At 33.4% G+C, this 72,089-nt stretch overlaps 4 protein-coding genes across 4 annotated transcripts; 2 read left to right on the top strand and 2 right to left on the bottom strand.

Annotated features, from left to right (window-relative positions):
- Nucleotides 1-8,672: 8,672 nt before the first annotated feature.
- LOC117915278 (ankyrin repeat-containing protein ITN1-like) lies at nt 8,673-10,886 on the bottom strand. The gene is made up of 3 exons (XM_034830832.1): nt 10,175-10,886; nt 9,528-10,069; nt 8,673-9,392 (listed from the first exon to the last, which is right to left on the bottom strand). Exons 1-3 carry the CDS (start codon nt 10,884-10,886, stop codon nt 8,673-8,675), a joined length of 1,974 nt encoding a protein of 657 aa, XP_034686723.1.
- A 24,567-nt stretch (nt 10,887-35,453) lies between these two features.
- On the top strand, nt 35,454-37,927 carry LOC117915280 (ankyrin repeat-containing protein At5g02620-like). The gene is made up of 4 exons (XM_034830833.1): nt 35,454-36,244; nt 36,368-36,427; nt 36,538-36,881; nt 37,229-37,927. The coding sequence occupies exons 1-4, from the start codon at nt 35,548-35,550 to the stop codon at nt 37,925-37,927; spliced, it is 1,800 nt and encodes a 599-aa protein (XP_034686724.1). The 5' UTR covers nt 35,454-35,547.
- A 2,000-nt stretch (nt 37,928-39,927) lies between these two features.
- On the top strand, nt 39,928-42,288 carry LOC117915281 (ankyrin repeat-containing protein At5g02620-like). The gene is made up of 4 exons (XM_034830834.1): nt 39,928-40,239; nt 40,367-40,544; nt 40,661-41,094; nt 41,962-42,288. Exons 1-4 carry the CDS (start codon nt 39,928-39,930, stop codon nt 42,286-42,288), a joined length of 1,251 nt encoding a protein of 416 aa, XP_034686725.1.
- A 1,357-nt stretch (nt 42,289-43,645) lies between these two features.
- LOC117915282 lies at nt 43,646-44,532 on the bottom strand. The gene is made up of 2 exons (XM_034830835.1): nt 44,406-44,532; nt 43,646-44,106 (listed from the first exon to the last, which is right to left on the bottom strand). The coding sequence occupies exons 1-2, from the start codon at nt 44,530-44,532 to the stop codon at nt 43,646-43,648; spliced, it is 588 nt and encodes a 195-aa protein (XP_034686726.1).
- Nucleotides 44,533-72,089: the final 27,557 nt, after the last annotated feature.

Genomic DNA, 72,089 nt, shown 5'->3' on the forward strand with positions numbered 1-72,089 from the left:
ATAATTTATATAAATTAAATTTAAAATAAAAAGTCATACTCACAAGTAAACGTAAAAAATTGAAAAATTATCCAAAAAAAAATTGTTTTTTCTTTTTGTCATACTATCAAATATTTTTCTTCTTATTTTTATAAATAAAAAATAAACCCAGGATTAGAAAATTTTTTTTTTCTAAAAATTTTAGAAAATATGGGCATGTTTGGTTAGTTGTTTCAAAAAAAGTTTTCTGTTTTTGAGAACAAAACATGTTTGATAAGAGAGTAGTTTTTGTTCCCATGTGTTATCTGTGTTTTCTAAAGCCTGGTTTTCAGAGAACAAAAAAAATGGTGTTTTTCATCACTGTTCTAAGAAGAAAAAAAATAAAATTTTCTTCATATTTTCAATCACTATTCTTGGGTGTTCTCATCTCTTCACTATGAAGGAAAATTCTTTACACTATGAGAAAAAAAAAATCAGAAAATGGGGAAAATAAAAAAATCGGTCTAACAAAAATTCAAACAAAAACTTAACATTATCGGCAATTTTTTTTATTTTTTGGTCATTTCCATTTCAATATTTTTCGGATATTTCAGGATTTATCCCCATATGATTTTTCGATGCATTTCAAAGCCAAAACCTCCATAAATTCTAGGATTTCCCTGAAACAAAACAAAACATAAACAATAACACAAAAAACCAAGAATGCAAAAAATAAAAAAGAATAGAAAAATTAAAACAAAAATTGAAACCCTAACCAAGAATCTTTACAACAACCACAATATGGATTTTGATCTCAGTGAGTAATGTTTTGATCTTAAAAGAGATAAATAAACCGACGTGAATAAAAATTTGGATATTGGAAGAGAAAGGGAGATAAGAGGGAAAGAGAAACAGAGAATAGGAGGGGAAGAGAAATAGAGGAAAACAGAAGAATGAGAGAAATAAGAACATGGTTTCAGTCCCAATAAATATAAATATATATATTTAGTAAAATAAGTAAAATAGTGAAAATTAATAAATGTTTATAAATAAATTAGTTTGATTTCCTTTTAATTTTTTTTATCTTTTATATAATTATTAAATATAAAATAAAATTTAATTTTAAATAAAATTATAAATATTTTTAAACAAAAATTATCATAAATATATCATTATTAATTAATTTTTTATATTATTAATTACATTTAAAATAGAAAAAATACATCATCTATTTCTAAGTATAATGCATTACTATTTGATATCATACATTTTATCTTCATAAAATCCAATAATTGATATTTACCAATTTATGACATTTTGATCATATAATTTATCAATTATTGAAATCAAACACATTTAAAAATATTTATAAAGTAATCATTTGTTTGAAAAAATTACAAATGATGCATAAAATTTTCAAAATGAAACATTTTTATTTTTTATAAAGTGTGAAAGTAAAAATTATTTATATATTTATAATATCAATTAGTTAAAGAAAATACTCAACTTTAAAAAACAAAACCAATTATTATTATCTATTGTTGAAATTTTTTTTATTTGTATCCTTTTTTCATTAATGGAGAGGAGTTATGAAAAAAATTCAATTAAAAAAAAATCAACTTTTAAACGTGTTTTTTATTTTATTTATTCTAAAACATTTTTTTTTCTTAACTTAACCAAATATATTTTTTAGGTTTTTAAGAATAAAACTGTTTTTTAAAATTCAGTTTTCAAATATAATTTTACTTTTTAAAATATAAAAAATTATTCTTAAAAACTATTTTCCTCCACAAGTTTTAAAAACACCAACCAGGCCTATATTTTCTAAATGTTTTCATTAAGAATCTTTACCTGTAGTTATTTTTAATAAATTTTAGTATATTTGAAAAGAAACTAAAGAATCCAATTCAACTTGATTCAATTTTGGCTAGTTGTGGACCCCGCATTTCGGCTCATGCGTTTCCCACTCGATGGCGAGCTCGATTTTTGTTTTCGAAAAATTATGATTTTTATCGATTAAGAAAATGACTTGAAGTCGTCACTTATTTTTGTTTTATTATTTAAAGGGTAAACAAAATAAGAAAGAAAAACCCTAAGTGTGACTCCTTATTTGGAAAAGGTGGTTTATGAAAAACCGGATCGAGTTCGGGGGTCAGGTTATTTATCGGGAAGGTACGGTAAAAACCGTAGCACCCCTCTAAGCCCTTAAAGTCGGGTCTCTACTAACAAAATGAAGCTGACGTGACAATTGACGAGTAAATCAATGAATATCCTGAATGATCATGCACACATAAAAATCGAGACATGCATAGACAACGATTAGAGGAAAATGGATACATACCTGGACAACGAGCCACCATGCGCTATCAATAGAGGGGGTTAGTGCAAAATTAAAGAATAATTTCAAGCATGTCATAGGGCAGAATAGAAACAATCATGCATGACAACTAAATCAATCAATCAATTAATTATAAAATCATATATGTCGGGCTCCCACCAAGACCCATTTATTTTGCATGAATTAATATCACAGATTCCATTATTCTGGAATTATGAAGAAAAGATTCATGCTTGTTAAAATCAAGAGGAGCAGAAGATTATTTGAAACCCGAATGAAATTAAAACAGTTGGAGAGAAAACAAGATTTTCTTGAAATTTATTTGAAAATTGGAGTCTTGGGAATTGAATTTAAGAATTGGAATTTTGGAAATTAAATTTGAAAGAAATTGAAAATCTTAAAATTATTTGAGAAGTAAAAATTGTGAAAGTTAAATTTAAGAATTTAAGTTTTAGAAATTAAATTTAAAAGAAATTTGAATTTTGGAAATTATGAGAATTTGAATTTTGAAAATTAAATTTAAGAATTGGAGTTTTAAAAATTAATTTTTGAAAGAAATTGGAGTCTTGGAAATTGAATTTAAGAATGAGAATTTTGGAAGTTATTTAAATGTTGAATTTTTAAAAATAAACAAATAAATAGGTAAGTAAAATGATAATGATTAAATAAATTGATATGAAAATTGAAATTTTGGAAATTGGAATTTAGATTTAAAAAATGGAAATTTATACTATTATTTGAAGATAAAAGTTTTGGGAATCAAAATTTTGGAAAATTAAAATAAATAAATAAAGATAGAGAATTAAAATGGAATGTTGGTGCACACGCGTGAAAGGAAAAAAACAAAGGCAATTTAAGTGGAGGAAAACAGTGAAAAAAAAATTAAATTGCGTTAGGTGGCTGCATAAGAGAATGGGAAGAATGGAAATGAGTTGACCAAGTTGGGGCCCCCATTCCAAGCTTCACTTCTCCACGTGTTCAACTTCCTCTTGTTCTCCTCCCTTCCTCTCAACTACCACAAAAACGAAGTGGCCTTCCCCTTAGCTTCTTCTTTCCCCTCAAAACTGCTCATCCATGGACATAACCCACACGAACCAGCAATAATAATAAGGGAATTCATAGCTCATTTTTGGTAAAGGCCACTCAGCATTTTCCATTCCTAGCCTCACAACCCAACAATGAACTCACCAATTTAAAATAACATGTATGGCAGAAAAAAAAAAATGCAGGGTAACATGAAGCATATGAACCCATATATGTTAGAGCCTCAAGTGAAATCACAGAAAATGAGAAAATGGCATAGCAATCACATTCAAATGGTGAATGAAAGCTAAAACAAGAAGGCGAATGCATGAATGTGAAAATATAATGAAAAACATGAACAGAAGAAGAAAGAAAAAAAACCACAAAGCACGCACCTAGAAAGCTCTTCTCCAGCAAAAATCCGTGAGAAAACCCCTGAGTTCTTCCCTTCTCCCCCTTCTCCTTTTCTCTCCCCCTCCTTTTTTGTTTTTCCTATCTTCCCCCGCAAGCCATCAGCTACTCCACTATTCACCGCTCAGCAACCTCAGAAGCTCCAACCACCACCATGGCGAGGGTCACCTGCCTCGTCACGTGCTCCATGCGGCTGCTCCTCCAAGAAGCCCGGTCCCCCCCTTCAAATGTCATCCTCCAGGCGCTTCTAGTATAGACTTCTAAATTATTTTTATAAATTTTTAGACTTGTCATTGAGTAAACATGGATAGTTCAATAATTTCTGGAACTTGGATTATTTGGCAAAAAATTGGGAAAATAATTGTGTTTTAAAATGTGCTATTTTACACAAATTTGGAACTAATAGAGGTTGAAACTAAGTTGATGCTCTTTTAGTCACCAGTTGACTTAGTTATCAATTTTCTAAGTATATATATAGTTGAAAGACTCATTGGTTCAAGTTTTACAAAAGTTGGACTCCATTTTCCTAAATTCTTATTTTCAAGTTCATCAATTTCAGTCTAAGGTGGTGTTTAGGTGAAAGAAGACTATTAGGTGTTGTTCTTGTGAAAGAAGACAATTAGGGCCATAGGATCTTAGCCATCTTTTATGAAATTTCCAAATCTAAAAGTTAATTTAAATATTCATTTGTTTTCATTTTGATTACAAGGATTTTTGTGAGTAGTTAAAATATAAATGGTTTTAGTAAATTTTCCTAAAATAAATATCTCTTGTATGCATTATATGTGAAATTTCTATTTGGTCGAAATACTTATGATTAATATTAAGTTTGCAAAACTAAATACTACTTCTTCTTCAAGTAATTATTTAATACCTTGCATATGTGTACAATAATGTAATTACATTGTTAAATTTTAAATTAATTGTTAAAGTTTTAGAGATTTATATATAATAGGAATCATACATAACACATATATCAATGAGGTGTTTCATTTTGTTTTGATCTAAAACTTTACACCATCTTCAGCTGCAGCCTGGTTGGTGATCTGGATTTCCCTAGCATCTTCAGCTCCAACCTGATTGGACTCTCTACTCAAGTTAAGGCTGGAAGTAGTGGAATCGGCCATTGTTGTTTGATGAGCAGTCTCCTTTCTATATTTTGCGCCAAGGATGGGAAACAAGTTGACCAATTGTTTAATGGAATGGGTGGCTCTTAATTCAACCTTGGGAGAAGTTGAGACTTCTAGCCTGCAGGCCAAAACGTTGGGCTGATGACAATTTCCCATCTCATTGGATGGATCCATATGCATAAACAGTACAACGAAATATTTGGTCACATATTCAATTCTTAACAATCCCTTGTATGATCAAAGTGAAGAGAATTTAAATTGCATAGGATCACATGTTAACATTTAAGCATGCATTTAATAGCAAAAATTCATCCGGTTACCTTGGTTCATGCCATCAGAAGTCATTTCTTCCCCCTCTGATATCCAATAAGCTGCTTTCCGGGTGCGTGATGGTCCGAGAATGAGGGATCAATGAGCTCTTCCTTGCCTCCCAAAATTCAGTCCAAAGTGAAGTGTGTGTGTGTTTTCCGGGAGTGCTCTCCAAAGAGAAGAAAAGATGATAGCTCCCCCAATGCACACACATCTATATATATATATATATATATATATATATATATATATATATATATATTACACATTACACACTTTATTTAGACGACTTGACTTAATGGGTCAATCAAGTGAATTAGGGTGAGCCCATAAAAATTAAGCAACAATATGTGTCCAGTCCCATTGTGGACCACAACGCAAAAAATAAATTAACACCGATTTATGATATTATCAAATTGATTATGTAAGTCCACACATAAAAATTCCAACACAAAGAAGTTCATTGAATTTTACCCAAAAAAATATAAGCATTATTCTAGTTATGTCTTTTATTTTCATAAATATTAAATATATTTGGTAGCGTCATTGTTCTTAAAAATTATAAATAGAAAATTATTTTTGCTAATTGTGTTAAAAATAATAAATACAATATTAAGTTTTATAATTATTATATGTTATATTTTTTGTGATTTCTTCAATAAATTTCAATGACTTTTAATGTCGACAAGCAAGACATACATGCTGTTGGTTTGATTGTAGAAAAACAAGATGTGGTGAGTTTCGCGTGTTAATTTTGTAAATTGAAATGTGGAAACAGTTGGTTTCTTTCCATTTATGTTTTAATTTTTCTTCATTCATGTTTATGTTCTTATCCTTTCTTTTTTTTTTTTTTTTTCAATTTTTAATTTAAATATAGGTATGGAACCATAATTGTCCATCTCTTAAAAGTAATCTACATTAAAATGTACATCAAATAAATTTAAGTGATGATTAAGAATAAGGGCACGAAACTTAGGAAAGGGCTAAAATAAAAGTTGTAATTGTTTTTAAAAATAATTTTAAAAAATAACTTTTTAAAACAGTTTTTGAAAATTGTTATCCGATGTCTTATAGAATAAAAATTTGTTTGAAAACTTGAAATATTTTTAATCTATTTTTAATGTTTTTAAATATATTTTAAAAATAATTTTTTATAGTTAATCATTTTATTTATTTATATAATTATTTTTTAAAATATTCATAAAAAAATAAGTGAAAACAATTAAAATATGTTATTTAAAAACACCATATTTTTTGTTTTTAAAAACATAAAACATAGAACAATTTTCTAGTAGTCAAATATATTTTCCTTTTTTTTGTTTTTTTTTTTTAAAAAACCTATTCTCGAAAACAATTATCAAATAAGACCACATATTTTTTTACTTTCATTATCTAATAACATTGCAATTATTTTATAAATTATGTTGAAAACAATTAGCCGTAAGGCATAGTAAAATTAAGTTAGAAAAATTAGTATATATCAGCTACGAGAAAAATGAGTTACACAAAGAACAAAGCAGAGTGTAAGCTTTCTAGTAGCGTGCATCATGAGATTTCAGGCCCAGCAAACTTAACCGCAGAGGCAGAGTGCAAGCTTTCTGGTAGCGTTCATCAAGAGATTGCAGGTCTAGCAAACTTAACCTTGCTTGATCTGTCTTTATCATGAGATTGCAGGTCTAGCAGGGCCTGTACCGAAGTTCTTTGACCGGTCCAACCGCCGACCTTTGACTGGTCCGGTTTGGTCCTCTCCTTCTGGGTGGTTGAACTGACCACAAACAGGGTGAACCGACTGAATCGGGTGGTTCTTCATGAACCGCACGGCTCAATTCCAGTCCAGCCTTCCCCTATTTCCTTTCATCCAAATAGTCCAACGACTCCAACCTTCTCCTCCTTTCTTTCATAGGGGCCCAAGTAAAAGCTCAATAAGCCTGGACAGGTTCTCAATTCCAGCCCAGCCTTTCCCCTATTTTCTTTGTAGGATCCACCGCAAGCATTTGAACCCTAAACCTCAACTGCGCAGGCATCACAGAGCACCACTTGGCCATAGGCTCATAGCACATTATTTTACACTAAGTTTAGCAAATAAAAAAATCTATATGTGTTTCTAAAATAATTTATAATATTAAATAAAAATAATAAAATATTTTTTGAAATTATAAAATTAGTTAAAATTTTCTTTCATTTTTAATATATTTTTAATAAAATTATAAATTAGATAATTTATAAATGATGATGAGAATGAAATCAAAAGTGATTTCAATGAAAATGAGATCTCACTTATAAACGAGATTTCCATTCATTCAAACTAATAGGTATTTTGACTCTTTAGTGCAAGTTCTTTTTAAAAATATTTTTCAAAAATTAAAAAACTAAGACTTTTTTAGATAAGTTATTTTAAAAATAATTTTTATTTTAATTTTGTAAAAAACACAAATTATAAATTTAATTTATATTATGCAAATTAAATTTTCATATTTTATTAAAAATAAAAACAAGTTTTGTTAGAAGCATTCGTCTACACCTCAAAAGGAAGCTTCAGGTGCAGGAGTCTCAACACTGGACCCATTGTAATCGTGTTTTTCAAGCGTTGGACAGCTTTCTTGCAATCCGACTCCCAATCCCACCTTGTCTCCTTCTTTAGCAAATTGGTCAAAAGAATGATCATCTCATAATAGCCTTTTATTAAACGCCGTTAGTAATTAGGTAAACCAAGGAAGGAATATGGATATTGAGATCTTATAAAAGCAAAATTAATTTATTTTGTTAAAATGAAGAAAAATTATTCAAAATTAATCATTTCTAATAATATTCTATTTTGAATAAATATAAAAACAAATAAAATTTAATTTTTTAAGGTATAAATGAGCCAAAATTTTCATTATATGTGTATATTTATTAATCAATTACAAAGATAACATTCTAAATTATTTTATTTAATCTATAATTAATTAATCAGTTTTTTTGAATTTCAAATTATTATTAAAAATTACAAGATTTGTTAAAGAATCTAAAACATTAATTATGTCACTATATATATCAAGTTTTAAAATCATTAAACTTATTAATAAATTAATACAAAGTCTCACTTCATTTGAAATTCATTTTTTCTAATAAAAAAATTGGGAAGAACATTTCTCTATTTTACTTTAAAAATAAAGAATAACAACTAAATAGTAGTATAAATCTTGAAAAACAATTTTGTTTTTAAATCACATGCCTAAATAGGTTTTTATTATTTAGCAAACAAAATCTCAAGGATTTTCTTCTAAATGAAAATAAAAAATTATTTCAAACTATGTTGAATGTGAGAATTTTTTAAAATAAATATAAAAATAAAAAATTATTTTAAACCATGAGAAAGAATATTTTTGAAAATTTTGTTTATTTTTTCGTTTGTATTCCCATTTTTACTCAGAATTAAAATGGAAATAAATTATAATTTTTATCTTAAATAAAAGAATTAAAATTATCAAATTTATTTCTATTGAAGAGAAAATAAGAATTTATTCACACATTTTTGGCTTCCACAGCCCAAGACGCATGCTCTCAAGTCCAACATATGCAGCATAGAGATAGAAGAGGGTGCTGAAGATGCAATGAAAAGTGAGAATTGGGAATCCAAAGGAATGTGGCAGCACAGCATACAGCCCCGTCGTGAATGCTACCACCATTGCTCCCATCCCAAACAGGGTGAGATAAGAGGCATAAAAAAACAAGCGTAGCCACGTCCTCATATTGAGGTCATAAAACAGTGCATGTTGCGCTGCCATACTAAAAAATATGAATACGGCACTTACCGAGAACGTCAGGGCTATGGTATCCGACACAACAAATGCTTTGAAAGATGCTTTCTTTGTTAAGATTGCCATCCCATCTGTGTCGCTGTAACCACCAGGCAAGGTGAAGCCTGCCGCAAAGGTTACTGTTGCCGTAAGTGTTGCCACTATCAAATGGGTTTCACTTGCCTTTTTCACGGAAGAGATGATTTTGTCCTCCTCCTCCTTATCATCGTCATCTATTTTGCCACCATATTTGCTGTCATCCTTTCTGACGACGTGCTGCAAACTGGAAGGTCTAAAAGGCAGTCTTAAATATTTCTTAAATCCTTCAAATCGGTCATCTACTTGTGCCTGCTGCGAACTGGAAGATCTAAAAGGCCGTCTAAGATATTCCTTACTTCTCTCATGTAGGTGATACAACTGCGGAGATTCTAACGCAGAGATCTGAAATTTGATCAGAGTAAAATTCCTATTAGAGAAAAACAGAAAATTATATATATATAATGCATGAGAAGATCAAATAAATGGATGATTGACAAATAGGATAAAGTACTAGAAAATTTAGTTAAAAAACCTTACCGTGCCACATGAAAATTTATTCCGGGAAGAAAAAAAGTTGTCAGAAAAGTTTAACTTTTCTTTATTCCGTTCCATCTTATCCACCGTTTTGTCCAATATGAAATCTACATCATTAACTCCGAAAGAAGCAAGCAGGTGGAGGGGTGTGTCTCCTTGAGCATCTTTCTCATTTACAAGTCCTCTCACTCTTAATCCATCCTTTATTAATAGCTCACTACCAAAATGAGAAGGGTGCTTCTTCATCATGGCAAAGTGAAAAACATTATTGCCATTCTCATCAACCTGCTCACAACAATCTGGAGCGTGTGACAGCAGCAACTTTACTATGTCCATACAGCCATTGTAACTTGCAATGTGAAGGGCTGTTCTGTTGCTGTTTTTTATTCCAAGGTAGATTACAGACTTGTCTGGTGATCTGTCCAGTAATTGCTTGGTAATTGCAGCGTCACGCATGTATGCAGCACAATGAAGCGGAGACCAGCCATTTTCATCCACTTCGTTGATTAGCATTGGCTTCCATCCTAGTATCTTCTTTGTCATTGCTGATCAAATAAATAAATGAAGAAAGAGAGGTCAAGGAATATTAAAGAAAATTAATTATAAAATGAATAACCCAATGCATTACTATAGGCCCTTATATGCACTACCTTGGTGACGGCAGAGTACAGCAGCATGCAAAGCTGTTCTACCCTCGATGCCTTTGTGATCTGATGAAGGGCTGGTGTCTATGATTATTTCCACCAAGTCCCCATATTCTCTCTCGGCAGCCATGTAAAGAGGAGTGTAGCCTGTACTGTTAGCACCATAGATGAACTGGGGGTCTGCCTCAATCAATAACTTCACCATTTTTGAGTGATGATACCGCACTGCCTCATGCAAGGCTGTGTCTTTCGCCTTATTTTCCATCCTCATCATGGCCTGATCTGCTCCAACCTCACTTTCCATCTCTTGAAGTTCTTTTGCAGCATCAATTAGAGCTTTCACGACCCCCCAATGCCCTTCCTTGGCTGAAAGGTGAAGTGGTGAGTCAAGCTTCAGATTGGGATGCCGCAGGAGAGATGAACATGAATGAAAGTGAAGGATCCAGTTCACGCATTCCAACTGACCGAACTGAGCTGCAATATGGAGGACAGTGTTCTGTTTTGGGGTTCGTTGGAGTTGAAGATGAGCTTCTGAGTACTTTCCCTGGAGGATACTGATATCACCTTCATACAAAGCCTTGTACAAGGCAGCATCCATGTGGGTGATATCAGTTTGGCCATCAGCTGCAATCTGTTTCGACATCTCAGTTTGGCTTGAAAATGTTTCCAAGTTAAGGTTCTGCGATTCTGTAATTTGGTGGGAGCTGGACAGATCCATTATTGGTGTTGGAGGAACAAAGTAATAATCAACTCTTTACATTCTATCTATCCATTTATCTATATATATTTGTATTTTGTGAACAATTCCTTTCAAGCTTTTATCCATGATTGAAAGATATTTTATGTAAGAGCATATGAATGAAAGATATTTTATTTAGAGCATATGTGGAAGGAAAAGTTGTTTGCACATACATATTTTTCTCTTTCTATCTTTTCTGACAGTTCCCGTTTTTAATCAATTACTTGATCAGATTTTTATGATGGGATTGTGAAGTCACTACAAAATGGATAGACAACTTTGGGCAACACCAATAGGAGATGCTTGTGGAAAATGATGAAGAAAAGCGCTTTGAAAAATGGTTTTCTTACCCTGTTATACATTGTACAGCGTTTTCAACCTATTCTCTAATTTTCAATTATTCAAGCATTCTACAAAAAAGAACACAGAATATATATATATATATATATATATATATATCTTAAATTCTTCTTAAAATTGATATTATATTCAAAATAAATTTTTAAAAAAGAAATTTATTTTCGGTCCAAAACCTATTAAAGGTGTTTTGGAAATTGAAAAATGTTTTTCTTCTTAAGAATAAAATATTGTTCTTAAACAAATCACTTAGACATGTCTTGAAAATAATTCTCAAAAAATAGTCTTTCAAAATAATTTTAAAAAAATTATCAATTGAAAAAAAGTTTTCTTAATTCATTCTCATGTAATGCAATAATTTCTAAAGTATTCTTGATAATTTTAATTATTTGTTATAATACTTAACAATTTTTTAAAAAAAAAATATTGAAAAGACTAAATTCATTTTGAAAAATAGCTTATCTTATGACAAATTTTTTAAAAATCATTTTCTATATTTTCCTTTTTATTGTTGTATAATCATCAATATACTTGTTCTATTTTTAGAAACAAAAATAAAACTAGGATTAGGGAAGATAATAAATATTTTTTCAAGTTAAAAAATGTAATTAAAAATTTATTTATACCATCTACTTTTAAAAATAGTACAAATAGATGTATAAATACATATTTCTTCTCCTTTCTCTTTTTTGGTATTTTCTTTCTCTTTTTTATTTGATTGTTCTATTCAATGGATTTCACTAATTATTAATTATTTATTTGTTAAGTAGTAATTGGTCCACTTTTCTCTCATATTTGGATTAACTAATTAATTTGATTTCCATTGTAAGGGGACCCAACTAGTGGCATTTCAAACATGAATCAATGTCAAATAGTAATGTTGATAAAGACCAAGTATCTACCATATCAAAGTGGTAGAAGAATCACAAGGCCCTATTACCTTTGTCAAGATATATGTGTTGGCCCTACCATATTTCCATATTTGTTAAGACATATGTGTTAATATCCTTGAAGCTTTATCATACAAATTAAAACAGTAAGTGGAAATATATCATAACACGACAATTGTTTCTCTATCAACTATTGTTGTTTTGGAGATGAGTAGTCCCTTTCAACTTAGATTCACAATCATAGATATTTTGTATAGCTTATGTTTATATTTGAAAATATTTTATTAAGATATATATATATATATATATATATATATATATATATATATATATATATTTAATGATTAAACAAAAGTAAAGGTATCAATTTGTTTTTCATTCCTAATTTATTCAATGTTATTTTAAAACTCGAAATTCACTCATATCTTTTTTTTTTTTATTAAATCAAAATCATCAATATCTCTAGCGTAACCATTGGAAAAATCATGGAAACCTATTGATGAAAAATCATTAAAAAAAATCTACTAATTGTGATAAAGACCGGGTATCCACTATATCAAAGTGATAGAAGTATCTTAAGGCCTTATCACCTTTGTCAAGACATATGTGATGGCCCTAAGGTGTGTTGGCCCTACAACTTTTGTCAAGATGTATGTGTTAATATTCTCAAAACTTTATCATACAAATTAAACAATAAGTGGAAATATATCATAACATAACAATTGTTTTTTTGACAACAATTGTTTTCTTTTTTAGACGAGTAGTCCATTTCAACATAGGTTCACAATCATAGATATTTTTGTATAACTTATTTCTATATTCAAAGATATTTTTGTCCAATATTGGTTGTAACTTTTTGGTAATGTATAATATAAATCAATATCAAATATTAATGTATGAAGACTGAGTATCTACCATGTCAAAGGTGGAATAAGTATCTTAAGGCCCTATCACTTTTGTCAAGATGTATGTATTGGCCCTACCGCATTTGTGAAGATGTATGTATTAATATCCACGAAGCTTTATCATATAAAATAAAACAACAAGTGGGGAAATATATCATAACATAATAATTGTTTTTTTAACAACAATTGTTTTTTTGGAGATAAGTAGTCCTTTTCAACTTAGGTTCACAATCATAGATATTTTTTATAGCTTATGTCTATATTCAATAATATTTTATGCACAACATTGGTTGTAATTCAATGTACTTTTCAACTTGATTTCCATCCATTCCTTAGTGAAGAAATATTCTTTGAATATGTCCTCCTCCAAGGATTTCACCAAAAAATGCTCTGAATTAGTCCATTTTTCTTCCTCTTTTCTATTTGATTGGCCTATTTGGTGGACATTACTAATTCTTATTTATTTTTGAAGTGTTAATTGATTCATTTTTCTCTCATATTCAGACTAGCTAATTAACTTTATTTCCATCCATTCCTTAGTGAAGAAAAATGTTTTGAATATGGCTTCCTCCAAGGATATCACCAAAAATATCTTTGCTAAAGATCACTTGAGTAAAAAAAAAAAAAAATGAATACATATTTCTTCATTTTTCTTTTTTATTTATCTCTCCCTTTTGGTAAAGATCATGAAATCTCGTTACTAAAGCAAGATCTGACATCATTTTAAGCTATGGATTTTACCCAAAAACTTAAGCTTATATTGCAATGGGGTGACAATACATATCAAGTCATGAACTTGGCATACACACACATAAATGCAAAGTGATCATTATCTATATATATATATATATATATATATATATATATATATATATATATATATATATATATAATATATTACATAACAAGTAAATTAACCACATAGGAATCTTGGTTCAAGGAATCATCACACTATCTTTGTTATTTCGAATAACAACAACATGGAAAGTCGTTCTACTCATGATGCCAATGTGAGTTGGTAAAGTGTGAGACTCATCTATGATCTTTTCCACCAAGTCACCTTGTTGGATATGCAGAATCGTTAACACCAATTTGGTTGGAGTAATGGGGTTGATAGAAAGAAACACACACGATTACTGTTACAGAATCATAATCTACCTTATTTATGTAGTTGACTTACCTTAGTTATGTATTGATTATAGGCTTGATTATAGGATGTAAATATAGGAGACTTACCTTAGATACACTAGCATAGCATGTATAAATAGAGATGTTTCTGTTATGAATAAACATACAGCTTACATATTCTCTGCAGTTTACATGGTATCAGAGCCGATCCCCAACCCCGGTGTGGGGGTGTGTTTGGCTCCGTAAGGGGTGTTTGTCTGTTTGGCCCCGCAATCCCATGGGACACAACGAGGACGTTGTGTCTGCATGGGGGGGTGTTTGTGATGTCCCACATCGGATAGGGGAGAATGTTCCTGGCGCTATATATGTAGAGGCTCCTCTTAACCAAGTAGACGCGTTTTAAAGCCGTGAGGGCCCCATTGGGCCCAAAGCGGACAATATCTACATGGTTGGGTGCGGGTTGTTACAAATGGTTACATGGTTACACGTTTGGCTCAAGGGAATTTTCTGGGTTTTGGGTTTTGTTCCTAACAATCTGGAACAGTAACCTGTTATGTTTTTTTGAGTCTGGATTGCGTCACCACCGACCCAAGGAGGAGCGCATTCTTGTTTCCGGAGCGTGGGAGTGCGTGAGGCCGCCGTTTCTTCACCGATTTGACTTTCCGACGTTTCCCATCTCTCGATCTGATTTTCCGACGTTTCTCATCTCTTTCCGACCATTCTCAGGTGGCACTCCGGTGTTCGATCAACTGTTGAGAGGAACATCTCCTTGGCAGGTTCTGTCCCCTTTGATTTGTTCTCTGATTCCTTGTGGAAATTCATTTTGGGTATCAGTTGTTTTTTGGTTTGCTGCTGGAATTATATTTATTGTGGCAATTGAATATCAGTTAAAATGACTGACAACAAAGCTTCTATAACCGAAATAGTTCCAGCACTGTCCAAAATAACTGATCATAAATTAAACGACACTAATTATCTGGAATGGAGCAAGACGATTAGAGTTTATTTGCGTAGTGTTGAAAAAGATGACCACCTGACCATGGAAACCCCTGATAATGAAACTAGAAAGACTTGGATAAGGGATGATGCATGTTTATTCCTACAAATAAGGAATTCTATTGATAGTGAAATTGTTGGACTACTTAATCATTGTGAGTTTGTTAAAGAATTAATGGACTATCTGGAGTTCTTATATTCTGGCAAAGGGAATCTGTCCCGAATGTATGATGTGTGCAAAGCCTTCTATCGTGCTGTAAAGGAGGCCAAATCTCTCACAACTTATTTTATGGATTTTAAGAGGACTTATGAGGAGTTAAATGTACTTTTACCTTTCAGTACTGATATTAAGGTGCAACAAACTCAGAGAGAAAAAATGGCAGTAATGAGTTTTTTAGCTGGTCTTCCATCTGAATTTGAAACTGCTAAATCTCAAATTCTTTCCAGTTCTGAGATTGGTTCACTTCAAGAAGTGTTCAGTAGAATTTTGCGTACTGAAGGTACCTCATCTATCCAGCAGACTAATAATGTTCTTGTTGCCAAAGGAGGAAACAATGATACTGGGAGAAAATCAAACAACAGGGGAGGAAGCAAGACTTCTAATAGCTATAACAATGATTCAAGCAACATTGTTTGCTACTACTGTCATGAGCCGGGCCATACCAAGAAATATTGCAGGAAATTACAAAACCGTAATCAAAGAAATCAGATTGCTAATGTTGCCACCGCCTCTAGTACTTCTTCAAGTTCTTCTGATAAGACGGTCATGGTCTCAGCCGATGAGTTTGCAAAATTCTCTCAGTATCAAGAATCATTGAAGATTTCTACTCCGGTTACTGCTCTTGCTGAGACAGGTAAAACATGTCTTATCTCCTCCTCAAACAAATGGGTAATTGATTCGGGTGCCACTAATCACATGACAGGTAATCCTAAGACATTCTCTAGTTTTCGATCACATTTAGCCCCTTCTCCTGTTACCATTGCTGATGGGTCAACCTCTAATGTTGTGGGTTCTGGGACTGTCAAACCAACATCCTCTATCACTTTGTCATCTGTTCTAAGTTTACCTAAGCTTGCCTTTAACTTGATATCTGTCAGTAAACTTACCAAAGATCTGAACTGTTGTATCTCATTCTTTCCTGACCATTGCCTTTTTCAGGATCTTATGACGAAGCAGATTATTGGTAAAGAACATGTATCTGATGGTCTTTACATTCTTGATGCGTGGGTACCTCGGTCGGTTGCTTGTTCTAGCATCGCTTCTTCAATTAAAGCTCATTGTCGTTTGGGACATCCCTCTTTACCAGTGTTAAAGAAGTTATGTCCTCAGTTTCATAGTCTACCTTCGTTTAATTGTGAATCATGTCATTTTGCAAAGCATCATTGTAGTTCGTTAAGCCCAAGAGTTAATAAGAGGGCTGAATCTATTTTTGAGTTAGTACACTCTGATGTTTGGGGACCTTGTCCTGTTACTTCTAAAACTGGATTTCGATATTTTGTTACATTTGTGGATGATTTTTCTCGAACGACTTGGATTTATTTTATGAAGAATCGGTCTGAAGTTTTCTCTCATTTTTGCACATTTTGTGCTGAGATTAAAACACAGTTTAATATCTTTGTACGAACATTGAGAAGTGATAATGGTAAAGAATATATGTCTAACTCATTTCAGAGTTACATGACTCAACACGGGATTCTTCATCAGTCCTTTTGTGTGGATACTCCTTCTCAAAATGGAGTTGCTGAGAGAAAGAACAGACATTTACTAGAAACAGCCCGGGCACTCTTGTTCCAGGTGAAGGTTCCTAAACAGTTTTGGGCTGATGCGATTTCTACCGCTTGCTTTTTGATTAATCGCATGCCCTCTACAGTACTCAATGATCAAATCCCATACAGTATATTGTTTCCAAAGAAGTCTCTATTTCCAGTTGAACCACGAATTTTTGGAAGCACTTGCTATGTTCAAGATGTAAGGCCATCTGTGACTAAACTAGATCCCAAAGCCCTGAAGTGCGTGTTCTTAGGGTATTCTCGCCTTCAGAAAGGTTATCGATGCTTTTCTCCTGATCTCAACAAGTATGTGGTATCGACTAATGTGGTATTTTCAGAAGATACACCTTTTTATTCTTCACCCCCAAATTCAGAAAGTGAGGGGGAGGGTGAAAATTGGCTCATATATCAAGAAACCATCCCAAGTACTCCCACTGATTCTTCTGAGCAACCACACGTTATTGTTGACTTACTGCCTGCTCCAGCTAAGCCACCAATTGTTCAAGAATACTCTAGGCATCAAGAGACAAAAGATACATGTCCTGCACCAACTTCTTCGTTATCTGATCCTCCCAGTGACCTTGACCTCCCCATTGGTCTTCGTAAAGGTAAACGTCAATGCAAATCAGTTTATTCCATTGCTAATTTCGTTTCTTATGATCACTTGTCTCCTTCCTCGAGCGTTTTTGTTGCCTCTTTAGATTCTGTCTCTATTCCCAAAACTGTCAAGGAAGCCTTGAATCACCCTGGATGGTATAATGCAATGCTTGAGGAAATACAAGCTCTAGAAGTCAATCACACATGGAATCTAGTTGATTTACCAATAGGAAAGAACGTTGTGGGATGTAAGTGGGTCTTTGCAATAAAAGTTAATCCTGATGGCTCAGTGGCACGACTGAAAGCCAGACTTGTAGCTAAAGGCTATGCTCAGACTTATGGGGTGGACTATTCTGATACTTTCTCTCCAGTAGCCAGACTTGCTTCAGTCCGCCTGATTATATCAATTGCTGCTTCTCAGCATTGGCCCCTGCACCAGCTGGATATCAAAAATGCATTCCTTCACGGAGATCTCCAGGAAGAAGTATATATGGAGCAACCACCTGGGTTTGTTGCTCAGGGGGAGTATGGGAAAGTGTGTCATCTCAGAAAATCTCTCTATGGATTGAAGCAGAGTCCTCGAGCTTGGTTTGGCAAGTTTAGTGAGGTGATTCAAGAGTTTGGGATGAACAAAAGCAAAGTTGATCATTCAGTCTTCTATAAACAGTCAGCAAATGGTATTATTCTTCTCGTTGTTTATGTTGATGACATTGTCATTACAGGAAGTGATTGTGCAGGAATTTCTTCTCTCAAATTTTTTATGCATTCCAAGTTTCACACAAAGGACTTGGGCGAGCTAAAATATTTCTTGGGAGTAGAAGTATCAAGAAGCAAAAGAGGAATCTTCTTGTCACAGAGGAAATATGTTCTTGACTTACTTGCAGAAACTGGAAAGATGGAAGCCAAGCCATGTAGCACACCGATGATCCCTAATGTACATTTGACGAAAGATGATGGTGATCCATTTGATAATCCAGAAAGATACAAAAGATTGGTTGGGAAATTGAATTACCTTACAGTGACTCGCCCAGACATTGCTTATGCGGTTAGTATTGTCAGTCAGTTTATGTCTGCACCTACAGTGAAGCATTGGGCAGCCTTGGAGCAGATTTTGTGTTATTTGAAAAGAGCTCCTGGTCTGGGCATATTGTACAACAATCATGGACATGCTCAAATTGAGTGTTTTACATATGCTGACTGGGCTGGATCCAAAGCTGATAGACGATCCACAACAGGATTTTGTGTCTTTGTTGGTGGGAATCTTGTATCTTGGAAGAGCAAGAAGCAGAATGTGGTATCTCGGTCTAGTGCAGAATCAGAAAACAGAGCCATGGCGCAAGCCACGTGTGAAATTATGTGGTTGTATCATCTTCTAATTGAGATTGGAATAAAGACTCCCATGCCAGCAAAACTTGGGTGCGACAACCAAGCAGCTATTCATATCGCCTCAAATCCAGTATATCATGAAAGAACTAAACATATTGAAGTAGATTGTCACTTTATTCGTGAGAAGATTCAAGAAAACCTAATTTCCACAGGTTATGTGAAGACTGGAGAACAACTGGGAGATATTTTCACAAAGGCGTTAAATGGAACTCGGGTCGAATATTTTTGTAACAAGCTGGGCATGATTAATATTTATGCTCCAACTTGAGGGGGAGTGTTACAGAATCATAATCTACCTTATTTATGTAGTTGACTTACCTTAGTTATGTATTGATTATAGGCTTGATTATAGGATGTAAATATAGGAGACTTACCTTAGATAGACTAGCATAGCATGTATAAATAGAGATGTTTCTGTTATGAATAAACATACAGCTTACATATTCTCTGCAGTTTACAATTACAAAGGAAGCTAAATTTAAGAAAATTAAAAATTTATTATCTTCTATCACTCTCTTTTTGTCATACATTACATAATCTCCTATTTATAACTACTCACACTAAACAAAATAGAAACTCCTAATTCTAACATATAGAAACCTTCTAGGACTTAACAACTCAAAAATATAAACTAGTAATTAGAACAACTACTCAAAATATAATATTCTCCTTTAGCCTTTTAGAAACTAAATTTAATTTTAATATTTAGAAAGCTCCTAATTCAAGTTTACTTTCCAACATACCCCCTTAAACTTGATTTGTGACTCTAAGTAACATCCTCAACTCTAAAAAATCATCAAACTTGAGAGACTTGGTTAAAATATCCACAATTTGATCTTGAGATTTTGCAAATTTTAATTGTAATTCTTTCTTAGTCTATTAACTAAGAATGGGCCGAATTTAGGGGTCAAGGTACTTATGTGGAAGGTATGAAAATAACCCTTAGACACCTCTAAACATGTTACTTGCCGTCTCTAACAAATAATAAGAGAGACTTTAACATTTAATTAGTTAATCAATGTATACAAAAAAAATCAAGAAACTTGATATCTCACATATAAAGATTAGAAAGTGGTTAAAACTGATAATGAAAAAATAATTAATTTTTTTTCTTTTTATTATTTATAATCAACAATATATTTTTAAAAACAAAAATAAAACTAGAATTAAGGAAGATATTAAATATTTTTTAAAGTTAAAAAATGTAATTAAAAATTTATTTATATATTCTACTTTAAAAAAAGAGTATAGATCGACGTATGAATACATATTTCTTCTCATTTTTCCTTTTTGATATTTTCTTCTTCTTTTCTATTTGATTGGTTTATTCAATGGATTTCACTAATTATTATTTATTTTTTTAAGTAGTAATTGGTCCTCTTTTCTCTCATATTTGGATTAGCTAATTCACTTGATTTTCATCACAAGGACTTAACCTGTGGCATTTCAATTATAAATCAATATCAAATATTAATATTGATAAAGACCGGGGATATATCATATCAAAGTAGTAGAAGTATCTTAAGACGCTACCACCTTTGTCAAGATGTATATATTAATACCCTTCAAGCTTTTTTCATACAAAGTAAAACAGTAAGTGGGAGAATATCATAACACAACAATTGTTCTTCTATAGTCCCTTTCAACTTAGGTTCATGATCATGTATATTTTGTATAGCTTATGTCATATTAAAAGATATTTTATGTACAATATTAATTGTTATTTTGTTGGTAATATTGTGTTTTTGGAGATATCCATCTCTTTCAACTTAGATTCACAGCCTAGATATTTTGTATAGCTTATGTCATATTCAAAGATATTTTATCTACAATTTTGATTGTTATATATTTTGTTGGTAATATATATATATATATATATATATATATATATATATATATATATATATATATATATATATATATTTCAAAAGTAAAGGTATCAATTTTCTTTTCATTCCTAAATTTATTTAATGTAATTTTAAAACTCAAAATTTACTCTCTCTTTTTTTTTTTAATCAAATCAAAACATCAATATCTCTTGTGCAAACATTGGAAAAATAATGGAAACCTATTAAAAAAATTTCTACTAATTGTGATATAATTACAAAAAAAAAAAAATCTATTTTTGAAAAAAAAAAGTGAAAAAAGAATTTTTTTTTTTAAAAGAAATATTTAATATTTATTTTTTTTTAAATATATAAAAATAAAACATTATTTGTATTTTTACTTTTAAAAATAATAAAAAACAAAAATATAACTAGATGCAACCTAAGGATATCACCAGAGTCTAAATATATTCTAGTTTTGTGCGTAGCCCCCCACAAAACATTCCAAGATGATATTATTTTATTAGAAATGTATCTTGAAGTCATTACTAACTTCTGCTATTCACGCATGTCCATATCCAACTCAAGATTTGTATTAAAGAACAAGTCTCTCAAATACTTTGTTGTAGTTGACTCATTATTGGATGCACCATAAGATTCATAAGACACTTTGAGATGATGTATATTCTGGTGTGATTTTAGAGGAGTGTTGTCTTTTATATTAGTTCCCTTCCATAGGCAAACTCTGAGTCTTTCTTGATAAAAACCCTTATAACATTAAGGTGATTTATTTTTTTCATTTTTGAAACTCTACAGTTTTCTTCAAATTACTTGACACCCCCAAATAGCCTTTTAACTCTATTCAAGAAATAAACAAATATATGTGAAATTAATCAATCGAGCAATTGTTAAAAATAATTTTATGCTTTTAGCTTACATATTCTACTATATATGCATGTGTCCCCTTTAAACTAGCCATGTGCCAACTTCCAATAATTACTCTCCATTTTGATATAAAGTACAAAACATGTTATTATGTATGAGGCATTAATCTATGAAATGAAAGTGAAATTAATGTAGAAATCCTAATGAAGATCAACACATGACCATTTAAGTGAAAGTGGTAAATGTATCTTTGTTCAAACCCTACTAACTTCATTATAGGAGTTAAAAAGAGTAGATGAAAGTACAGTAGAACAATAAAATTGTTTTGGTAAAAGTGCATGGCTCTTTCAAAGTTATATCCATATTTTCAAAGTTCCCAGTCTAAATAGGATTTTCTTTTTCTTTCTACCATGGATAAGAATAGCTTGTAAAGATTTAGGAAAATAAAGTTTTTTTTAATAAATTTTAATATATGTTAGATTTAAAATAAAAAGTTATACTCACAAGTCATCCATTATTTTATTCCTTTCGTCAAATTTAACAATATTGATGCCTTAAATGTGAAAATTGAAAATTTATCCAAAAAAATGTTTTTATTTTTTATTTTTGTTATACTGTCAAATACCTTTTTTCCTGTTTTAAAAAAGAGAAAATAAACTTAGGATTACTAATTATATTCTCCAAAAATTTTAGAAAATATATTTTCTAATTGGGTTGTGTTGTAGTATGTGGTTTATATCGAGGAAAAGACATATATGGAGAAAAATTGGTAAATGTCAGAGTGGAACAATGACATTTGTCATTCAAGCTTATATTTTTATTGTTAAGGGTGAGCGATAGGTTGGAGAGTGCAAGGGGGCATTGCCCTCCCGTAGTACTATTCAGGGATATTTTTGAAATTTCATTACCTGAGGATTAGTATAAATATTATTTTATGTAACCTAATTTGATATATAGTAAAAGTCTTCTTCTCTATTCCCATGGATGTAGTCAATCCATCGAACCACGTTAAATCTGTGTGTTTCTTTTGTTTTTCTATAATTTCTTCACCATGAATTGTTGCATGAAGATCAACAGGTTGTTACGTTCAATAGTGATGAAGGAGAACATGCCTAAAGAATCCACTTGACCAAATACATCCCACTTGCCCTTTTTTTTCCGATGTTTTAAATATCAATTTGTTGGGCAATTAAAAATTTCTATGAAGTAATTTTAAAACTTACAAGTCATCCATATTTATTCTTTTTTATAACCAAATCAAGAAACATAGTATCTTTCATGCAAAGATTACAAAGTGGTCAAACCCATTAAAATTTTAAAAAAAAAATCATAAATTTTTAATTTTTAATATTATATAATTATCAATATATATTTTTATTTAAAAAAATAAAATTAGATTTAACTAAGAAAGATATTAATACTTTTAAAAATTAAAAATGTAATTAAAATTTTATTTATGTACTTTTAAAAATAATAAAAATAGAATTATGAATACATCTCTTCTCATTTTTGGTACAAATAACTAGTATCAAGGAAATTATGAATACATATTTCTTCATCTTTTTCTCTTTTATTGTTTTCTTCCTCTTTTCTATTTGATTTGCCTATTCGGTTAATGTTACTAATTATAATTCATTTCTTAAGCCGAAATTGGTCCATTTTTATCTCATATTTCAATTAGCTAATTAACTTGATTTTCATCCATTCCTTACTGGACCAGCTAGCTAGTAAGTGGAATTCCAAACAAAAATCAATCTCAAATATTAATGTTGACAAAGATCGGGTATCTACCATATCAAAATGGTAGAAGTATCTTAAGGCCCCTACCATCTTTATCAAGATGTATGTGTTAATATCCTCCAAGCTTTGTCATTCAAATTAAAACAAGATGTGGAAGTATATTATAACAAAACAATTGTTATTTGGAAATGAGTCATCTCTTTCTAAGTTCACGTTTCTTATTGAACCCAACTAGCTAATAAGTGGAATTCCAAACATAAATGAATCTCAAATATTAATGTTGATAAAGACCGAGTATCTACCATATCAAAGTAGTAAAAGTATCTTAAGACCCTACCACCTCTATCAAGATGTATGTATTAATACCCTTCATGCTTTGTCTTTTGAATTAAATCAATAGGTGGAAGTATATCTTAACAAAACAATTATTTTTCTAGAGATGAGTAGCCCTTTCAACTTAAGTTTACATTCAAAGATATTTTATATAGTATATGCTTATATTCAAAGATATTTTATATATATTCACTCGTATCTTATTCTTTTTTTATCAAATCCACATCATCAATGTCTCTTGTGCAAATATTGGAAAAATCATCAAACCCATTAAAAAATCATTAAAAAAATCTACTAATTGTGATATACTAATTTGATAGGAAGAAATCCCAATAGTTAATTATGTTTTTTTTTTCCTTGATCATTGACACTTAGGTATGATCCATCAAATTCATCTTCCACAAGTGGTCAACTTCTTAGTTAATTTTGTTTACCAATTTTTATATGATCAAAATTAATTTTAAAATTTTACATTATGTTTGGTTTAAAAAAAAAGAGAGAGAGAAAATATAAGGAAAAGAAAACAAAGAGGAAAATGAGAAGGAAATAAACATGAATGAAAATAAAATAAATTTAAAATTAATAAATTATTTTTATATGTTATTTTAAACTGAATTCACTTATTTCAACTTTTCTATATGAAGATTAAATAATTTGAAAATGTATAAGTTTCAACTAATTTTAATTATATTTTATTTTCTTTGATATTTTTCATAGTACCACAACCAAATATAAGAAAATATTTTTTTCTTAACATTTTTTCCTTAATACTTTATAAGAACCAAACATGACCTTAATGTTAAAATTGAATAAAATATAATTATTTTTTATCTCCAAAACTTGCTACTTTGACAAGCTAGAGATAAATTTTATCTTATCAACAATTGTGAAGTTGGGCCAATTGAAAGCTAAATCAATTTCCAATACATCAACAAATAAAAACAAAATTAAATAGTCAAATACCATATTTTTCTAGAGTTTGTAGTACATCAAAATACCACAATTATTTTTTTAGAGGTGAGTAGTCCCTTTGAATTTAAATCCAATTTTGAAGATATTTTCTATAGCTTATGTCTATCGTTCAAAGATATTTTCTATAGCTCTACATTTCACATTCTATATTGTGAGCAATTCCCTTCAAGCTTTTGTCCATGATTGAAAGATATTTTCTGTTGAGCATATGTGGAAGGGCTTTTGTCCATGATTGAAAGATATTTTCTGTAAAGCATGTGTGGAAGGAAAAGTTATTTGTACATACATATTTTTCTCTTTCTTTCTTGTGAAGTTCTTCCATCTTTCCTTACATCTCCCAATTTTATTTACACTGTACAGCGTTTTCATCCTATTCTCTATTTTTCAATTATTCAAGCATTCTATAAAAAAGAATTCATAAAAAAAAATCTTAAATTTCTTCTTAAAATTGATATTGTTTTGAAAATAAATTTTAAAAAGGAAAATTGTTTTCAGTTCAAAACTTGTTAAAGGTGTTTTGGAAATTGAAAAATGTTTTTCTTCTTTAGAACAAAAAAATGTTCTTAAAATCAGTTCTTAAACAAATATTTTATATGTGTCTTGAAAATAATTCTTGAAAAGTAGTCTTTTAAAATAATTTTTAAAAAAAATTATCAATTGTTGTCAATAACAAAATTCTTTTTTAAAATCTAAATAGGATAAAAAGTTTTCTTAATTTATTTTCATATAATGCAATAATTTTTAAAGTATTCTTCATATTTTTCATTATTTATTATAATACTTGACAAAATTTTTTTTTTTTAAAATATATCTAAAAACACTTTAATTTATTTTGAAATATAACTTATTTTATGACACATTTTTAAAAAATCATTTTCAATAAAAAAATTCTTAAACATATTTTCTAAGTTAGAAATATATTTTGTATTTTAAAAAATAGAAAACTATTTTTAAACAGGTCATTAATTAGGTTTTCTTCTTAGGGTAAAAAATAATATTAGAGGAGAAAATAAAATGGAGAAGGAATTCAATATTAGTGTTACATGCTATGACAGGAAAAGTGATTTTTGACAATTCATAAAATTATTGTTAAACATACTCCAACCTATTGCTAAACCTTAATGGTTATAAGAAAAACGGTGAAAACTATTATTAGGAGACTAAATTACAGTTGTCCAACCTTTCTGAGATCAGACACCTATAATTTTATACAATGTTTTGATAAGATACTCTTGCTAGCAATTTTTTTGCGTGTTGCAAGTCATTATCCAGCTATTGATTTTTCTTGAGGGTCCACAATTTTTTCAGTACCATTTGTTAAAATAATCATTTTTGTAGAAAAACTTATTCCATTATTTTAATATGCTTTTTATTGTTGATACAACTAAAGAGATTAATTAATTAATAAAATATTCAACATTAAATTCCTACTCCCGTGTCCCCTCTTTATTGCTGTTCTTGAATTTAAAATCCATTATTATATTATTATAAGTAAATAATAAATATCAACCCGTTTTAACACCATTTGTTTTAGAATGTGTTTTGAGAAAATAAAGGCTAAATTTAAATGAGAAGAACACCCAAGAGGGGGAATGAATTTAAAATTCTTTTTGAGCACAACAAATTTAAATACAATAAAAGTAAATATAAAAAGATAGAGTTAAAGAAATTAAACTTGGATTTTATAGTGGTTCGACACTTCCTTGCCTACGTCCACTCTTTTCAAGCTCCTAATCGAGTGAGGGTTTCACTAACTTGAAGTTTCAACCAAGTTTCTAATCTCTTTTACATTTGGATTCCGACTTTAATGGATTCTTACACAATCTCTTCAAGATTCAACTCACTTGAAGACTTTAACACTCAATTTTACAAAAAAGAATCCCTTAACCTAACTCAATGATAGCTCAAATACAAATCAAAGTTAGGATGAATCACAAATGTGCACTAAAGGATATGCAAGTGAAGATTTAATGCACTAAGAGCTTTGAAGGCAAGAACAAGTGGGTAGACAAATAAATGGAGGTGTTCTCTTACTCATAAATGAAGTGGAGCTCTCTATTTATAGGTTTCTAATCTTGGGAGCCAAGAAAAACAAAAAGCAGCCTCAACCGGTCGAACTGGGGTTGACTAGATCACTAGTCGTTGGAGCATTAAATGTTGTGGTAGGTTACCGTATCTTCGACCGGACCTTGACCGAAGGTCGACCGAGAAGGAAAGACTACTAGAAGAGAGAGAGCATTTTTAGCACTCATCGACTAGACCTTGACTGGGTAAGTGGAACCGGTCGATCGGTACCTAAGCTGGTTGATCCGATTGGCCTAGTGCCTCGACCGGTTCAACATTTTGGTCTTGAAACCTATCTTTTTATGTTATTTTCTCTTCTAACACTTAGAAAAGGTCTTTAGGTAAATTAATATGCCAATTTTGAAACGTTTTGCCTAAGGTACATTTGATAAAACTCAGGTTTTAATGAAATTGTAACTTTAAAGAATAAACTGAGTTTTCCAAAGATGCATGAAATGATGTGTAAAACCTAAGTACACCCATGCATTCATCTTACATTTATTTCCTATGATTAAAGGTTTTCCAAATGTCTTGATCTTGTATCCATTAGGTCCTTTGATGAATTTCCAAATTAATAACTGAGATTCTTTACAATTCAAATCAATTAGTAACTTAACCATGGTTTGTTATCATCAAAACCTGATTAGGAAAACCCTTGGGCTAACAATCTTCCCTTTTTTTATGATGACAAACCTTGGTTATCTAGGAGAATAAGAATCTCCCCCTCAAACCAATCATGGATCAATCAATCAAAATTTATGAAGTTAAAACCAAGATAATTAAGACATGCTAGAGAAAATGAATTTTCAATAAGAAACAGTGTAAGTCATGAAACATATAGCATATCATATATAAGTCAAAAGTACATGAAACATATAAGCCTATCAAATATACAATCTAAACAAATGATATGACAATGATATGCATGTACGTCTCCTATATCCTAAATATCTCCCTCTTTTGGCAACATTAAAAAGAAACGAAAGGGGTCTCTGTGAAATCAAGGCTGAGGAGGTGGAGGTGGAAACACAGAGCGTAGGTAAGCCATCATCTCCTCATCCTAATTCTCCAGGCGACCCTCAATGCGCTCAATCCTCTACTAGAGATACTCAAATGTAGCCTGATGTTCATCCATGCAATCCTCAAGAAGCTCAAATCGAGAGGTAAAACCAACCTGGTACTGACTATCACTAACTATAGCAAACTCCTCCATGCAAGTGCCTAAAGAGCTAATCTGAGCAGTCATATCCATCCAAGGAGCATGGTTAGGAGCGTGAGGTGCCTGATGAGGTGGTATCTCTACGTGAGGAGGCTTAGTGAATGATAGCTAAGAAGATGGTCTATCTGTATAAGTTGGCTTAGACATCATCAACTTAGAAAATGTGGTGGTGGTCTCTCTGCTTTCCTCATCCAAGAACCATCAGGGGTCTTTCTCAAATTTCATCCACCTCATCGACAGATCATCATATGTGTCGTAAATGTTGGGGGCCTCAAAATTTATCTCTCTACTCAAATCAACCTCGACATCCTTGAATACTCTAGTAAGGAAGTGACCATAAGAGAGTACTCGGGTCATGCTCTCGCAATATGAGATCATGTGCATCATCATCAAATACCCCAAGTGGATCTGTTTCCCCATCAGAATAAAGTCCATGAGGAATGCCTCATAATAGGAGACCTTGTCTCAATGTCTGCCCCGTGGTAGCAGGATATAGCATATCATGTGGTATAGTACTCTGCTCATCACTGTCAAGCTGTGGGCCGATGGTTTGCCCATCCATTGGGCATCTGCAAGTCCGTAAATCCTCTGAACGACCTCTCTAGGCTTAAATCCCGACACAATGGGACAAATCTTGAACTCATACACCCTGAGTCCGATCGAAGCAATATAAAAAATGTGGCATATACTCTTCGGGTCCAGACAGATCTCAACTTCTCTAACAGTGGAAATAATCAGGTCACCAATGTCGTAAGTAGCCCTTGAATAAAATGCTCGCACCAGAGTCGGAAAAATCGACTCTAAAACTGTCCCCACGGGCAGCCAACCCATTATACTAAAAAAGCCCTCAAACTCGAAATACTGGAGTTGGGAGAAATTGATATTTCTCTCTAGAACTACCTTTCTATGAGCAAACTTTTGCTTGTACCACTGATAATCCTGAACGGAGTTAAATAAGGGTGTGTCAAACCTCGCATTTCAGTGAGCGTCCGATTGAAAAGGCTGAGATGACTCAGCTAGGCATTTTCCCTGTGCTTTAGAGGCAGCCGACTCTCTCATAGGAGCCATGAGAAATACATAACCAAAGAAGACGAAGCTGGTAGAGAGAGAAACACTCACAACCGAAACCCTAGGTACGCGGGAAAGAAGAAAACCCTGATTGTGGTGATCAGAAGGAAGAAAGTGCAGTCCAAAACCAAAACCCTAGCCTCCAATCCTCCCAAAAATCCAATCCAAAGCCTTCAATTGGTCCAAACCTTGCTCAAACTAGTATTTGGAAGCCAAAATGTGAAAAACCCTGAAGAAATGGAGGAGAACAGTGGAGAAAATGAAATGCAAGAGTCTCTTTAAATCTCTAGTCCTAATGAATCAGTCTATCGGTCCTGATTCGGTCAACCGCTTGGTCAATGCGGTCAATGGTTTGACTTTTGTGCATGTTCTCATTTCGTGATCCTCCCTTTGCCTTTTTCAGTTGAAATCCCCAATTTTTTTATGCCCAATGCCAAGGGAATTTTGATTTTTGGTCGAAAATTGACCATTATCTAAGTATATGTCTATATGATGCATATGACATGAAATTCATGCAATTAGAAGGTATATTCATCAAGAATTCATTAAGCAATCATTAGATCATAAAGAAATCACCCCTAGTTGTCTTCTAATATCTACAAATTGTTTTTCACTTAGAGGTTTTGTAAAAATATCGACAAGTAAATCATTTGTACTTACAAATTCAAGTGTTATGTCACCCTTTTGTGCATGGTCTCTAAGAAAATAATGTCTAATTTCTATATTTCATGTTTTCAACTTGTAAAACTTGTTTCGAGGAGTTGGTGGTGGTGGTGGGAATAGTTTACAATTTTTATTCATTTTTTGTTTGCTTCTAGGTGGACAAATTTGGAATCATTTGTAATGTTTATATTAAAAAACAATTTCCTTGTATTGTAAAAAAAAAAACTGTGAAATGATTGGCTATTAAGTCATTTAAAATTTATGTGCCTATTCATCAAAGTATTTAATTTGATATTACTTAATTTATTTTAGTTTAAGTTTTATCATTACTTTTGAATGTTCAAACATATACAACCCTCTTCAATTGACTCAAGGATTTATAATAATCTTATTTTATGTTAAATTATATATACTTATTTTTTTTATTAGTTAATATAAAAAGTATATTTTTTTTCTTAATAAGGATAAATATTTCATTAATTTATGTGGACTTAAAAAAACTCATTTTATTATGGAAAATTGTCTTTTTGAAAATGTTGAAATAACCATTTATTTTTATTCATTTTTAAAGAAAAGCAAAATTAAAAAAATAAAAAATAAAATCAGTTACTCCTTTGGAATTTTATATTAAAACATTTCAAATTATCTCAATTCAATATAAAAAAAAATCAAATTTATTGTTAAAAAAGATTTGAAATTTATTTTAAAAAAATCTTAGAAAATATTTTATTCTTTTTTTTTTAAAAAAAAAAGTGGGGGGGGGGGGGGGGGGGGGGGGGGGGTGGTTTGCCCTTTGTATTTTAGAAAAAGAATTTGCAGTTTTTTTATTGGAAATAAATACCTTATAGTTTTTTTTTTCAAAAAAAAACTTTGAAAAAAAAAAGACTTTTAATGTTTTTATTTAATAAAGGCTTGTTAGTTTTATTCTATTAAAAAAAGAGTTTAGATGTTATTTTATTTGCAAACTTGGTGATAAAGAACAAATCAAATAAAGAACCAATACACAAAAAAAAAAATTCATGGAATTGAAAATGAAACCGAAATAAAATATACAGAAAGAGCCTCCTCAAAATGTCGTCCACCACCTCCTCTAAAATCCTAGGGTATGTGCCCTTTATAGGCCTTCAAGCTTGGTCTTCATCTACCCTTCCACGTGGTGGACATCTAAGCTCTAGTCGAAAAGTAAGCTGATGGAGGAAGTAAAGTTGGCCCATGTCCAAAATCAAAACAAGGCCAAAATGAGAATGATTAAAACAAAACCCAAACACGAATATACACAAGCCCAAAACAAACAAAGCCCAAACCTAACAGACAAATTAAACTAGGCCCAAACTCAAATAAACAAATGTAATGGACCAGAGCAATAGTTGAAGTCTGAAATAGTATTCAAGAACCCTAGTACCCATAAACATGAATCAATAAATAAACCCAAATCAAAGCCCACAAGCCTTTTTATTCCACCGGTATCTCCTACTTTTTTTCACATTTATGCCCTAAACTACAAACCCTCTTATTTATCAGTTATTTTTCGTTCTTCCTTATATCTTTATTTGAGTCATATAATAAGAAAAATGGTTTGATTGAAAATCAATCTCAATCTTTTATTGAATCCTCCATGATCAGGTCTTTATATTTCAATAATATGTACATTTAATCTCCTTTATTTGTTTTGGTAACCATTCATGTATAGTTCCTTTTTTGAAGGGTTAATTTGGTAAGTCTTTAAGGATAATTTAATTGTATTCTATGTATATATTTCTTACCGTGATCAATAGAACAACTATCTTTAACTCTCAAAACCTTTATTGATTTTATCAAATCTCTTTTATAACTTTTTTCTCTTTCGTTAATTATGTCTTTATTTTGAATCTATTCAATCATTGCAAAACCATATCCAAACATCCCCATCAAATCTAGAATTACTTTGGTCTCCCAATAATTAGTAGAAAAGGGATAAATAAAGGCTATTCTCATTCAATGAATAGATGACGAGTCAAGTTAGTCATTCAAAAGAAAAGAGAAGAATGAATAAATAACTTTGCTCTCAACCATTCTTTTTTAATTTAACTCCTTTTCCCAAAATTAAATAGGACAAATTAAAAACCCTTTCTTTTCTTTTCCTTTTTACCATTTCTTGTTATTTTCGGACATTAAAATGAAAATTTACCATTTTTAATTTAAACTTCATTGTGAGCTTGTGTGACTCTTTTTATTCATCTCCTAACTTTAAACCTATCAATTATTGAAAATTTGTATCCAAATGTTCTCACTAATCAACAAATTTATGAATGCTTTGTTCTCAACAAAAAAGGGTGAAATGAACGCTATTTTCATTCAATGAATAGATAAAGAGTCAAGTTATTAGTTCAAAAGAAAAAAAAAAAAAAAATCAACAAACAACTTTACTTGCAACTAAGTAGACTCAATCTTTATTTTTTATTTTATTTTTTATTCTTATAAATTTAATTCTTTCTCCCAAAAAAAAAAAAACAACAGACCAATTCCACTCCATTACATCATTGTAAAGTCATATCCAACTTACTCATCATTGAAAAATCATGTCGAAATGTCCCCAATACTAGCATTGAACAGAAGACAAGAAAAAAAAAAAAAAAACCCTACCATAAATAGATACAAGTTTTTCATTTACATTTCATATAACTTTATTATTTTAAAAATATTTATTTATTATTATATTTATCAATTTATTTTTATTGAAATAATATTAGATATTTAAGTTTAAATATATAAATTATTATTATTAAAAAATATATATTTTTAATTTCAATAATAATTTATAATTTAATATTTTTAATTAAATTTTAAAATAAAAAATTAACTGAAACCTCAATTGATAACTGAGACTTGAACTTAAATTTTGAAAAAAAAAAAATTATGAGATGGCTTTTATGTGACAATAAAGGGACTAATTTGAACATAAATTTTATAAAGGGGTTAAAACTTATATTATTATTATTATTATTATTATTTTACATAAAAGGGCTATTTTGCCCAAAAACTCGTTTTCTCAGCCACCGTCCAAAAAGCAAAAGAGAAAAGTGGATAATCAACTTTCCTTGGTAATAGTGCCTAATCTTTTCCTGGAAATTCCCTTGATGATGAAGCCTTGTTTTTAGCATGTTTGATTTCTTGAACCCTCTCTTTGTATTCAACCACTACGATAAATCTAGGCATAAGTACACCATCGTAGAATTACAATAAGGTCAATTGTTTTTCAATATAATAATTGAATTTAGGTTAGAATTCATTGTTAAAGATTTCATTAAATAAAAAATTTAATGTATAGGGAAGGAAATTATAATATGCATTAAGCTCAATTGTTTTTCAACATAATTTGGAATAGAATATACAAGTGTGAGAAGGCAAACTTTAAAAATATACATCACAAGCACTTTCCTAAGTTTTATGCGGTTAAGTCTTAATAATCCCTTAAATTTAGTTTATTTATGTTTTACTGTGGTATCATTTAAGAGATGGACATTTTATGGTTCCATACATATATTTAAAATAAAATTTCAAAAAATTAAAATTAAAACATAAATAGAGAAAAAATATATGAACTCCATCACAAGTATTAAAAAGGAAAAAAATGTATCTAATTTTCTTACAATTTGAAAAATGTTAATGATATACTACCTCCAAAGTAGTGGGGTGATTGGTCTTGTTCATTGTGATGGTTTTCGTATGGTGAATGTATTATTAAATAATAAACATAATCCATAGAGAGTTGTGACCGAATGACTATTGATTTGTTATAACTTCTCCAATATACTATGTTGCATAGATTATCAATTTTAGGAGACTATTGTACTAGAGTTTAGGTTATTAGTGGCTTTGTCCTACGGATGAGATCCCAAAATAATTATATATATTATATATATATATATATATATATATATATATATATATATATATATATATATTATGTATTATGTTATTGGTGGTTTAAGTAGGTAATAATAAATACTCTCAATAATAACACCATGATATCTCATGAGTTTGAAATAATATATCATTTTGGATGATTATAAACATTTATGATTATGAAATTTATGATCATTATAATTCTTTCAATGGAATTTGACATATGTCATTTGTGGCTAAGAGTGTGGTAGTTGATCATAATGTAGGCGGATGGAAGACTCAAGAATTGGAGAGAGATTGACAGCATGTCTTCGAATCAAATGATAAAAGAAAAAATAAAAAGTTAAAACAAATTGTGGATTTCAAATTTTAGGGTTCAAAACAACGGAAATTGTAGATGTATAATGATTGGGTGAGTTAAAAAATACGCCCAAACCAACCCAACCAATCCAATTACCCAGTTTCATTCCTCTTAAAAGTAAATGTCAAGGAAAAAATTCCCTAATTCTTGCTTGTTCATTGAATTTTTTTCTTTTATTTTCTATCTATCATTGAAAACAAGATACGTTTTTCTTCTTTTTCTTAATTCACCTTTCATAAAAAATTCCTCCTATTGTCAACTTTTTTTTCTTTATAAATAAATATTATGATTATATATATTTTTCATCAAAAATGATAATACAAAGAAACCACAACAAGATAAAAGATAGAGGGTGTTTAAAGGGACCCAAGTAAAATTTTCTCATTTATCTTCTCTCTCGAGTGTCTAGAGGTACCAAATGAAAAATATCTCATTTGTCTTCTCTTTGTTTAATAATTTTAAATTATATAAATATCCCCAAAGTTAAGATAGGAATGTTAGATACATAGAGTTTGTACTTTATTTATTTATTTTTCGCCAGAAGTTTAGTGTTCAACCTCTCACGATATTTTAAACTAATGAACTAGGCTCTGACTTGGTTTAATTGAACATTGTTTATGCAGGAGTTTTCTATAAAATTTTGACGAAAATTTTTAATAAAAGAGATTGTTTGACATTTGAGCATTGATTAGGGTAATATTGTTTTAAAAATATTTAGGGACTAAATTGATATGCCAGTAAAGATATAAAAAATGATTTTTATAATATACTCTAAATTAAATGAATGAATTTGAAACTCCTCCATATCCTTTTTCCTTTATCTTCCAAAACTTTATGTAACTGCTTTCTACCTATTTCTTTATGCGGGTGGGAGAAAGCAAAAGAGAGCCCAAAGAGAGCCCATCCAGAGTAAAAGCAAAAGAGGAAAATGGGCAAGGTACCTGTCCTGGGGTAGACAGAAAGAGAAAGCAAAAGAGAGCCCATCCAAAGAAAAAGCAAAAGAGATAAAAGGAATACATTGCGGTGATAGTGCTAGTTCATCTTTAAGAACATACTTTAATGATGTAGATTAAAGTATTTTTTAACAAATAAATTTGTTCTTGCATGGCGCTGTGTGCATACTAATTTTGTGGACTTTGTATGTGTTAATGAATTCTTTTAAACTTGCACATGTTCATAAAAGTATTTTCATATAATAAGTACAAAAAAATATTATTGTATTTCTTACTTTGTATATAATTAGCAAAAGTAAATTTGTATTAATTATATTTTTTAGAACAAATAAATTACAGCTACCATGTCTATAATTTTTTGGTCAACCCCAATGAAATTCTTTGATCATGCAAAAGATTGCCAAAAATTGAATACCTGACGAAATATTTTTTGTACCGTTCATGCAAGTTTTTGTTCAAATTAAAATTAGCAGGCCTAACATTTTGGCCTGCGGGTCTATAAATAGTATCAACTTCTCCAGTGATTGAGCCAAGAGCCACTACTTTCGCATCTGTCACAGTGGAAGCAATTCTGAATTGCAAAATAATACTCGGAGTGGCTTCCCTCGGCCTCCTCATCGAACGGATACTTGTCAAACAACAATGGCCGATTCCACTACTTGCAACCTTAACTTAAATACAGAGTCCATTCAGGCTGCAGCTGAAGATACTCGGGAAGTCCAGATCACCAACCAGGCTGCAGCTGAAGATGGTAGCACATTCATGGATCCAAAATTGTACGAGGCTGCAGCACATGGTGACATCCATGTACTTGAGCGACATGATATTCGTGTCCACCGAACTCCAAAAAAGAACACAGTTCTCCATGTTGCAGCCCAATTTGGCCAAGCGGACTGCGTTAAGTGGATCCTTCAGTTGCCTTCTTCATCACTATTGCAACAGCCCAACGAGAAAGGTGACACTCCACTTCACCTTGCAGCCAGGGAAGGGCATTTGACAGTGGTGAAAGTTCTGATTGACGCTGCCAAAGTAGGAGACGCGGAAAGCGGGGCTGCAGCAGATTGTACGGTGATGCTGAGGATGATAAATAAAGACAATGACACAGCCTTGCACGAGGCAGTGAGAAATCATCACCCTGAGGTGGTGAAGTTATTGATTCAGGAAGACCCCGACTTTACCTATGGTGCTAATACTGAAGGCAACACTCCTCTTTACATCGCTGCTGAGTGGGGATTCGTAGACTTGGTGCATATGATCCTAGACAATTGCTCTTCACCAGCTCATGATGGGGTTAATGGTCGAACCGCTTTGCATGCTGCGGTAATTCTCAATAACGAAGGTACGTAGTGGAGGATAAACCATTTTTATTTACTGCTCCACTCACATTACAAGAGGAAACTTTATTTATTTACTTAATTTTCTTAAATCTTTTTCTCTTTTGTTCATTTTTTCATTTTATCAGCAATGACAAAGAAGATACTGGAATGGAAGTCTGATTTAACTAAAGAATTGGATCAAAATGGTTGGTCTCCCCTTCACTTGCTGCATATGTGGGCTGTAATCCAACAATAGTGATGCAATTGCTAGATAAATCTAACGAGCATCAGTATGTTGTCTATCTCGGCGTCAAAGACGACGAAATTGGAAACAGGACAGCTCTTCACATTGCAGCCCGCAGAGGCCATGTGGGACTTAGTGAAGGTGCTGGTGTCAACACTTTCCAAGATTGTTGCGAGAAAGTTGATGATAAGGGCAATAATGTTCTTCATTTGATAATGCCAAAAAAAAATATTTGTAACTTCGGTTTGTCAAATAATCCCCGGTTAAGGATGAGAGGACTCATGAACGAGAAGAATGCTGAAGGAACGACGCCCCTCCACCTGTTGCACAATTCTCCCTTGTCTAAAGGTGTCAACTACTTCCCACCTCCGGAGACGACGTTCACGTGGATATTGGACACCTTCGTGAGATCAAGGGTAAGGCCGTCAAAATTTTCCATTTCCTATGTACCTGTTGACATCCAAAAATATAATAAAATTTTTAATTCATTTTAATTATTATTTTTTTTTTCTGTGTTTCCGTATTTCTTTCCTTCATACTTTTTGCCAACCAAACACAGCGTTTAAAATTATATGGATATTGCAACTGACAAAATATCCTTTATATGTTTTTATTCACAAATAAAAAAAAAAAAAATGCAGTTTCCGGTAATTTTATGTTAACAAATATATTATTTTCCTTCTTTTACAAGAATGAGGATGATTATTTCACCCCTTTAAATCAAATATCTATCCCTGTTTCTGTAAAAAATTTACAATTTCAGAGACGGAGTCCAAGTTTCAGAGCTGGGATCAGACCCTTGGGTTCGCTAGAGGTCAAGAAAGACATGGATAGCAGCGAAAGCAAAGGAAGTGAGAAAATATCTGAAAGCAAAGGAAGTGAAGAAAGTAAAGAAATATCTGAAATTAAGAAAACAATGAAAAGCCATATGATAGTGGTGGCACTCATAGCAACTGTAACCTTCACGGCAGGTTTCACACTGCCTGGTGGTTACATTCAGGACAAGGGCGTTACCCAGGGCATGGCAATCTTATCGCTCCCAACAGATGGCACCCTGGACAAGCACGGAGACATGGCAAGTGCAGCAAAGGAAAATTTCAGCAATTTTGTCATGGAAGATAGCATAGCCATGGTACTTTCTATGTGTGCAATTGGTATTTACTTCCTTGCCTCTTTCCCCATAGAAAATAAGAAGACCGTCCACGCATACGTATTGTACGGCTATGTTCTCACCTTGGCTGCGATGGCTGTAATGGTGATAGCATTCGTTGACGGGCTGCAAGCTGTGCTACATCCTTCTTCATCGCTTGAAGTTACCACCGAATACATGATTGTAGTCTTCTTGCTTTTCTTTTTTGTTCCAGCTTTACCTTTATTGGTAACCATCAGTCGGGATTTTGTAGTTCCTTTATTGGTAACCATCAGTCGGGATTTTGTATGGAAAAAATTTGTGAGTCTTTGACATTGATGTAAATCATTTAAACATGCTTAAGTCTTACCTATTGTTTATGCTTTTGCTAACACGTTTCCGATTACAATTAGTAATCACGGAAAAAGATGTTTTTTTATTTTTTACAATGAATTAGGATGATTATTTCACCCCTTTAAATCAAATATCTATCCATGTCTCTGTAAAATTTGTACTATTTCAGAGACGGCGGACTCCAAGTTTCAGAGTTGGATCAGACCCTTGGGTTCGCTAGAGATCAAGGAAGAAAGGAAGCAACGATAGCAAAGACAGTGAAAAAAAACAAAAAAAAAATATCTAAATAAAGAAACAATAAAGCCATATGATAGTGGCGGCACTCATAGCAACCGCAACCTTCGCGGCAGGTTTCTCACTGCCTGGTGGTTACATTCAGACAAGGGCATAACCAGGGCATGGCAGTCTTATCGTTCCTGCCAATGGCACCATGGACCAGGACGGACTCATGGCAATTACAGTAAGGCAAAATTTCAAAAGCTTTTGTCGTGGAAGATAGCATAGCCATGGTACTTTCTTGTCTGCTATTGGTGTTTATTTCGTTGCCGTATTCCTAAGAATTGCAAGAACACCCTCCTGTCACGCTTATTATACGGCTATAAGCTAACCATGGCTGCGATGATTGCAACAGTGACTGCATTTGTTGACGGCCCGCAAGCTGTGCTGCATCATTCTGAATTTCTTGAAGATGCCATCAGCTTCATCTTTCCAGTCTTCTACCTTTTGTAGTCGGTTCTACTTGCATACTTTTGTTTTTGGTTCTAGGTGCAAGCTGGTGGTCTTATAATGTTAACCAGCATTCCGGATTTTGCATGGAAAAAATTTGTGGGCCTTTCACATTGATGTAAATCATTTTAGACATGCTTCAAGTCTGATCTATTGTTTATGCTTTTAGTAACAAGTTTCCAATTACAATTAGTAACTAGTAACAATGATAAAATGAAGTAAAAGCTAGAAACATTTATGTAGCTAGAACTCTAAAATATTTACAAATCAATACGTCAATACACAAATTTGTGGCATTCTTTTATTTAATGAGTCTAATACTTAACCCTATGCTATATAATCAATTATAAAATGAAGCAAAAGCTCTCAAATAAAAACAAAAAAAAAAAACAAAAACAAAATAGAACAAATGACCACCATATAAGATTTCCAAGTTAATAATCAAATTAAAGTAAAAGTTATACTTTCTACATATATATTTCAAAATGAAATTTCAATTCATAAATTATGTTGGTTTAATTGAACATTGTTTACGCGTGAGTTTTCTATAAAATTTTGATGAATTTTTTTTAATAAAAGAGATTATTTGACATCTGCGCATTGATTTGGGTAATATTGTTTTTAAAATATTTAGGGACTAAATTCATATGCCAGTAAAAATATAAAAAATGATTTTTACAATATACTCTAAATTTGAAACTCCTATTTCTTTTTTGGGGGGTGGGGGGTGGGGGTGTTCTGGGGTAGACAGAGGAGAAAGCAAAAGAGAGCCCATCCAAAGAAAAAGCAAAAGAGGAAAATGGGCGGTGATAGTGCTAGTTCATCTTTAAGAACATATTTTAGGGTTTAATTTTGGAAGATGATGAACTTAGATGGCTGATAATGATGTCGATTAAAGTATTTTTTAACAAATAAATTTGTTCTTGCATGCCGCTGTGTGCATACTAATTTTGTTGACTTTGTATGTGTTAATGAATTCTTTAACTTGCACATGTTCATAAAAGTATTTTTCATATAATAATTACAAAAAATAATTTTGTATTTCGTATTTTGTATATAATTAGCAAAAGTAAATTTGTATTAATTATATTTTTTAAGAACAAAATAAATTACAGCTACCATGTCTATATTTTTTGGTCAACCCCAATGAAATTCTTCAATCATGCAAAAGATTGCCAAAAATTGAATATCTGACGAAATATTTTTTGTACCGTTCATGCAAGTTTTTGTTCAAATTAAAAATTAGCACAGCAATGGCCGATTCCACTACTTGCAACCTTAACTTGAGTAGAGAGTCCATTCAGGCTGCAACTGAAGATACTCGGGAAGTCCAGATCACCAACCAGGCTGCAGCTGAAGATGGTAGCACATTCATGGATCCTAAATTGTACAAGGCTGCAGCAGATGGTCACATCCATGTATTTGAGCAATATAATATTCATGTCCAACGAACCCCAAAAAGAACACAGTTCTCCATGTTGCAGCCCAATTTGGCCAAGCGGACTGCGTTAAGTGGATCCTTCAGTTGCCTTCTTCATCACTATTGCAACAGCCCAATGAGAAAGGTGATACTCCACTTCACCTTGCAGCCAGGGAAGGGCATTTGACAGTGGTGAAAAATCTGACTGACACTGCCAAAGAGAGAGGGGTACAGTAGTTTGTAAGGCCAGGGTGATGAAGTTATTGATTCAGGAAGACCCCGACTTCACCTATGGTGCTAATGCTGAAGGCAACACTCCTCTTTACATCGCTGCTGATTGGGGATTCGGAGACTTGGTGCAGATGATCCTAGAAATTTGCTCTTCACCAGCTCATAGTGGCTTCAAGGGTCGAGCGGCTTTGCGTGCTGCAGTAATTGTCAATGACCAAGGTACGTAGTGGAGGATGCACCATTTTTATTTACTGCCACAATCACATTACAAGAGGAGACTTATTTATTTTCTTAATTTTCTTAAATCTTTTTTTCTCTCTTGTTAATTTTATCAGCAATGACAGAGAAGATACTGGGAAAAAAGCATGCTTTAACTAAAGAATTGGATCAAGATGGGTGGTCTCCCCTTCACTTTGCTGCATATGTGGGTTGTAATCCAACAATAGTGAGGCAATTGCTAGAGAAATCTGACACGTATGTTGCCTATCTGGGCGTGAAAGTCCATGGAACTGGAAACAGGACAACTCTTCACATTCCCGCCAGCCAAGGCAATATAGAAATGGTGAAGCTGTTGGTGTCACACGTTCCAGATTGCTGCGAGAAACTTGATGATAAGGACAATAATGTTCTTCACTTGATCGTGACAAAACAAATATCTGTAACTTCGTTCAAAAATATTTGCTGGTTAAGGGTGAGAGGACTCATCAATGAGAAGAATGTTGATGGAAAGACACCTTCCATCTGTTTCACAATTCTCCCTCGCTTAAAGGTGACAACTTCATGCTTTTTCCGGAGTGGATGTTTGGGGAGCTTTTCTCGTCGATATGGGACACCTTAGCAAGATTGTTAAGGGTAAGGCGGTCAAAATTTTCTATATCCTAGTACGGGTTGACTACCACTTTTTTTTGGCATCATAGAGGATATTGAAAAAAAAAAAAAAGAAGAAAAAAAAAAAGAAAAAAGACATTTTTTTCCTATGTATGTTAACACGAGGAATATTTGAGTTGAAGAATAAAAAATAATTCTCATATTTAAATATTCACTTACTCTTTTAAAATTATAGATACAATAGGAACGGACAAAAAAATCCTTTATATCTTTTCATTTAGAAAGTGTTTTTATATTTTTGTAAAATGAGTTTGAAGTAATATATATTATTAGAGTTTGATGATCCGAATTCTATTTTATTCGACCTAAAAACACTGTAATGTGATATATGTGATGAAGCTATAATTATAAGATTTTTTTGGGATCTTTGATGATAGTAGAGAGATCTAAGCTTGATTTGTTAATTTTATATATATATATAAATAATATATGTTTTTAGGGTTACGATGATTATGTTTATATCATAACTCTCCATTTTTATATTATCTTTTTGAAATAGTGAATTTCGCTCTCCTTTATCCATGATTTTTCTCCTTTAATGTTTTTCACATAAATATGCGTGTTTTTATTCAATTTTTTTTATTACCTATTCTCGTGTAACATATACAAATAATTTATTAATTTTAAACCTATTTTTTATTTTTCAACTTTTTTTTTTCCTTCAAATATTTCTTTTTATTTTCTTCCCTTCCTATTTTTCACTCAAATTTTCTAGTACCAAATATGACTAAACGTTTTACAATTTCAGATACCGAGTCCCAGTTCCAGAGATAGTATCAGACCCTCGAGTTCGCTAGAAATCAAGGAAGACAGCGACAGCAGAAAAAGCCAAGATAGTGAAGAGATATCTGAAATGAAGAAAACAATTAAAAGCCATATGATAGTGGCGGCACTCATAGCAACCATAACCTTCGCGGCAGGTTTCACGCCGCCTGGTGGTTACATTGAGAACGAGAGCAACAACCAGGGCATGGCAGTCCTATCGATCCCCAGCCATGGCACCAAGGGCAAGGACCGACACACGGCAATTGCAGTAAGGGAAAATTTCAGAATTTTGTCATCGCAGAGAGCATAGCCATGGTACTTTCTATTTGTGCTATTGGTATTTATTTCCTTGCCTCTTTCCCTATCAAAGACAAGAAAACTGTCCAGGCTTACTTATTATACGGCTCACCTTGGCTGCGATGATTGCAATGGTGATGGCATTTGTTGAGGGGCTGCAAGCTGTGCTATATCATTCTTCATTGCTTGAAAATGCCACCAGTTTCATCCTTCCACACTTCTGGCTTTTGTTTTTGTTTCCAGGTTTTCTTACATTGGTGGCACCCAGCCTAGGGTGGATTTTCTATACTAAAAATGTTGAGTCTTTCACATTAATGTAAGTCGTTTCAGACATGTTTCAAGTCTTACGTATTGTTTATGCTTTTACTATAAAGTTTCCTCTCAATGATGGAATATATCCTCAAATTAAAGACACTTGCTGACAGCCTTGCTGCAATTGGAGAACCTATAGCAAAAAAAGTAAAATAAAAATAATAAATCAAATACTGCAACTCCTTGAAGGACTTGGAGCACACTGTAACTCCATTGTTGCCTCTCTCACAGCCTGTGAAGATGATGTTTCCATTCACTCTATTCATAGCATCATACTCCACCAACAAAAATAATTCTGGGTCTCACCAAGGTAGAGAACATCCTGGTGGTCGTAAATAACAATAGACCACAGTGCCAACTCTATGGGAAATATGGCCATATGATTCTTACCTGCTACCACTAATTTGATATCTGAAAAACCGAACTCTAATAGGATACCACCAGAAGACGAGGTGAATGGATGTATTTTAAAAATTTTAAATAGATATTTAAATATTATATTTATTTTAATATAAAATAAACAAACGCTGGAGATACAGAGAGCGTCACGGCTATAGTGTCCGCCACAACAAATGCTTTGAAAGCTGCTTTCTTTGTTAAAATTGTCATCCCATCATTGTCATTGTAATTTGTAACCACCAGGGCAAGGTGAAAACCCGCTGCAAAGGTTACAGTTGCTATAAGTGCTGCCACTATCAATGGTCTTTACCTACTCTCTTTATGTTAGAGATGTGTGTCTCTAAGTCTAAGTAACCGAAAGCTTCGGCCTGCTATGATGTCTTCGCTTTCATTAGTACCACCATTGTCTTGTCGGGTTTTGCAACTAGTACTAGAATTCTCCTCGTCTTTATTGATAGTCCCTTGCCAACTGAAGGGTCCGACAACAAGTTTCTTCCATCCTCCAATTGTTTGACCAGTTCCGCCTGAAATTTTATTTATAAAAACACAAGAAAATTGTTGTCACTATTTTGGCCTTCGGCACTTATTTTTAACTTTTCCCATCTTCTCTCACAACAAAGGAAAATGGATGATTAATAATAGATAAACTAATAAAAATATTAAGTTAGGAGGCTAACCCCGAACTTTTGTCCCAACTTAATGTTTGCCCTTGAAAGAATGTCTAGGGTAGTTAACTTGTCGTCGTCGAGTGCCATTTTATCCACTGTATTGTCCATTGAGGAAACTGGATTATAACATTGGCAAGAAGAAATCAGGTGGAAGGCTGTGTCTCCTTTAGTATCCTTCTCATTTACATGTCCTCCCACCTTTAACTTATTGTCATTCGGGAACAAACCCACTCTTAACTTATTGTCATTCGAGAACGAACCATCAATAGCAAAAGGCCGTTTGCTCATTGCGGCAAAGTGAAGAAAATTATTTCCCTGCTCACAACAATCTGCAGAGTGTGAGAGTAGAAGCTTTACTGTCTCTATATGGTGGCGGTTAGCTGCAAAGTGAAGTGCTGTTTTCTTGCTATCTTTGATTGCGAGGTAAGTTACAGACTTATCTGATGATTTGTCTAGTAATTGCTCCACAATTTTAGTACAACCCAAGCATGCAGCACAGTGAGGGGAGACCACCCATTTTCATGCATCCACTTATTTTGTTAGATCTGGCTTCCATTCCAATAACTTCGCTGTCATTTCTTATAAACAAATGAACAACAAAAAAACAAAAAAACAGCAGAGAAAAAAATTTAAGAAATTCCCTCTAGTAAAGCATGACCCTACAGGTGATCGTGGTCTCTAACAATATATTGCATGAGTAACTAACCATGTAGGAATCAAGATTCAAGAAAAGGATCTGCGTATATGTTACCTTGGTCCTCACGGATTACAGAAGCATGCAAAGCCGTTCTACCCATTATGCCACTGTGAGATGGTGAAGCCCGAGTGTTGCCTATAATTATACCAACCAAGTCTCCATATCCTTTCTCGGTCGTCATGTAAAGAGGAGTGTGGCCTGTAGTATTAGCACCGTGGATAAATTCAGGGTCTTCCTCAATCAATGACTTCACAATCTATGAATGATGATACCGCACCGCCTCATGTAAGGCTGTGTGTTTCTCCTTAGTGGTCATCCTCAGCATGGCCTTGTCTGTTCCAACCCCACTTTCGATCTCTAGGTGAAGTGCTTTTGCAGGATCAAGGAGAGCTCTCACAACCGCCCCATGCTCTTCTCTCGCAGCAAGGTGAAGTGGAGTGTCGTCTTTTAGATTGGGCTTCTGCAGTAGAGGTGAACATGAATGAAAGTGAAGGATCCACTCTACGCATGCCAGCTAACTGAACTGGGCTGCAATGTGGAGGACAGTGTTCCTTTTTGGGGTTCTTTGGAGTTGAAGATGATCTTGTGAGTACTTTTTCTCGAGGATATTGATATCACCTTCCTACAAAGCCTCGCACAAATCAGCATCCATGTGGGTGATCTCAGTTTGGCCATAAGCTGCAATCCGGTTCGACATCTCAATTCGGCTTGAAAAGGTTTCCAAGTTAAGGTTATGCGATTCGGAGCTGGACTGATTCACCATTGGCGTTGGAGGAACAAAGTAATAATCAACTCTTCAAATTCTATATAGAGAGCATATGTGGAAGGGAAAGTTGTTTGCATATATATATATATATAAAAAGTGGGTAATATTTATATAATTAGTACTGAATGTTTTTACTAAACCCAAATTTATTTATACTTTTCTCCTCTTTCCTTTTTCGTTGCACTTTTGCATTCTTGGTTGCGTGTCTGGATGGAGCCTAGAGATAAGGCTTAATTTTACGTGTCTCACCTGATTCTACTGCATCATATACAATAGAGAATAAGCTCACTGTGGCATAACTCTTTAGCTAGAGAGAGATTTAAGCTTATGCTTGGTACTAAAATTAAGATTTCATTTTAGTATTGGTAAAAAACCTAGATCTTCGAGTCAAAAGTTTCACATTGACCGTTAGGTTTATTAGTGGGTAAAAAACCATGAGTCAAAAGACATTACGTGTTTTTATTAGAATTGTGTCAAGGTATACACGATTTTTTTCGAATTGCATTTTGGATTGGTTCTTTAATTGAGATGGTACACTTGGAGGGGCATTTTGTTGAAATTGTATCTTGGAGTATTTATTAACTTATTGTTAACAAAAATACTCCATCCTAATTTAGCGATTATTTAAGCTGCTTTTACCACCACCAACAATTCTAGTGGTTTAAAGCATTTCAACCATATTATCAGCCATTTTATCATGTCATCTTCCAAAATAACACAAAATACTAGGGATTGTAATTTGTGCTTGTGGGTGGTGTTTGTGTTATTTTAAAGCTTATCCGGCATGAATAATAATCATGTTAAAAATATAAATCAAAATACTATCTATTTATTAAATGGGTAATGCATCATGTAACCATTTAATTTATTTAGTAATTAGGTCTTTCTATTTAATAATTAGGTTAAGTTAGGTATTGCATACACTTATATGATTAATTTCTCAATCAAACATATTTATAATTTAATACATCTATTTATTTAAAATAAATTAATTTAAAATAAGTCGAAGATGAATTAAATAGTTTAAAGTTATAATTAAGTTAATTAGTGAAATTATTAAATCAATCCATTCTAATCAAATTTGTGTTATGTAAATTGATATGAAATCTACATATTTATTAAATATGTTATACAGACTAACATAATTTTGATCCAAACTTAATTATAGTTGGTCCAAACTTGTAAAAAGCATGTTAAGTTTGAGTCGTGTTGACATATTATATCAAACTTTATCATCTCTACAAAATACAATATTAAGGCCCAAATTATTAATAATTACACATGCTAAAGAGAGGAAAACCTAAAGGTTAACCACTTTCATGATTGCAAGATATTTTTTCTTAGGGAAAAGTGTGCTTCCATACTCATATTTAGCAATATCACAAGATGAAAATCCTTAAAAATAATTCAAGTTTGATGCACTCAAAAATCAAGATAATATTTAGGGTAGTCAAAGATATTACTAATATTGTTAAAAATAATACCTATTTGCTAAAAAGTATGTAAAATCTGAATTATTTTTAGATAAATATATTCAATTTGAAAATTTTAAATTGAGATTGTTATGTGATTTTTTTAAAAATGTGTGTATGAAAACACAATTTAATCTCCCTATTTTTCTTTATAAAGCATGGTACCAAGGACAATTGTTTGGCGTAGAAGCCCATGTTTCTTTGTCCGTTGTCTATTTTGTGATTTTTTTTTTCTTTTTCTTTTTGTGGGGACCGAGTGTAGTATTTGTTTGGTAGAATTTTCTCTTTTAATTATTCTTTTTCTTTCCTTTTGGTGGGGGATGAAGCGTAATTTTTGTCCATGGCTTTCTTTTTCTTTTATGAGGGACAAGTGGAATATTTGTTTGTTAGAATTTTCTCTTTTAATTATTATTTTTCTTTCTCTTTTGGTGGGGGATGAAGGGTAATATTTGGCCATTATTGAATTTTTTTTTTTTTAAGGAACAAGTCAAATATTTGTTTGTTAGAATTTTCTCTTTTATTATTTTTCTCACTTTTGGTGGGGATAAAGCATAATATTTGTCCATTACTGAATTTTCTCTTTTTTTTTTTTTTTTTCCTTTTATAGGGATGAAGTGAAATATTTGTCAGGTATTAAATTTTCTTTTTTAATTTTTCTTTTTCTTTCACCTCTTTCAATTCTTCTTTTTCTTTCTCTTTCGTGGGGATGGAGAGGAATATTTGTCCATTATTGAATTTTTTTTTTTTTTTTTTGTGAACGAAATGAAATATTTGTCGGTTATTGAATTTTCTCTTTTAATTATTGTTTTCTGTTTTCTTTTTGTGGGGCTGAAGCAGAATATTTGTAATTTTGTGTTTCTCTTTCACTTCTTGTGGGGACAAAGTGAAATACTTGTCCTTTAGTGTTGACATTTGGATAAAGAAACGGGTAGGAAATAGTTACATAACTTGGCATCAAAATGCTTTTAAGTTAACTTCAACTTAAATATAAATATTCCTTCCGACATAAAGAAACTAAGGAAAAAGAATGGGAAGAAGTTCCAAAAATTTTTAACCCAATTAAGTAGATTATGAAAATCAGTTAATCTCTCAATGGAGCCCCTAGTGTTTTCTTCTTTTCTTTTCAAGTGATATCATCTCTAGCCAATTCTTAAGGCTATGTTTGGTTCCCGGAAAGTACAAAGGAAAGAAAAAAAATGCTAAGGAAAATGATTTTCTCATGTTTGGTTGTCCTATGAAAAATATCAAAGAAAATCAAATATGATTAAAACTAATTAAAAACTTATGTATTTTTAAATTATTTAATCTTTATATTGATGAGTTAAAATAAATAAAATGAGTTTGAAGTAACAAAAAAAATAATTTATCAACTTTTAATCTATTTTTTTATTTTCCTTCACTTTTTATTTCCTTCTACTTTTCCTTTGTATTTTCTTTCCCTCGCATTTTCCCTTAAATTTTCCGGGAACCAAACATAGCCTAAATGTCAAATTAGCTCTTCCATTAGGATTTTCCATCGGAATTGATGAAAAAACTCATCCTAAAAATAGCATTAGCATAAAATTTTGTAGCATAGGTTGGAATATGTTCAAATTTTTTATGTGTTGATGATATGTTTCCATCCATTTTTTACACATAAAAAAATTTTTAAAAAAAATTCAATATTTAAGGATAGTGTAGGATTAATATTATAACAAAAATAAATAAATAAATAGGGACTTATAAATTGAGATATAAGTAAAAGTATAAATTTCACACAAGAGAGTAAATCAAATTAGAAAAAAGAAATTATTGAATTTCAATAACATTTTTCTTTCTTTCCTTTTTGTTTCCCATTGTTTTTAACGTGTTGATGGAGCCATAACATGTGTGTTGGTCATATGTTCCCTTTTGTTTAAGCATTGACCCAAAGCCTTGGTGGATCTCTATGGTTATGTTTGGTTCTAAAAATAAAAATAAAAAATAGATTTAAAACTAATAAATTATTTGTATATGTTTCTTCAAAAGTTATTTTACTTATTTTCCTTCGTTACATAAATATTAAATAATTTAAAATATATAAAATTTTAACAAATTTTAATTATATTTATTAAATTATGGGTGTATATATATATATATATATATTTCAAATATAAATTAATCTAAAAAATGTTAATAAACATAATAGTTGAAATATCTTAAAACACTACTACCTCTATCAAGATATATGTGTTAATATCCTCCAAACTTTGTCATTCAAGTTAAAACAAGAGTTGGAAGTATATCATAATAAAACAATTGTTTTTCTAGAGATGAATAGTCTCTTTTAGCTTAGGTTCACATTCCTTAGTGGACCCAATTAATTAGTAAGTGAAATTTCAAACATAAATCAATCTCAAATATTAATATCGATAAAGACTATGGAAGAAAATATCGAGATATATTGACGATATATTACCGATATATCATGTATCAGAGGTTATGGAAATGATATTTGATGAAAAAATATTGTTTTGACGAAATTTAGGGAAAAATCCCCAAAAATCGACGATATTTTGCAGTAAATCCTAAACAAAAGATTTGAGGTTCAATTCACCTTACCACTAGGACAAGTTTGTTCCTTGTTGAATATGATGCACTAAACGTATATTCAAAGTCATCATATAAAAAAATATTAAAATAATATTTTAGAGAGCAAATCAATTATAATTATTTTATAATTAAATGCAAAAGTTTCTTTTAATTGATTACCAAAAATATAAAAATTATCATGATAATTTTCTTCATAGTGTTTTTAATATCATTAATAGATTAATTAAATATTAAAAATTTGCACATATATCATAATTTATTTTATATCATTTAATACAATTAAATTAAATGGATCGTAATTTTAATATTAATATATGTTTTAAAATTAGACATATTATAATCAAATATCATAATAGTATTGTGAAATAATATTTGATGTAATTTAATAATAAATGTACGCTTATAAAATTCATATTTTTATTGATACATACGATATTATTATCAAATATGATAAATCATATTATACGGATATCAAATTATTTAATAAAACAACTTTAAAATATATATTATACTTCTAATTATTTTTTTATGAAGTTTTTCTTATATTTTTATAAACTTTGATCAATTTTAAGCCTATCAATATTTTTTTTTCCAAAATATCTATGATATATTTGATATATTCATAAAATCGAAGTACCGATATATTCATGATTACTAATATTTTCATCCTTGATAAAAACTAGGTATTTACCATATCAAAATGATAAAAGTATCTTAAAACCCTACCACCTTTATCAAAGATGTAGGTATTAATATCCTCCAAGTTTTGTCATTCGAATTAAAACAAGAGATAAAAATATATTATAACAAAATAATTAAAACAGGTATATATTTGTCATTCCATTCACATTCAAATATATATATATATATATATATATAAAACACACAATTCACTCAATTCTTAATAGTTTTTATCAAATCCACATCATCGTTTCTTGTGCAAACATGGGAAAAACCATCAAACCCAATAAAAACTCATTAAAAAAAATCTAATTATAATATAATTTCAAAAAAAAATCCTATTTCTAAAAACAAAAGTGAAACAAGATTTGGTGAAAGTGGTAGATGTATCTATGTTCAAACCCTACTAATTATATGCTAAGAGTTAAAAGGAGTAGATAGAGGTACAAATGTGCAATATAATTGTTTTGGTAGAAGTGTTCGTGACTCCTTCAAATCTTTAAGTCCGTACTTTCAAAGTTGTTTGTCCAAATAGGATTTTCTTTTTCTTTAGCTTGTAAAGATTAGAGAAATAAAGATTTATTTTTTAAAAAAGTTAATTTATATAAATTAAATTTAAAATAAAAGGTTATACTCACAAGTAAATGTAAAAATTGAAAAATTATCCAAAAAAAATTGTTTTTTTTCTTTTTGTTATACTATCAAAAAAATTTCTTCTTATTTTTATAAATAAAAAATAAACCTAGGTGTGGACCCCGCATTTCGGCTCAATGCGTTTCCCACTCGATGGCGAAACTCGCTTTTTATTTCGAAAAATTGACTTTTATTGATTATTTGAAAATGACTTGGAGTCGCCACTTATTTTTGTTTTATTTTTTAAAAGGGTAAACAAAATAAGAAAGAAAAACCCTAAGTGTGACTCCTTATTTTGGAAAAGGCGGTCTGCGAAAAACCGGATCGGGTTCGGGGGTCAGGTTACTTTTCGGGAAGGTACGGTAGAGACCATAGCACCCCTCTAAATCCCTAAAGTCGGGCCTCTACTAATAAAATGAAGCTGGTGTGGCAATTAATAAGAAAGTCAATGGATACTCGCATCAATCATGCGTATATGAGGATCACAATATGTATAGTGAATGATCAGAATGAGTGAATGCGTACCTGGGCAGCAAACAGCAACGCGCTATCATGGAATGGGGTTAGTGAATAAACACAGAATGATTATATGTATATCAAGAACAGAGTAAATCAATCACGCATGACAAATAAATAAATCAATCAATTAATCAATTAGTCATGAAATCACATATGTGGGGGGCCCACCAAAGCTCGATTTATTTTTGCATGAATTAGTCTCACAAATTCCATTATCTTGGAATTGCGAGAATCACATTAATGCTTATATAAAAACCAAGAAGAATAGAAGGTTTATTTGAGAACCCGAGTGGAAATAAAACAGTTCGAGGGGAAAATTTGATTTTTGAAATTCATTTGAAAATTGGAGTCTCGAAAATTATTTGAAGATTGGAGTCTTGAGAATTAGATTTAAGAATTGGAATTTTGGATATTAAACTTGAAAGAAATTAGAATTTTGGAAATCAGGAATTAAGTTTGGAAATTAGAACTTTGAAAAAAACTGTTTAAAAATGGAAAAATAAATAAATAAATAAATGGAATAATAATATAAGGACGAAAATAATGATTAAATAAATGGGAATATTGGAATTTTTTGAAATTGGAAATTAAATTCGGAAGTCGGAAATTTTAAAGAAATGTTTAAAATAGAATTTTAGAATGAATAAATAAACCATTAGTGATAAATTAATGTGAATATGAGAATTTTTCGGGATTAGGAATTTAATTCGGAAATCAGAAGTTTTAAAGAATTGATTTTAAATGGAGTTTTAAAATAAATGAATAAAATTCTAATGATTAAATAAATTAATGGGAGTACGAGAATTTTCGGGATTAAGAATTTAATTCGGAAATCAGAAGTTTTAAAGAACTGATTTAAAATGGAATTTTGAAATAAATGAATGAAATATTAGTGATTAAATAAATTAATGTGAATATGGGAAATTTTGGAATTTAGAAATTAAAAATCGGAAGTCGGAAATTTAGATGAATTGTTTAGAATTGAATTTTAGAATGAACAAATGAAATAATAATAATAAAAATAATAAGGATTAAATAAATAAATGTGGAAATTGGAATTCCGGAAATTAGAAATTGAATTTAGAAATCGGGATTTTGAAGAATTACTTAATGATGGAATTTTAAATAAATAAATAAACAATAATAATAATAATAATAATTAAATTAATGAACGGGAATAATTAGAATTTTTGAAATCGGAGATTAAATTTGGAAGTTATAATTTTGAAGAATTGAAATTTAATATTAAAATGTGAAGGAAATAATAAACAAAATGGTGAGTGGTGGTGAAAGATTTGCATGCCAAAATGGCCATGCAATGTGACCTAGCTGCTAAGTGGTATGTTTAATTGGGAAATGAGTAAAAAAAAAGAAAACAAAACTAGCGTGAAAGAATTGGACTTGTGGGGCCCTAATTCCATTATGCTTTTGAATTGATTATTCTTATTAGGATATTCTCCTATTCTCATTCCCCATCACATGAATTAAGATATTTGGATTTGGTAGGCCTACGGGTCATCATTCTCGGGCAGCTAGCATCAAATCCTCCAAAAGCTTCTCATTCCCATTAAAAATACACTTTGTTGGACTTTGAGACCTTCACAGTAGAGAAGCCCACTTTCGGATTTTCTGAAGCAACGTTGAAATTTCTTGGTTGACTGGTGAGAGGATGAATGACTGGCACTCGTGGTGGTGATGACGGTGACACTGGCGATAATAGCATTCACTGACGGCCCTGGTACCAAAACTCTACAAGGCTTGCAAATAACCCCAGAACCGTAACAGAGGTATTGGGACCCAGGATTACTGCTGAAATATATTATTGGAAATTCCTTGCTCCTTCGGACAGAGGTGAGAAAATAGATGCTCACCAGAACCAATATCAGAAACAGGGGAAGGTAGCTAAAACAGGGCACACATGGTAGAAACAAAAAGGAATTCATACGAGCCACGTTCCGTATTTTTTTATCAACGGGCTTTGATGATGGTGAGTGAAATCAAGCCAGATATCCCTTGGAGTTGCAAACAAAATAAAACAAAACAAAGATTTCTATATGATATATGGTGAATCTAAAACAGAGCCACTCTCAAAACCAATCAGAGAAATGAAGAATGTAGCAGGACTAAACCATTAACTCAAACATGAATCATGAAATCAAACACATAACCAAACAATCAACCACCACTGTTGAGAGAAAAATAACAAGACTATATACTGATAAAGTAAATCCCAGGATTTATGGTATCCATACCTCTCTTTTCTTCTCCCAAAAGCTCTCTCCCGTTACTCCTTTTTTTTCTTCGCTTGCCCTTCGAGCTCTCTCTATCTCTCTCAAACTCTCTGCTTCCCCAAAAATATCTCTCTGAAACCCCGCGACTACCTAAGCTCTCTGCTCCTTTCCTTTTCTCCCTCGCCTCTCAAAGCTCTCTGCTACTCTACCCCTGCAGCTGGCTTCCCACCTCCAGAAACTTGCTCCCCCTTTTTTTTTTTTTTCTTTTGCTGTTTTTCTCTCCGGTGTTTTTTTCTGTCACCAGCCTCAACAACCCCTGAAAAATCAGTCACCCCTCCAATCTCTCCCAGCTGCTCCCACCTTGCTTGTAGACCTTCCCATTTCTCTTATCATTTTCTTTTCCCCCGTCCAATCTCCCAGCTGCTCCCGTCCTCTCCATCCTTTCCAATCTCACCCACTCCCCTAAAAAAAACAATATTTTTCATCCCTCTCCAGCCAACAAGGGGGTCTACAAATATGCCCCTCTTCGGTAGAGTTCACGAGTGTAAGGAATATGAACACTAGAGTGAAAAGAAAGTGTGAATAGTGAGTGGAATGAAGTGAACTCTACCGAAGAACAAAGGAGACCCCCAAAAGGACACGAGTGAAACCAGAACTCACTCAAGCCAACAAATGAACAAAGGCTCTAACCCTAAGGGAAAATGATATCTCAAAATGCCTCTGAAGCCACACTAAGGACCCAGACTCCCTCTAAAACGTCTCCGAGAGTGACTCAAAGATCGATGTCAAAGATGAGTAACGGTCGAACCACCTTAAAGTACGAGAAAGAACGTGTCCAAAGGAGACTCCCTATGTGACCTACATGAGAATGCCAAGCGTAGGATGCCTAACAACATGACCAAAGTATGTGTCGTGATTCCAAAATACTGTGTCATGTGTAGTGGAAGGGGAATCCCAAAAGAGCGATGACGATTAAGCAATAAGCTCCAGGTAACCGAGTGAGGATAATGGCTTTGAACAACCTAAAATGGAGGAATAATGGTGACTCAGAATGCAAAGAAGACTCAACTATGCCGGCGTGACTCAGAGGTGAACAAGACTCAACTCAATCCGACAAAACAATGACCGATAGATATAGGTGCGGTCCCAGAAACTGAACTGACATGACAAGGAGATGGCCGATCGATATAGGTGCGGCCCCGACTCGAACTGACACGATAATGACCGATCGATATAGGTGCGGTCCCAGAAACTGAATTGTCATGACAAGGAGATGGCCGATCGATATAGGTGCGGCCCCGAACTCTGACTGATAAGATGATGACCGATTGATATAGGTGCGATCCCGACTCGAACTGACACGATAATGACCGATCGATATAGGTGCGGTCCCGAACTCTGACTGATATGACAAGGAGATGGCCGATCGATATAGGTGCGGCTCCGACTCAAACTGACACGATAATGACCGATCGATATAGGTGCGGTCCCAAAAACTGAACTGTCATGACAAGGAGATGGCCGATCGATATAGGTGCGGCCTCGACTCAAACTGACACGATAATGACCGATCGATATAGGTGCGGTCCCGACTCGAAAACTGACATGACAAGGAGATGGTCGATCGATATAGGTGCGGCCCCGACTCAAACTGACACGGTAATGACCGATCAATATAGGCGCGGTCCTAGAAACTGAACTGATAGGAAGATGGCCGATCGATATAGGTGCGGCCCCGACTCAAACTCAAACTGATAGGATGATGACCGATCGATATAGGTGCGGTCCCGACTCGAACTGAACTGATAGGAAGATGGCCGATCGATATAGGTGCGGCCCCGACTTAAACTCAAACTGATAGAATGATGACCGATCGATATAGGTGCGGTCCCGACTCGAAAACTGACATGACAGGGAGATGACCGATCGATATAGGTGCGGCCCCGACTCAAACTGACACAATAATGACCGATCGATATAGGTGCGGTCCCGACTCGAAAACTGACATGACAGGAAGATGGCTGATCGATATAGGTGCGGCCCCAAACTCTAAGTGAACTGACAAGATGATGAATGACCTGATCAAGTGACCCAAAACCAAATGATGACTCAGATAATGATGCAAGCAAACTCGGCCGGAGGGGATATGCCCCAGTATGACAACTCATGAGGATCGACAACTAGGTCGAAAGATAATGAAGCCTATGGAAGGCCCGATGCTCCTAGGGAAGGAGGGTATGCCCCAGTATGCAACTCTCGGAGGTCAGCAACTAGATCGAAAAGGTGAATGAAACCTGTGGAAAGTCCGATGCTCTCGAAGAAGGGGTATGCCCTAGCATGTGACAGTGAACAGACTAGGATACACAATGCCTCAAAACTAATGTGCTATGAAATATGCTCATCCATCATGTAATGAAAACATCCAACCTCAGATAGGTAATGCTAAACAGGACCATGCATCGTGATACCATGCTGACTAAACAGAAATAACTGACAAATAAAAACAATGATGACCAATGCTCAAAAATCAACACTCAATCATGCCAACCGTCAAAGTGAAAACATCGTCACTAATAAGTCAACAATCTGTCAGGCCCTGCCATCATGGAAAATGTTGAACCTAAAGTCCAAAAGATATATGAAAGCACAACCAAGGTAATCGAGGACTGATCTACATCTCCTCCTAATTGAGAGAGGGGTGAGGTCCTGTGTCACAGTGGGATGTGTAGGATAAAATAAGGTGATGATCAGGCTTTGGTATGATGGAAGGCGTGAAAGTATCCAGGGTGAAATAACTCAGTACGAGATGAAAGGTATGTATCTGAGATCGTCCAAGTACGCCGAGAAGACTAAACCCGAGGTATCAATAGCTCCATAATCCATCAGAAGCAATAATCACAAACAGAAAGTTGAATCTCGATGTCAAAACCTCTAACAAGGTGGCTATGCCCCAGTATGAAATGAGGACAACATGAAACAATCCAACGATCTCTATATCACCCGTCGGATGCTCCAACGTCAAGAATCAGTCTGATCTCCCTCCAAAAGATGGATATGCCCCAGTGTAAGGCATCCAATAGGGTGACTATGCTCCAATGAAAAATACTCTCCATACTGGCTATGCCCCAGTGTAAAGTAGTGTATCTGAGTCAACAAATCAATCAACCTCTACTCCTGGTGCCAAACGGAAACATCTCAACGTAATCCATAGGAATCAGAAACCTCGGGCTCCATGAATGTGAATGTGGTGGCTATGCCCCAGTATAAACCACCTGAAGTGACTATGTTCCAATGAACAATCAAAGTCCATCACCAATGAGAGGGCTACGCCTCAAATAAATCATCATCTCAAAAATCAACCATCAATGAGTAGAGTGTGTCCCAATGTAGAGTATCGAGTAGAGTGACTGTATCTCCAATAAAAGTGCTCTCTGAAGTGGCTATGCCCTAGTGTAAGGTCATCCTGCAACTCCTAATCCATCATAACCCAAGTGAAGAAGCGAACTGACTATGCCTCAATGCAAAACATCATCCCGAAAGAAAACGTCATCGATGAGCGAGGTATGTCCCAGTGTAGATAACGGCGCCTCTGAAAATCCATCACTGATAATGGGGGTATGCCCCAGTGTAAATCATCATCTCAACTCCCCATCCATCATGCTCTGAGAAATAATCTCCGACCAAGCTCGAGTATTGCCCACGTGTGAGCTGTCAAACACAATGTGTGAAGTAATGGCCTCAGGGTGGTCTTCAGACACGGGACGTAACGTAGGCCAAGGTAATAGGGTGAAAGAAACGAAAGGAAACTAGGCTCAAAAATCCCAATGATATAATCCCCATACCCCTCATGCATGAGATGCAATGCGTAGAAAGCGTCATGAGTCCCAGACCTAAGCGTCCCCATATGAAAAGTGATGATAAATGAATGGTCACATCGAATGAACAAGTATGATGTGTGGATGCTGAACCCAAGTCAAACATCAAGCAGGATGAGAGAAGAAAGAAATCAAATGAGGTAGAGTGGAATGGAGGAATAAAATAAAGATAGAAGAAGACGAAGAGATAGAAAAGTGAGTGATGGTCAACTCGCATCAAAGCATGGAAAATAGTCATATCTGAAATAGATGGAATGATGGATAGAGCAAGGATCCAGAGATACTAAAGAAAAGGTCACTCGACTCTCTCAGAAAAATCGAATGGGTGACTCATACTCTCACCCAAAATATGCATCAAGATGAATCTCAGAAAGAAGCTCTCATACGAACTCTCTCTAACACAGGAACTCAATGAAGCAACCTGACACGTTCATACACATGCCCAATGAAGAATGATATAATGAATAATGCGCTTTTTTTTTTTTTTTTTTTTTTTTTTTTTTTTTTTTTTTGCGCATACCCTGATCAATAATGAATGAACTCCCATGAAAATACATGTCCAAATGATCAAACCCTCTCCACATACGAATGTAATATGAATCCTCACTAACAAGACAACCTCTCAAAATAACATCTCTGAACCACTGCCCATGGGGTGAATAATAGGGAAAAATGTGACAATCCTCCATGCAATGACGTGTGAAAAACCACCACTCAAGGTGAAACAAGGATAATGTCGAGTAATCAATGAGGAAAGGAAAAGACAGAGAACGGATATCACAAGTGGTGGTATGCGATATCGGAAAATAGCGATGAAATGATGTCCAAGCGGAAAATATCGCAGTGAAGAGTGAAGAATGAGGCTCGAATATGTATGTCAGGTCTGGAACTCATGACGTATCCAAACATAGCATGCAAGCACTATATGGTGTAATAGGTAAATGAGGTGATGAAAGAAAAGGCTATGTGCTCATGTGAGGCTCAAAGGGCTAACAACGGGTAACTCTATATGTGAGGGTGATAAAGTAAATAGGCTCATGAAATGATGGCCACCCATCATTTGACCAAAACCTCAAACATTGTGCTTTCGAGATCTCACATGGCCAATACTAAAGACTAGCATCCATCCAACATAGTCATGGCGACTCCTCTGAAATCGTGCGAAAGCTCCCACTGATGCTCTATGATAACCATCAATGTACTCTGAAAATCAACTCACTCTGTCATCATAAGCCACTCACCATCATCTCATAAAATCACCATGTCTAATCATCCCGACTCTCTGAAGTCATGTGTAACTACTCAAATCTGGATGCTCCATGATAACCCCTCCATCTCAACAATATCACCAAACGGTCAAGCCACTCTCTCATCACGATCCATCTATCATCGTGTAAAGCTCACCTCGGGTCTAACCATCTCGGACTCTACCTAGTCAGATCAAGGAAATGATGGAAAGGAAAAGCGATGGTACTGTAGCATGATAAGGTGAACGAGGATGGTAATGTCGTATAACGGTACCAAGGGTAGTGTCATGTCAAGCTCAAAATAGGTAAGTCAACAAGTCTGAAAAGTCAAGATATGGATATAGATATAACGCTGCTCTGATCAGAAGGTGAAATGGGTCATAATCTCAAACTCCCTAGGTCGATCTCCTAATCCTAGGTCAATAGGCTCAATATCCTTCATGATAGGTCAGGCCAAAGTGATCATGATGTATAAGTGAAAATCTGTCTCAAATCAAAAGCATAACACACATCAACGCAAGATATGCAAAACATACTCATTAGAAAAGAGAATAACACACACTCAAAATAAAAAGATCATATCACTAAATGAACCAAATGAGTACATCATGTGTGAAGCAATAGAGGACTACAAAAGACTAGACTCCCAGCATGAACTATAAACAACAACTCTGAACCAAACTGGACTCGACAGAACGGGAACGACTCTGACGACGACCATAAATCAAAATGAAAGATGCTCTGAGCTAAACCGCTGCAAAATGATGTACCCATGTCAACTGAAACAAGTCCCCAACCCGAGATGTCCCAAAATACTATGCGATCATCGATACCATCAACATCCAAATCAATCTACTGAAGACCAGGAGGAGGAGGAACTGCATGTGTAGAATGCGTAGGCAGAGGATTGGTGGTCACACTTGGCCCAGCCAAGTTGACCAACCCTGAATCGATCAAATCCTGTATCGCATGATGAAGTGCTGAACAACGCTCAGTATCGTGCCCCGAAATCTAATGATACAAGCAGTGCTCATGTGAACGGAAATGAGGAGGAATAGGATGGGGCAAAGGCCTTGGCGCCAAAGGAACAATCACTCCAGCATCCCTGAGCTTCTCAAAAGCTCTAGTCAAAGTCATGCCCAACGGAGTGAACTGTCTCGCGGGCCTCTGTGCATATGGTCTAGGCGGTGGGTGAGTAGCGGCTCTCGGATGTGGTGGTCGCGGCTGCATGCTAGTCTGAGCAATGTAAGGCTCCTAAGCATAATCCAGCCGATACTGATACTGTGGAAGAGAGAAAGGAGCTCTGACTGTAGGAAGCCTATAAGCTGAGTGACACACGGGCCTCTGGTGCTGATAACTAATAGCACCAACCTCTCCAGATCTGGTAGATGATCCAATAGGCCTCTTCCCCTTACTGTCAGGGGAAATAGCAGTATCTGTCCATAATCCTCGAGCAATAGCCTCCTCAACACTAAAAGCCGCCTGAACCAGACTCTTGAGGTCCTGAAATGGGACGCCCACAAGACGTCTCGCGAACCTCGGCTGTAGGTTCCGAAGAACCATATCAATCTGATCCTGCTCCTTAGGCCGGTCTATCATACCAGCCACTTTTGCCCTCCAACGAGTGACAAATGAAGAAATAGACTCGTCTGGTCTCTGCCTGGTGGCCTCCAACTCTCGTCTAGACACGTCAATATCAGCACTAAAAGCAAACTGAGTCAGGAACTCATGAGCCACATCCCCCCAGGTGCGGAGTCTCGAAGGCTCAACCGAAGCAAACCACCTCTGAGCTGCTCCACTAAGTGACATAGGGAAGAGGGCCACCAACTGCGGATCGTCGATACCATGTGCCCTCATGACCGTGCTGAACAGTCTCAAGTGGATCTTGGGACAACCAATCCCACTGTAACGCTCAATGTCTGGCATGCGAAACTTGGCGGGCAAGCTAGCCGCCGGTATGCCGTCTCTATCATCCCAAGTCAAACCTCCGTCCTGCAATCTGATCCGTCTCATCATGGACTCAAGCCTCTCAACCTTGGCCTCCTGCTCGGCTAAACGAGTATCCTCAATAGTGGGAACAATGGGAGGTGGCACTGTGACAGTAGGTGGTGGAATGGTCTCATAATGATCTGCCAAATGGAACGGAGTACCAAGTGAAACCCCAGGTGGACGAGTCTGTGCTGTCTGAGATGCATGAGGAATCGTCTCGTCAGTGACCATGCCAGGCGGATGAGGATCCTGGCGAGAACTCTCTAACTGATCCAAGCGTCTACTGACTCCGGCCATGAACTCCTGAAAGGAAGCAAGTGTGGAAGCTAGCTCGTCCGACATCTCAACTGAACTGTCTGAACTCGGATACGAATCCACTCTGATCAATCGACCTCCTACTCTCCTCCAATGATGTAACTCCAGACTCAAGCAACTCCTAAAACGACTCCCTACAATGCAAACAAAACAGATGAAGGACACGAGATAAACTCTAAAAGACGACAATACAACATACAAGCACATGGTCCTGAGGTGGCAATCAGAAATCTGGATATATGACGAGAACTCTGGAGTCATAAAGGTGTCCACTGCGAGATGGCTACAAATGTGACTAGAGAATTCTCATCAATAATCCAATATGAAAGAGGTGCGAAAAACACGCTATCACGAGATCAATACTCCATCTATAAACACATATCCTTAACTCGACTTTCAACCCGAGCTCCATAAGAGAAAAAATGATAGGGTGATCAAGGCGACTCTCTCGAAAAAAGTGTGAATATGAAAACGTGCCTTTCACCTTTCCGTAATGAAAATATGAGCATCGAGTCGAAAATTGAATCAAGGATCAAACAAAGAATGAGGTATCGGGCTCGTGATAGGTGTACAATGCTAAAACAAGATGATCATGATCGATGAACATATCCCGAAGTATCGAGTAAGTGACAACAAAGTGAAGGGGTGTGTCGAGCCAAGAAAGAAAAACAAAAGCCCTAGGGAGAAAACATGACAAACTCATCGAGTGAAAAACACAAACCAAGGTGACAGGACAAAGGTGATCCGACCGATACTCAAACTCGAACCGATCTCTGAGCACTCTTAAATGGAGACTAAAAAAAAGAAGGAGTAACAAATCCAAACTATGACTACAGAGGCTCTGAAGGCTCTCAGATGCACCCACGTGTGAGGAAGGAATCCTAATCAAAGGATCTATAGCTCAACCTACAAGGTGAAGGTGGCTCTAAACGGATATGGGTGGACTTTAAAGATTCCTAGCAGAAGCGATCATACCCTCCGGTGGTACGCAACCCTCTGCACGCCTCCAAAGAGACGGGGCGCTTCCATGCAAGGTGGTCATCACCTCCACACATGCACTACCTCGAAATCCCAGGGGGTGTCCTATGGTGAAACCTCTCAAACTCTCAACGCTCAACGGTCAACTAGAGTGCACAGTGAATGGTGTGGGTGCATCCGAAAACCCTAAGAATGCTAAAACAAGAGAGAAAACACACAGATCGCACAACTATCCATGAAACCTAGCTCGGGGCTATACAGGTCTTCAATGATCGGACTCCAATCAGCATCGATATGTCGGTCTCCTCCAGAACGCTCCCAAACATCGGTATAGCCCGTCGCTAGACCCTACTCCTAATCACTAGCTCAGTCGAAGAGCAAACAAGTCTCATATCAAATACGAGATCAAGAAAAACAATGTCGACCGAGACTAGGGACTTGGAAATAAGGGGATAAGTGTGTGTCCCACATAGACACGCAACTCATGCAATCACAACAGGATGAGAGAAGTCATGCAACAGACAGTCATACAAAACAGGTATATATCATCCAAATCTACACACAAGCTAAGCGGGAAGAATATCTGACAATGATAGCATGCTCCATGATAATCAAGATAATATATAGCCGAGAGAATCAATCATGTCAAATCAAATGATATACAATGGTGAGTCGATGCACGTGAGGTAATCAGAACAAACATGGCAAAATCAAAGTCACTATGCTAAGCAAGGTAAGATGATCAATCAACATAATCAGCATGTCAATGTCCCAAGTAAAAACAAACACCCAAGCATGCATCCAATAGTATCGGGAACTCTCAATGTGCAATCAAGAAATAGGTACCCACTGATCGACTCATCAAACGCCACATTTACTTCACTTTAAGTTCAAGCTTGACCCTCTAAAGATCCCCAGTGGAGTCGCCATTTTGTGGACCCCGCATTTCGGCTCAATGTGTTTCCCACTCAATGGCGAAACTCGCTTTTTATTTCGAAAAATTGACTTTTATTGATTATTTGAAAATGACTTGGAGTCGCCACTTATTTTTGTTTTATTTTTTAAAAGGGTAAACAAAATAAGAAAGAAAAACCCTAAGTGTGACTCCTTATTTTGGAAAAGGCGGTCTGCGAAAAACCGGATCGGGTTCGGGGGTCAGGTTACTTATCGGGAAGGTACGGTAGATACCATAGCACCCCTCTAAATCCCTAAAGTCGGGTCTCTACTAATAAAATGAAGCTGGTGTGGCAATTAATAAGAAAGTCAATGGATACTCGCATCAATCATGCGTATATGAGGATCACAATATGTATAGTGAATGATCAGAATGAGTGAATGCGTACCTGGGCAGCAAACAGCAACGCGCTATCATGGAATGGGGTTAGTGAATAAACACAGAATGATTATATGTATATCAAGAACAGAGTAAATCAATCACGCATGACAAATAAATAAATCAATCAATTAATCAATTAGTCATGAAATCACATATGTGGGGGGCCCACCAAAGCTCGATTTATTTTTGCATGAATTAGTCTCACAAATTCCATTATCTTGGAATTGCGAGAATCACATTAATGCTTATATAAAAACCAAGAAGAATAGAAGGTTTATTTGAGAACCCGAGTGGAAATAAAACAGTTCGAGGGGAAAATTTGATTTTTGAAATTCATTTGAAAATTGGAGTCTCGAAAATTATTTGAAGATTGGAGTCTTGAGAATTAGATTTAAGAATTGGAATTTTGGATATTAAACTTGAAAGAAATTAGAATTTTGGAAATCAGGAATTAAGTTTGGAAATTAGAACTTTGAAAAAAACTGTTTAAAAATGGAAAAATAAATAAATAAATAAATGGAATAATAATATAAGGACGAAAATAATGATTAAATAAATGGGAATATTGGAATTTTTTGAAATTGGAAATTAAATTCGGAAGTCGGAAATTTTAAAGAAATGTTTAAAATAGAATTTTAGAATGAATAAATAAACCATTAGTGATAAATTAATGTGAATATGAGAATTTTTCGGGATTAGGAATTTAATTCGGAAATCAGAAGTTTTAAAGAATTGATTTTAAATGGAGTTTTAAAATAAATGAATAAAATTCTAATGATTAAATAAATTAATGGGAGTACGAGAATTTTCGGGATTAAGAATTTAATTCGGAAATCAGAAGTTTTAAAGAACTGATTTAAAATGGAATTTGAAATAAATGAATGAAATATTAGTGATTAAATAAATTAATGTGAATATGGGAAATTTTGGAATTTAGAAATTAAAAATCGGAAGTCGGAAATTTAGATGAATTGTTTAGAATTGAATTTTAGAATGAACAAATGAAATAATAAAAATAAAAATAATAAGGATTAAATAAATAAATGTGGAAATTGGAATTCCGGAAATTAGAAATTGAATTTAGAAATCGGGATTTTGAAGAATTACTTAATGATGGAATTTTAAATAAATAAATAAACAATAATAATAATAATAATAATTAAATTAATGAACGGGAATAATTAGAATTTTTGAAATCGGAGATTAAATTTGGAAGTTATAATTTTGAAGAATTGAAATTTAATATTAAAATGTGAAGGAAATAATAAACAAAATGGTGAGTGGTGGTGAAAGATTTGCATGCCAAAATGGCCATGCAATGTGACCTAGCTGCTAAGTGGTATGTTTAATTGGGAAATGAGTAAAAAAAAAGAAAACAAACTAGCGTGAAAGAATTGGACTTGTGGGGCCCTAATTCCATTATGCTTTTGAATTGATTATTCTTATTAGGATATTCTCCTATTCTCATTCCCCATCACATGAATTAAGATATTTGGATTTGGTAGGCCTACGGGTCATCATTCTCGGGCAGCTAGCATCAAATCCTCCAAAAGCTTCTCATTCCCATTAAAAATACACTTTGTTGGACTTTGAGACCTTCACAGTAGAGAAGCCCACTTTCGGATTTTCTGAAGCAACGTTGAAATTTCTTGGTTGACTGGTGAGAGGATGAATGACTGGCACTCGTGGTGGTGATGACGGTGACACTGGCGATAATAGCACTGACGGCCCTGGTACCAAAACTCTACAAGGCTTGCAAATAACCCCAGAACCGTAACAGAGGTATTGGGACCCAGGATTACTGCTGAAATATATTATTGGAAATTCCTTGCTCCTTCGGACAGAGGTGAGAAAATAGATGCTCACCAGAACCAATATCAGAAACAGGGGAAGGTAGCTAAAACAGGGCACACATGGTAGAAACAAAAAGGAATTCATACGAGCCACGTTCCGTATTTTTTTATCAACGGGCTTTGATGATGGTGAGTGAAATCAAGCCAGATATCCCTTGGAGTTGCAAACAAAATAAAACAAAACAAAGATTTCTATATGATATATGGTGAATCTAAAACAGAGCCACTCTCAAAACCAATCAGAGAAATGAAGAATGTAGCAGGACTAAACCATTAACTCAAACATGAATCATGAAATCAAACACATAACCAAACAATCAACCACCACTGTTGAGAGAAAAATAACAAGACTATATACTGATAAAGTAAATCCCAGGATTTATGGTATCCATACCTCTCTTTTCTTCTCCCAAAAGCTCTCTCCCGTTACTCCTTTTTTTCTTCGCTTGCCCTTCGAGCTCTCTCTATCTCTCTCAAACTCTCTGCTTCCCCAAAAATATCTCTCTGAAACCCCGCGACTACCTAAGCTCTCTGCTCCTTTCCTTTTCTCCCTCGCCTCTCAAAGCTCTCTGCTACTCTACCCCTGCAGCTGGCTTCCCACCTCCAGAAACTTGCTCCCCCTTTTTTTTTTTTCTCTTTTGCTGTTTTTCTCTCCGGTGTTTTTTTCTGTCACCAGCCTCAACAACCCCTGAAAAATCAGTCACCCCTCCAATCTCTCCCAGCTGCTCCCACCTTGCTTGTAGACCTTCCCATTTCTCTTATCATTTTCTTTTCCCCCGTCCAATCTCCCAGCTGCTCCCGTCCTCTCCATCCTTTCCAATCTCACCCACTCCCCTAAAAAAAACAATATTTTTCATCCCTCTCCAGCCAACAAGGGGGTCTACACTAGGATTAGAAAATATTTTTTTCTAAAAATTTTAGAAAATGTATTTCCTAATTGGGCTGTAATAGTGATGAAGGAGAACGTAGTTGAAGGATCCCGTTGACGCAGTCCGTTTGACCAAATTGGGCCACAACATGGATTACTTTCTTCTTTTTTGGGGTTAGTTGGACTTGAATATCATATTGCTCAAGTACATGCGTGTCACCGTCTTCTGTAGCCACGTACACTGTAGGATCCATGAATGTGATGTGGGTCAAGCTACCATCTTCAGCTGCAGCCTGGTTGGTGATCTGGATTTCCTTAGCATCTTCAGCTCCAACCTTATTGGACTCTGTACCCAAGTTAAGGCTGGAAGTAGTGGAATCGGCCATTGTTGTTTGATGAGTAGTCTCTGTTCTATATTTTGCGCCAAGGATGGGAAACAAGTTGACCACTTGTTTCATGGAATGGGTGGCTCTTAGCTCAACCATGGGAGAAGTTGATACTTCTTATAGCCTGCTGGCCAAAACGTTAGGCTGATGACAATTTCCCATCTCATTGGATGGATCCATATGCATAAACAGTGCAAAGAAATATTTGGTCACGTATTCAATTCTTAACAATCCCTTGTATGATCAAATAAGTTCATTGAATTTTACCCAAAAAAATATCAGCATTATTCTAATTATGTCTTTTATTTTTATAAATATTAAATATATTTGGTAGCTTCATTGTTCTTAAAAATTATAAATACAAAATTATTTTTGCTAATTGTATTAAAAATAATAAATACAATATTAATTTTTATAATTATTATATGTTATATTTTTTATGATTTTTCAGTGGATTTTAGTGACTTTAATGTCAACAAGCAACACATACATGTTGTTTGTTTAATTGTAGAAAAACAAGATATAGTGAGTTTTGCTTGTTAATTTTGTAAACTAAAATATGAAAACTGTTGGTTTGTTTCCATTTATGTTTTAATTTTTCTTTATTTATGTTTATGTTCTTATTCCTCTTTTTTTTTTTTCAATTTTTAATTTAAATATAGGTATGGAATCATAAATGTCCATCTCTTAAAGTAATCCACATTAAAATGTACATCAAATAAATTTAAGCGATGATTAAGAATAGGGGCATGAAACTTGGGAAAGGGTTAGAATGTAAGTTGTAACTGTTTTTGAAAAATAATTTTTTAAAACAGGTTTTAAAAGTTGTTGTCGATGCCTAATAGAATAAAAATTTGTACGAAAACTTGAAATACTTTTAATATATTTTTAAATGTATTTTTAAAATAATTTTTTTATATTTAATGTTTTATTTTTAATTATTTTAATTATTTATATAATTATTTTTTAAAACATTTATTAGAAAATAAGTGAAAACTGTTATTTAAAAACACGTTGTAGACCCTCATTTTGGTCAAAGTCTCTCTGGGGAGTATATTTTTACCACACCCTGGGGAAGAGCTGGCAACTAGGTTTTTTCTAGAGTGGGGGCCGGTTTTCGGATGAGCCAAGTCTGGGACGCATGGCCAAGGACAGCACCACCTTGCCATGGTGGTGGTTGAGAGAGGGACGTCTGAGAACAGAGCATGGTGGGAATAGAGTGTTTCAGAGAATGATGACAGGAGCAGTGGAACGGGTGGGAGGACGTTGACAAGAAAGCCGAGAAGAGAGGGAAAACGGAAGGGGGGCTGAGACTTTTGGGGAGGAAAGGGAGAGCTGGGATTGAGAGAGGAAGGGATTTTTTAAAGAGGACAGGTTTTTTTTTTAGAGAAAAACAGGGGAGCTTTCCGACAACCCCTCCAACAGCAACTCCACCACCGGCCACTTCGCCACTTGCTACCCCTCCACCGGCTCATCTCGCCTCTCCACCAGCAGCGGTTCCAGCGCTAGCTCCAAGGACGAAGGTGAAATCTCCGGTCATGGCTCCATCGCCACTTACGAACAGCCTGCTGGCACCACCAACGGAGGCTCCTGGACCGATCTCAGGCGGAATCTCACCAGGACCAGCTGCGAACGATGTGAATGGAGTGGAAAAGCTGTGGTCGATGAAGAAGGTGGTCGGGCATTTGGACTGGCACTGAGCTTGATGATCTGTGAGAGAAGGAGCACCGAGAGAAAGAGATAGTAGTCTTCCAGGTGAGAGATTTTCTCTTCTTATATCTGCTTTTATATGTCAGTTTTTCTGCTAAAAATTCATAACGGGTAAGGGGAAGTTGCACGTCAGCATTGTCGTCATTGGCCATGTCGACCATGGCAAGTCGACCACCACTGGTAATTTGATATACAAGCTTGGAGGTATTGACAAGTGTATTATTGAGTGGTTTGAAAAAGAAGCCGCTGAAAGGAATAAATGACCATTCAAGTATGCTCGAGTCTTAGACAAGCTCAAGGCTGAACGTGAGCATGGTATTACCATTGATATCGCTTTATGGAAGTTTGGACCATTACCATTGATATTGCTTTATGGAAGTTCGGGACCATCAAATATTACTGCACTGTTATTAATGCTCATGGTCATTCGGATTTCATCAAGAACATGGTTACTAGCACCTCACAAGTCACAAGCAGACTGTCTTGTTTTCATTATTAATTCCACCACTGGTTGAGCATGCATTGCTTGCTTACACCAAGCCCTTGGTGTAAGCACATGATTTGCTGTTGTAACGAGATGGATGCCACACGTCCTCTTAATCCTTCATCGTGGCAAATATATATTTAAAAAAAATCAAATTTTAAGTAATTTTTCAAAATTTCCCTTTTTAAAATTTAATTAAAAAAATCCATTTTCAAAATCCCGCTTTTCAAATTTAATTTACAAAACTTTTTTTTAAACAACTTTTCAAAATCTCAATTCTCAAATTTAATTTTCGAAACTCTCGTCTTCAAATAATTTTCAAAATTCCAATTCTCAAATTTAATTTTCAAAACTTTCATTTTCAAATAATTCTTCAAAATTCCATTTTTTAAATTTAATTTTCAAAACTTTTATTTTCAAATAATTTTCAAATAATTTTCAAATTTCCAATTCTCAAATTTAATTTTCAAAACTTTCATTTTCAAATAATTTTTCAAAATTTCAATTTTCAAATTTAATTTTTTTAAAAAAAATTCATTCTCAAATAATTTCCCAAAATTCCAATTTTCAAAACTTTAATCTTCAAATAATTTTCCAAAATTTCAATTTCCAAATTTAATTTTCAAAACTTCCATTCTCAAATAATTCTTCAAAATTCGAATTTTTTAAATTTAATTTTCAAAACTTCCATTTTCAAATAATTTTCTAAAATTCCAATTCTCAAATTTAATTTTTAAAATTTTCATTTTCAAATAATTCTCAAAAATTCCAATTTTCAAAACTTTAATCTTCAAATAATTTTTCAAAATTCCAATTTCCAAATTAATTTTTAAAACTTTCATTCTCAAATAATTTTTCAAAATTCCAATTTTCAAAACTTCTATTTTCAAATAATTCTTCAAGATTTCAATTTTTAAATTTAATTTTCAAAACTTCAATTTTCAAATGATTTTCCAAAATTCCAATTTTCATCTCAAATTTAATTTTCAAAACTCTCATTTTTGAATAATTCTTTAAAATTCCAATTTTTAAATTTAATTTTCAAAACTTCTATTTTCAAATGATTTTCCACAATTCCAATTTTCATCTCAAATTTAATTTTCAAAACTCTCATTTTCAATAATTCTTTAAAATTCCAATTTTTAAATTTAATTTTCAAAACTTCCATTTTCAAATAAATTTTCAAAATTCCAAATTTCAAGTTTAATTTTCAAACCTCCCATTTTCAAAATTTAAAATATAAAAATGAATAAATTTTCATAATTTCATAGTAATGGAATTTATGAGAATTAACTCATAACAAAATTAATTAGGCTTTGGGGGCCCTACATATGAGTTTTCTCTTTCTATTGTCAACTGTTATGTTTAATGAATATTGTTTGATCTTTATCTTACTCTTTGATATGCATGTGATAATGTTATACTTGACCTAACCTTGTTTTCATAATAGTGCATTATTACTTGCTATTAAGGTATGATCTCACTTCTACTTTGTTTTATCCTTATACATGATTTGTTTTATTATTTGATCATTTCATTGGTATCTAATGATTTTCTTATTAATTGTCACACTTATTTCACCTTCTTTAGTAGAGACCCGTTTTTAGGGACTTAGAGAATGTTACAATCTTTACCATACATTCCCAATAAGTAACTTAACTCCCGTACCTAACTTTGGTTTTCCATATACTGTCTTTTTCAAATAATGAGTCACACTTAGAGTTTTTTTTTCTTATTTTGTTTTCCCTTAAAAATAAAATAAAATAGAAATAAGTGGCAACTCCAAGTCTTTTTTCTAAAAATTATATTTTTTAATAAATAAATAAAAAGCAAATTGCGTCATCTAGTGAGAACACATCATGCAAAAATGCGGGGTCGATAACCATATTTTTTGTTTTTAAAAACAGAAAATATAAAACAATTTTCTAGTTATCAAATATATTTTCTTTTTTATTTAAAATAAAAAAATATATATTCTTAAAAACAGTTTTCAAATAAGATTGTATATTTTTTTACCTTCATTATCTAATAACATTGCAATTGTATTATAAATTATGTTGAAAACAATTAGCCGTAAGGCATAGTAAAATTTCTTTTCCCATCCATATATAAAATTATTTAATTAATGAAATTGTTATTATCTTATTCTAATCTAAATTCAACCATTACGTTGAAAAACAATTACCTTGTTGCAATTGTATGATCCAAATAATTTTTTTTTACCAAATTTTGCAGAGTGAGATTGTAGTTTTTCATTGGGATAGAACTTTTGGAGTTTGCTGGTTGGTAATCGACTAACATGAAGTTAGCAAAATTAATATATATCATGTACGAGAAAAGTGAGTTACGCAAAGAACAAAGCTATACCGCCAAGCAGAGTGTAAGCTTTCTAGTAGCGTGCATCATGAGATTGCAAAGAGCGCAAGCTTTCTGGTAGGGTTCATCATGAGATTGCAGGTCTATCAGGGCCTGTACCGAAGTTCTTTGACCGGTCCAATCGCCGACCTTTGACTGGTCTGGTTCGGTCCTCTCCTTCTGGGTCGTTGAACTGACCACAAACAGGGTGAACCGACTGAACCGGGCGGTTCTTCATGAACCGCATAGCTCAATTCCAGCCCAGCCTTCCCCTCCTCTCTTTCATAGGGGCCCAAGTAAAAGCCCAATAAGCCCGGACAGGTTCTCAATTCCAGCCCAGCCCAGCCCAGCCTTTCCCCTATTTTCTTTGTAGGATCCACCGCAAGCATTTGAACCCTAAACCTCAACTGAGCAAGCATCACAGAGCACCACTTGGCCATAGTACATTTTTTTTATACTAAGTTTAGCAAATAAAAAAATCTATATGTGTTTCTAAAATGATTTATAATATTAAATAAAAATAATATAATGTTTTTTGAAATTATAAAATTAGTTAAAATTTTCTTTCATTTTTAATATATTCACATTTAAATATTATACATATTCCATTTAATAAAGTTTAAAATATTAATAGATTTATATTTATAATTGATAATATCAAAGATAAAAAATAAATATTATTAATTTTTAATTTATATATATATATATTTAAAATTTTATTATTTTTAATTTTAATATATTTATAATGTTACTAGTTCATCCTATTCAAACATCAATTCAATCATTGAACTATTAATTATAACTTTTTTGGTTCAATAATGCTAAAAACATTGTGAGAAACCTTCAAGGACTTGTCCTTTCGCATAACCAGCTAACTGGAACCATCTCTGTTGATCTGGGCTCGTTGATGCCAAACTTAGTTAAGCTTGATTTTTTGATCAACTGGCCCATTGGATCACTTCTGACTTCCCTCATTTATATTCTGCATGAAAATCCTGACCCATCTAGACATTAGCATGAATTCTTTCTTGGGTCTCACTTCTCTTGATTTTAGCCTCTTTGTTGCTTCTAAATGCCAACAACTAACCTCTGTCTGTGACTTTTTATGAAATATAGCTTCCCCTTCTATTTTATATTTTTAGAACAACAGAGTCACAGGCAGCTTCTTCACTCTCAAAACTTGTTGCCTTGGCATACCTCAATTTCTCCAATAACAATTTCGAAATATGCCATGCTATATGTGTGACATAGTAGGCCTTGCCTTTATCAATTTCTCCGGCAACAGATTCACTGGCTATGCACCAGAGATTTGCATGTAGGACCAACAGTGCTCACACTCCTACCTTTATATCTTCTTGTCAGGGCTACACAGCTGCAAGGGCTCTGACACAAGCGGCCAAGCCTCTATTTGAGCTATTGTACCACTTTCATATTCCTAGTTCTGCTCATTTTCCTTCTCACACAGAGGA

This window comes from Vitis riparia, chromosome 5, assembly GCF_004353265.1.
Source record: "Vitis riparia cultivar Riparia Gloire de Montpellier isolate 1030 chromosome 5, EGFV_Vit.rip_1.0, whole genome shotgun sequence".
In the NCBI taxonomy this organism is placed as follows: domain Eukaryota; kingdom Viridiplantae; phylum Streptophyta; class Magnoliopsida; order Vitales; family Vitaceae; genus Vitis; species Vitis riparia.

What these genes read in the sequence shown, in the direction of transcription:
- LOC117915281 (XM_034830834.1), top strand. Translation starts at nt 39,928, where the DNA reads ATGGCCGATTCCACTACTTGCAACCTTAACTTGAGTAGAGAGTCCATT. An exon ending in GCAACAGCCCAATGAGAAAG is followed by an intron (nt 40,240 to 40,366) that starts GTGATACTCCAC and finishes TTATTGATTCAG; the next exon opens with GAAGACCCCGACTTCACCTA. An exon ending in CAATTCTCCCTCGCTTAAAG is followed by an intron (nt 41,095 to 41,961) that starts GTGACAACTTCA and finishes TTACAATTTCAG; the next exon opens with ATACCGAGTCCCAGTTCCAG.
- LOC117915282 (XM_034830835.1), bottom strand. Translation starts at nt 44,532, where the DNA reads ATGACGACCGAGAAAGGATATGGAGACTTGGTTGGTATAATTATAGGC. An exon ending in TGTAATCCGTGAGGACCAAG is followed by an intron (nt 44,107 to 44,405) that starts GTAACATATACG and finishes AGCAATTACTAG; the next exon opens with ACAAATCATCAGATAAGTCT.
- LOC117915278 (XM_034830832.1), bottom strand. Translation starts at nt 10,886, where the DNA reads ATGGATCTGTCCAGCTCCCACCAAATTACAGAATCGCAGAACCTTAAC. An exon ending in TGTACTCTGCCGTCACCAAG is followed by an intron (nt 10,070 to 10,174) that starts GTAGTGCATATA and finishes TTATTTGATCAG; the next exon opens with CAATGACAAAGAAGATACTA. An exon ending in ATAAATTTTCATGTGGCACG is followed by an intron (nt 9,393 to 9,527) that starts GTAAGGTTTTTT and finishes ATCAAATTTCAG; the next exon opens with ATCTCTGCGTTAGAATCTCC.
- LOC117915280 (XM_034830833.1), top strand. Translation starts at nt 35,548, where the DNA reads ATGGCCGATTCCACTACTTGCAACCTTAACTTAAATACAGAGTCCATT. An exon ending in TAAAGAATTGGATCAAAATG is followed by an intron (nt 36,428 to 36,537) that starts GTTGGTCTCCCC and finishes TCGGCGTCAAAG; the next exon opens with ACGACGAAATTGGAAACAGG. An exon ending in ACACCTTCGTGAGATCAAGG is followed by an intron (nt 36,882 to 37,228) that starts GTAAGGCCGTCA and finishes TTACAATTTCAG; the next exon opens with AGACGGAGTCCAAGTTTCAG.